Raw genomic sequence first — 72,089 nt, 5'->3', positions numbered from 1 at the left:
AGACATGATCGACACTGGCTTCTGGAAGTCCCACTCGGCATTCTATCAAACACTTCGGAAACTGCAGTCCATACGCAACTTCTACTGACATGAATTCGGTGACCAGGTCTTCCGACCTCGGTATAACAGGTTCTGAGGACAGAACCTACATTAGGAAGGGGGGAATGTTAATCCCATTCGGATTAACAACATGATCCTCAATTGAGGACATTAATAAGTGTCATGTAAAGACACTATAAAAGTTGTACATTATGAGATATTGTCCTAGTTAGTAAGTTTTGGGCGCCCAAGTGTGAATAAGGGCCAATTGTATATAAGGCATTTTCTCATAATGAAAAGGACACAATCTCCTTTGTGCTATTGAGAGCACTTCCCTTGTGCTTTGTGAGAGAGTGAGAAGTGAGATCATTCTAGCATTGTGCCTCTTTCATGCTTGTGTGTTTATCCTTGTATGAGAGAGTGTGATTGGTCTATGTGATGGTGTGAGCGACTCCATGGTGATAGAGTGGAGGTGGAGCTTGGAGTTTGGAGCTTAACAAAGCGAGCTTGGAGGGCCTCAAGGGACTCAAGATCGAAGCATTGGTAAGTACCCCACGAGGACAGTTGTGTTCTATTGCTTATCCATTAGATGAATGTGTAGAGTTCTCTCTTGGAGGTGAGGCAACCCATAACAAAGATACACCAAAAAGTATATTGAAAAGAAAATTCCCAAAGTAGGGTTGTTGCAAGATCAGGGTATCCAGTTTTGTCTAGTTTATGCAGAACTGGGACATAGCTTGGAGAGCAAATTTTGGGGGGCAAGGTACTTAAAATTAGATCAAGCAAATAATAAAAAATACACTTGCCCTTAAATTAACCTAATATAACTTAAATTAATATAAATTAGTCTAATTAATCAAAATTAATCAAAAATATGATGAAATAATAAACAAATAATCTTTCCATACTTAGAGTGATCCAATTTATTTTTCCATAGATGCACCATTACAAGTACACTAGTCCCTATAGGTTTTAGATGATTCACATCAAAAATGTAATTTTACTAATTAGATTATTAATATTTGCAGGCCTTCTGATAGTCTGGAAGAATTTTGAAAAAGAGATCATTAAAAATCCAACCATTGGATTTGCAATTTTTACTAACCACCACATTCGACTAATGTCTTAGTATCTACCCACTCTTTTGATCTACAAGATTGAGGATTTTAAGTGGTAGCTATTGTGGGTACAAAAACAGGCGTATATTATAACACTTTAGAGACCTTGAAATATTTAAAGAAAATAGACAAATATCTTAAAATTTTCTTGAAAAATCAAGTTAAGCTCCATATTATGTGAAGATCTAAGGTACAAAGTGGGAATCTCATATGAGTTTATGTGTAAAAGATATTAGCATTTTATGGAATCAGTTCAAATTTGGGACAGGGTGTATACATTGACCTTGTACCTAAGAAAATGAGGACTTTTGACCAGCTAATACTTAATCAAATTATGCAACTATATTTCCAACTTTGAATATGATGTTCCAACAAAAGAACTTGAAACGAAATTCCTTCATTTACTAGGAGAGATTAGCCACTAAAGGTAAACAAATGCTTGTTTTTTTACTGTTTTACAGGGTGCTTGAGTGGACAAAACTGGGCACCGTGATCTTGCAACCACCCAGTAATGGGATTTCCCCGAACTCCCTATTGTGGTCTTCAGTGTTTGGTCATCGCTACCATGGAAATGTAGTAGAGCCATGAGGCATTGTGGGATGTCCGAATATGCATTCACAGATTTTGGGTTGCTATCTACAATTAGAGGTTTCTTGTTGGCGATCGACCTTTTTTTTCCTATAAAAATTATGGTTGTGGTTAGACGATCTAACGATGATATATTCACGAAAAAAATACTAGAGGTGTCTTCATGTTCATTATAAACCGTTGCCCCTCTACTTGTAACGCCTTCTCGCTCGTTTCCTCTCACTCATGAAATGGCCATCCTCTAATTTGAGCTATTCGGTTAGATTGGTGAGTCAATTTATGCTGGCCCCAAGGAAGCCACATTTAGATGTAACTAGGAGGACCCAAGAAGATACACTTTATGCTCTTGGAATCCTACTTGGTTGTATATAAGTTTGGAACATGGACAAAATGGTCAACCAAATGCCTTGAAATATGCAACTAAGAGTTTCTTGCCTGAACAAGCTTCTTGAGGTGACCCAATGCAGTGGTTGGCATTTTACCATAGAGATCTTCATTTCAAACACATTTGACATCTTTGAAAATGCTAGTAGATGTGCTTCATTCCTCCCAGATCCTTGCATCTCTTTCAAGACTACAAAGCTCGCCATAGCTTTCTTGTTCCCACATCGACTCATACAAGTTGTTGTGTCGCATTCCTTTCCCAATGACATTACCACCACAGTGGTATCTATGATGATGGCACTAGCCTTATCGAAGAGAACCTTCAAGTCACAGTCAGCTATGGTCGAAATACTGACAACATATTCCTTGTGTGATGTCTAGAACATAAAGGACATTGAACAACTTCTTTTCTTAGTATCACCATTGCTAGAAACAAAAGAAATGATACCTAAACCCATGGCTAGGCATTCGACATTGTTCTCAAATGCTATCATGATAGACTTCCCCACATGCTTAAGGAAGATATACCAACCCTTTTGACTGGTCATATGTCGAGATGCTCCCATTGTTGATAATCCATGAACCATAGGATGCTAAGGAATGTTTTGATTTTACAAATATTTCTTCTATTGTCATAAATAACTCCAATTCCTTTTTAGCATTGTTCTCGGACTCCTTCCAAGGCTTCAAAGTGTCATTCTTTTGATCTTCTTCCTTCAATCTAAATGCTTTGACTACGTGACCAGGCTTGTTGTAGAATAAACACTTTGCCTTAGTTTTCTTCTTCTTTTCAGAAGCATTGGTGATACCAGAGCCCTTCCCCTTGCCTTTCTTTACATTTGCAGAGAATGCCACTTCGCTATCATCTCTGGCTTTGAAACGCATCTCCTCCTCCACCAGCATTGTACCGAATTCCTCAAAAGTAAGAGGCGGGTTGCACACGTATGTGTTCAGTGAGGTCACCAAAACTTAAGGGGGGGGGTAACACTCTAATGCATCTTCTTACCAATTCTTCATTGGTCTTGGTGATCCCACCGCCTCCATTTGATCTTACAGATTCTTTATCCAAGATATAAGCTCCTCTGCTGCTTCTCCAACAGAATGCCTTTCTGTTTCATGTTGATTCTCAAGGTTTTGAATCCTTATTGATTCCTCATCTCATAATGGTTCTTTAGAACTTATCATGTTTCAAAAGTTGTGGTAGTATGCTGAATCAGGGTTATCACCAAATCAATGATGTTTGTAACGATGGCACATAGTGCATCTGCTTTCCTTCGCCCCCATGCCAAAGTGAGAACATGATCTAGTGGTATGGTCTCTACAGTGGATCTGCTGGATCCAAAGTAGGACTTGGCTTTGTATCAACCCCTGTTGTTGCAGTTTCCCACAACTCATATAAATCAAGAATGGAGCTAATCTTGAACTTTCAAAGAGTGTTATTTGTCTAATCTAACTTCCCATCACCAAAAAAGGTGGAGGGCAAGCACAAGCGGTTGCATTATTTGCAGGTTGGGCCATCTCTCTAAATATGCCTTTAAAATAGCAAACTGCAAAAAACAAACTTTGTGTAGAGCCTATGCTCTAATACCATGTAAGAATACATAATAGCAAAAGATGGATTGACACAATACAAAGCCCTGAATTTACAAAAAGAAATGGAGAGTAAACAATATTACTTCTTGCATGGCATCCACCCACCCAGGTAAGGAGCTTGATAGAATCTAGATGGAGGATATTTTGGTTACAACAATGCTTGAGCACAATGATGAACTAACGCTACCAAACTATTCTATATATAGTGCCCATGGTTGATAGGGACGTAGGTTGGTCACGTCGGTAGCGGGGCCAACCCACGACTTGGTCCAAAATGACCAACCAACCAACCAACCAACCACATCATCCAATTGGGACCATATTAGACTACTACAATGGCCATGTGAGTCTATCTAGACTCTCAAAACGGGCCCTGCCAACCAGAGAATAATGTGTCCTCGGTTTGTTGTCTAGCACTCTTTAATGTGGTCACATAGCCTACACCATAAACATACATCCTACTTGGTAGAGTGCCAAGTCTACATAAGCCGTCTCCTTACCATCTAGCCACACTTGGCCACCATTCAATGTCTAAACTAGGAACTACCACTTGAGTGCTCACAACAACGACTACTCCTCATAAAGGAGGCCTTACAAAATAGAGCACATTTATCACCCACACAAAAACAACACAAGGGTGGAGCATTGAGAAAATGCTTTGCTAACACCTTCAAGACTCTGCAATCTCTCCTTGCACATTTCCTCCTAGTGTAATAGCTTCTATGTGACTCCAATAAATAGGGCTTAGCAACCTTGCATGCACTTACTTTTAGATAATTATGCATATCATCCAGCTCACAAGTATATGACCTATGTAGTCTATTAAGGTCAATCATGTTACAATGGTTAATGGTCTTTGCCTACATCATTAGTGACATGGGTATTCAAGCCTTCTTCTCTAGATGTTCTCATAAACAGTCTTGTGGTTGTTGTAGGACTTAGTGTGCATCATGTCCAATAGTTATAGGTCCTTCGTTTTTCCCACTTTGTGTGTCCATTTTGTATGTCTTGACAATGGTGGCTCTTGAGTTTGTTACAATAGATAGGAAAATCTAAAGAGAGTTAGAGCGCTGAATTGACATTTGAACCCTAGTTGAGAGAAGTGAAGTGCCACCGATAGTAAGACCAATACACAGACCAACCCGAGGTGTGGCCACACTACTAGACCGGACTTAGCTACCGCCGCCATAACTCTAGTTGATTAGTACATAGTTCAACCCCATACACGTGGTCACACTAGACTGGACGTAGTTGCTATTGTGACCTTAGTTGATTTATTGGGATGAATGAAGAAATAGTTAGAGAGGTTTCTAGGGACTTGGTTGTCATAACCTAGTTGGTTGATTTATTGAGGATAGCTAAACAAAAAAATAGGTGAGTTTCTAGGGAGTCATGGACAAAATCATAGGTGATGGAGATTCTATCCACCATTTAGATATTTTTGAGTGTCTATGAGACATGTGGGGCTATGAATGCCCGGACAAAAATACATTTCTTTTCCCTTATGTTAGACGAGAAAGCACAACAATGGTATGGAATAGTGGTCGAATGATAAAATCAATTTTACCAGTGTGTTTGTACCAAGTCTTATACAAAGTTATAACAAATAAAGTCTAGTAGCACAACTTCATAATATAAAGCAACATGAGAATGAGTCTATGAGAAATTATATATCTCTTAATTAAAACACATATGAACTCTTGGAGTAAACATCATGATAGGTTGATCAACAACAAACTATTATCGTGCTTTTGTAGGGGTAAGGGACTGCATAACATAAAAACTAGGCTTAAGTATGTGTTTGTACTTAGTTTTACACAAAGTTATGACAAATAAAGTCTGGTAGCACAACTTCATAATATCAAGCAACATGAGCATGAGTCTATGAGAGATTATCCATCTCTTAATTACAACACATATGAACTCTTGGTGTAGATATTAGGATAGGTTGAGCAACAACAAACTCTCTTAATTAAAAACATATGAACTCTTGGTGTAGACATTAGGGATAGGCTAACCAAAAACCAACTATTATCGTGCTTTCATAGGGGTAAGGGAATGTATCAAGATAGGTTGAACTCTTGGTGTAGACATTAGGATAGGTTGACCAAAAACAAACTATTATCGTGCTTTCGTAGGGGTAAGGGAATGTATCAAGATAGGTTGACCAACAACAAACTATTATTGTGCTTTTGTAGGGGTAAGGGAATGCATCAAGATAGGTTGACCCCAACAACAAACTATTATCGTGCTTTCATAGGAGTAAGGGAATGCATAACAATGATGACTATATGCTCCTATCCAAGCCTACTATGCTTGATGAATATTGTAAATTGGCCATAGACTTTAAAGATAGCATGTTGGAATTACCATAGCCTAATGATACCAAATCTCCATCTTTGGCTACACCATCTCAAGTTTTATGTCTTAAAATCTCATGATAAACAAGTAAATAACACGATTGCTAAAAGCATGGCCTCTTACTAGAAAAAAATCTAAAGGAGGATAGAGTTCACCAAGAAATCAATATCTTTATTGAGAAGAGATCTAATATGGTGTTTAATTTGTAGTCAAAACTACATGAGTATTTAATGCCCACACTTGCAATCCATATAATTGCTTTAATGTGCTCATTGCATGTGCTTGGGAAATCATGGCACCAACATGTGTTGATATCCCATGCTTAACCACTAGCCTAGTTGCATGCTCCAAGGCCAAACCTCTAGCTTTAACAATACCATATAGCCTTACAAATGTTGTTGTAACCAATGTACAACATAATGTGAAAAACCAACCCACGAGAATGTATAGGATACTCGGTGTTCCTATACTGCCATCAATATTACCACCTCAACTACCTCCACCTAAACTTATAAGAAGAATGTAGGGGAGAGGGTGAGCTTGAGCTCCTTGCAAGCAAACTTCTTCACACACACATAAGAAAAGATAAACATGAGACTATATACTATAAGGGAAAGTAATCTATTACTAAAACATACAAGGTCCATAGTGTGAACCTGACTATATGAGCTGGCGTTATAACTATGCCATAACTCTAGTAAACCACTAGTGGCATATTTACCATAATTTTACCACCCATGTCGTGGCATAAGTGCAAAGGTGTCATCTTGGCGTGTCATCCATATCCGCCCTAGTTGATCTCGATATCTCAACTCCATCCCTACACTCCAAGTAAGCTTTTAAACTTGTGAAGCTTCTCTGTACCTAATGTCATCATGAAGATGCCAGCACCTGATTTTCTGTTTGCGAACATAAACCTTCTTCTCCCTCACAAAATGATATTGCACCTCAATTGTCTTCTTCCTTGCATAATATACATGGTTACTAGCCCAACTATTTGCTACTCGTGTTGTCCTAATAAATGATAAATTTCCTATCCATAGGCTCACCCATATTTGAAAAAGTAGCTTTTGCAACCAAGATCCCTCACAACAATGCCCCTGTATACTCGACAAAGCAATAGTTGTCTATTTATTGCTACTCTCTAGCTAATATCAGCACTCCAACACTCCCAAAAGAGAGCATAAAGCTGCTAGTAGATATCTTATGTGAGACACTACTATCCCAATCTACATTTGTGTACCCACGTACTTGTATCTGTATCCTAGTCTCATAGAGAAGTCCATAATGTAATGTGGACTTATGTACCTAAGTATCCTCCTAGCCTCATAGAGAAGTCCATAATGTAATGTGGACTTATGTACCTAAGTTTCCTCCTAGCCTCATAGAGAGCCTCATAGAGAAGTCCATAATGCACACCCATGGAGGTTGAAGATACTTCTCAACCAGTGGATATGAAGGAGTACAAGAAGTTGGTGGAGTTTGATCTTCCTATGCAATGCACAACCTAACCTCAGCTTTGTAGTTGGTGTCCTTCATATCCACCGGTGGATATGAAGGAGCACATGAAGTTGGTGGGGGGTTTGATCTTCCTATGCAATGCACAACCTAACAATCAGCTTTGCAATTAGTGTCCTTAGCCGGTTCTCAAATCAATCCCGAGAGAACCACTGGACAGCAGGGATGCGGGTGTTGAAATACATCAAAGGTAGCATGGGTAGTTTAATCTTCCTATGCCATGCACAACCTAACATCAGCTTTGCAGTAAGTGTCCTTAGCAAGTTCTCAAATCAGCCCCGAGAGAACCACAGGAAGGCAGGGGTATAGTATCACTTTACAAATCGGACAATTCCTTGATTGGATTTTATGACTCGGATAGGAAAAGAGATTGTGATAGCAGGAAATCTATTTCTAGTTATTGCTTTCTTATTGTGCCTGGAATCACATCCTGGATCAGCAAGAAGCAACCTACAGTAGTACTTTCTTTTACAAAGACTAAGTACAAGAAGGAAGCATGCTTTGCTTCATGTGAAGCGGTCTAGCTGAGGAGGATCTTAAGAGACAGGTGTTGCTCAAAAGGAAGCAATAGTGTTGTTATGCGACAATCAGAGTTACATGGCTATCACTAAGAACCCAGTGTTTCATACTCGCACTAAGCACATTGAGATACAGTATCATTATGTGTGTGAGCTAATTATGGATGAAGAGGTGAAGCTTGTCTCTCTACTGTGCCCCGATAATAGAGAATTGTGCAAACATTTTCACAAAGGCTTTGGGGAGAGATTTACGAGAGCACCATCTTCATCGACTCAGAATTAGAATGAAGAGGTAGTTCACCTACACAATCTACCCTGGGTACTATATATAGACTAGTTTGACAACCTTAGTTCATCATTGAGTTCATTGTGTTCAAGCACTCTTGTAAGCAAGACATCCTTGTCCATAGTCTGTCCAGATTGCCATCAAAGCTCCTTACCCATAGCACACGAGTGGGCGGACGCCATCAATTTGTAATCAAGTTTTTGCAAGCAGTAATATTGTTTACTCTCCACTTCTATCCCCAATTCAGTGCTTTGTATTGTGTTGATCCAATTTTTGCTATTGTGTATTCTTACAAAAGACCCATCAATATGAAAAGATGCAAGGGAGGAGAGAGCTTGAGCTCTTGCAAGCAGTAATATTGTTTACTCTCCACTTCTTTTCACAATTCAGTGCTTTGTATTGTGTTGATTCAGTTTTTGCTATTGTGTATTCTTACAAAAGGCCATCAATATGAAAAGATGCAAGGGAGGAGAGAGCTTGAGCTCTTGCAAGCACACACACTCACACAAACCCTAAAAGAGAACACACAAGGTGAGAGGTTGAAAATTCTTCTTCTTCTTCATACAACAAGAGATATCTACAAAGAAGATAAAATGACTAACACACATAATAGAGTATATACAAGCGGTCATAATGTTAAAACGCTAAGTGGAGTGGGTAAGTGTGGACTAGTAGGTGTAGTCCAGCTGTAGAATCTCTGGCGAAGATATGTCGATGCCAGCTACTACTAAGCCCACCAGTGATGTAAATGTTAATCGGTCATGCAGGTACCTCGTGAGTGTCAGATCATGTTGAGCTTGACATCTCAACACGATATTCTTACATAAGGAAAGTACGCAAGCTACATGAGCAATAGAGGACTAGGCAACGCTTACAAATACAAAGGATAAGAAAGGACCAAAAAAGGGAAAGAGAAAGACAATGTAGTTGTGGCAATAAGATAAGGATGAAGATGAAGAAGGCCATGACAACATGCCACTCTTCCCTCCATTAGAGGTAAGGGTGACATGTTGATGTATCTATAGGATTAGAGATACTAAGGTACATTGAAGTGTCTCTGATAGCTTGTGTCTAACATTAGCGATGCATTGATCAATGTACCACCCATTCACCAAGATGTTGAATTGCTAAAAAGCACACAAGTAATGCTTGCAATGTCTATTGTTTGGCATATCCTTATGTCAATTTTTTCTATGACAATAGAGTTAGTGAGCATGCCTATGTCAATGCATGTGGTCACAAGTGTGGATGTCCATAAAGATGAGGAACATGCACATGCCAACAAAGCAACAGCAATAGAACTTTAGGTAAGCCAAGGCATGGAGCATGCACCAATGTGGCTACAACGCAAACAGAAGTGCCACCAACAATTCCTTAGCCTCAACAACAGTACAACTTTAGGTGAGCCAAGGCATGGAGCATGCACACAAGAGTGTGGCTGCAACATAGGCAGAAGTGCCACCAACAATGCCTTTGCCTCATCAAGAATTGCAATTACACAATATGTGACCACCTCACAAGACTTTCTAACCTCTATGGAAACACTTGCTAGTATGCCGATTCAAAGAATGCTTGGAATGTGGCTTTACATGCCACAAATCACAGTAAGGATGTCATAGATTACAACAATATTCGATGTAGCTACAACTACTTCACAAAGACATGATAGGCAAGCAAAGAATAGCTCAAAGGAAGAGCCCGTGCCAAAAAGATAAAAGTTCTTTGTGCAACATTACAAAGATGCATTAGTGCCAATCTACCCCTCGTGGACCAGATACCAAAGCTACCGAAGGAGCTCACATAACAAACCCTATCATGGATTATTGAAGGAGTTGAGCCTTGATTGACATCAAGGTATGAATCCCTTGATAAGTATGTGGCTGACATCAAGGTATGAATCCCTTGATACCTTGATTGACATCAAGGTATGAATCCCTTGATAAGTATGTGGCTAACCCCCATATGCATGACAAAATTCATGGAAGGCTAGCAAGGATACCTCACTAGGCAAATCATTGACCCTAATCAAAGATATCTATATGCTTAAAGATATCCACACTTGTGACAAAGTTCTACCATTGTACAAAAGCTTAAAGATATCCTCATAGTTAAGGCAAAGAAACTTGTAAATGTAGTTGCAAAAAGGGCAACAAGCACTGACTATAGAAAGAGAATTGCAAGAAGAGAATGCTTCTCTCTATGCTAAAGTTGCAACCAAGCAGAGGGAGTTGATGCCCAAAAGGAGACACTAGAATTGACATAAGAATTTCAAGACAATAAGGCTACAAGATGATGCTCAAGTCAACCATGAGATACAACAAGTGGACAAAACAGGTGCCATGCAAGCAAAACTCACGACGGCAAAAGACGTAACTACCATTAAGGAAAAACTTAAAAAGGAGGATAGAGTGGCTAGAGGCACACAATGACTCTCAACAATAAGGTTACCTACTTTGATAAGAACCATGCAAAAGCATTAAAGACTTTACATGCAAAAGTTCAAGAACCATAGGCTGAGACACAAGCCATGTAGAAGCATACACAATAGATACTATAAGAGCCAAGAGGTGCTATGCCATCTGAATGACCAACTATATGCCACAAAAGAGGACACCAAAAAGGTACAAACTGACCTCACAGAAGCAAAAACCGCGTTAGAACAAACAAAATAGCAAGAAGAACTCCACAATAAAAGCTCACAGCAATAAGGAGCATGAGGAGAGAACTTCCGAGCCCCTCCTCAAACCTTCTCTTTGTTCTTTTCTACACTAACCCTCTCCCTCATACAATTTTAACATCGTCATTGCAGAAGACTTAACTCTAGGCTGTGTAGCCCTTATTGGACAAAATGCAGAGAGCACAAAACTCCATAATTCTTTATGACAAGGAGAATATATTAGAGTTCCATATGCCAGATCCATAGCCCCCTACACTAGCCTCCCTTACGAAGTTGCAAGAGTTTTGGTTGGCTTAAAACCAAAAGGTGGCGAGAAGCTTGACACTCATAAGTACTTACTCCTACATAATGGCACACTGTATCACCCTATGGGAATTCTTGTCTTACACCATAAAATATACACTCTTCTACAAAAAGGTTTTATCCTCCTTGGTTTATGAATTTTTTATTGAGCATATCAAATATGCCACTATTACTTTTAAGTATGTTCTTTAAATCCACCACCTCCCCCTGACCATGAGGATGTGAATGAAAGGCATAAAGAGCAAGAGAACCTCCTAACTTATCCCTTTAACATCCATCTCATTTCAACTTTTCTACCATACACCCTCCTAAGCATCTAATGCTACTTGCAATGTCAATGTAGAAGGAAACATCACTAACTATTCTTTCTCTCTTCCTCATGAATAATTATTCACCCACATTAGCCCCCGAGGACTTCATGGGGCCACACAACCGAATACAAGACAAGCTATAGATTTTGAGATCCCAAGTTGACAACTGAGGATGTTAACAAATAGACAAAGGCAGAGGTAATGCTCATTGCACCGCTGGCTGAGTATGAAGGCATTATTGATAATCCCTTATTGAAGCCACAGTTGATGCTCAAACCTTTATTGAAAATCCTTCTCCTATAAAGATTTTGCAAGAAGATTACATTGCAGGTCAACAGACACCTTGAATGCGTCATCCAACTACAGCTCCAACGCCAAACATGGTCAAGCTAGCATCAATGAGCGACGAAGGTACCTTGTGGGAAACTGTGGGCAACCACTCAAAGCTCGCCAACCCTCAATCGGCAGATCTTTTGGAAATTAGGTCTACATCATTGAGTATAGCTACAGAAGGTGGAAGCAGAATCATCCAAGAAAGGACAGGTTTTTCCAAAAGCTTACACTACTGGTTCAAGGTTATATCATTATTAGTGTTTATGACATAGACATGAGCTACAATAGCTCGGGAGAAGGACCTTGCACTTCTTCATCCAAGACCAGCAGAGCAAACAATTACCTACCTAGATAACAAAGACCAACTTTGCCCCTCACTACGAGGACAACATAGATTTGGACTCCACTTGTCCTGCATTAATGTCTATCATCATGGCTAGTCAAGTGCTTGTGAACCAATGTACAACTACCACACCTAGCAAGACCCATAGTTTCCACTTAGAGACGATTGGCATCACAGCAGTGTGGCACATCTAGATACAATTGAGGGGCCTGTTGCTCCTCCCACAAAGTCAATATTTTGGTTGCTCAAATTGAAAACATGTCTCCAAGGAAGCCATTGTAGCTGTCACTTCATTAATCAAACACAACCAACAAAGCCTTCGGTCATGAAGTCCTCTGCTATTGATGTAGGAAAGCTTCCATCAAGACCTTGGCTTTTGGAATCCTAAGCTTAATGGGAGTGCATTTTCTAATTCTTAGAATTTTTAGCAAGCTTGAGGGAGATTCACCATGGTCATGGGCAATGATACTAATCTTATTCATTACAAAATTTACTTGATTTCTTAAAATAATGAAATTCAAGATTAATTTATGCTATCAAATGACTGACAAGTGCCTGATACTGGTAACCAAAAAGGGCAAGGGGCCTTCAATTTACAGCTTCAATAGAAACTTTTCTATCAATTGACACGGGCCCGTTCAAAGATTGTAACCTTCATGGCCAAGAAACTCTGTACCACGTTCTGTTTGCTACAGCATGTAGTGCAGCCATCTTGTCATGTATCCAAACATTCAGGCACATCAAGATCCCACAACATTACCCTATGCTCACACAAAAACAAACGAGCATGCAAGACATAAACATACTCCTTTGGATTAGAAGGGCTAAGAGTTGCCGAGGATCAATGAACATTTCACGAGGAGCCCATTCGAGTTTTTAACTATGGGGCTTTACACATGCATAATGCACGCACGATAAGAGGGATATCTCATCCGCTGGTGGGCGGAGCACGTTTGTCAAGTCCCTATGACCAAGAAGTAACTTACATTTAGGCAGTTAGCTTCAAGATTGATGATCAAGTGAAACTAGCGGAATTTAGAAATGAGCACATATTCCCCCTTGAAACACAGACTGGAGCAACATGGAAAAAGAAAAGGGGGGAGGGGCGTGGGGGGCTAGATGGTTGGGTGGGTAGACATCTTTTTTTTTAATTGAGTACATCAAATTAGCGTATGTGAATCCACAATAAGAACACCCAAGAGGGCAGCCACTTACCTGTCATCAAAGAGATGGCTTCCATCATATGTGCCCCAACAACGTGACTTTTTACATACCCAAACAATATCAAATTTAACTGCTAGTGGCAATACTAGATAGGGTAGGCATCAGGTTCATGTTCTTAGTACAAAAGGGGTCTACTACTAGTAGTAGGAGCCTCTGCCCAAATAACTACCCTTGAGTTGCGAAATAATGTGTACATAGGGAACAAGTTAGTGGTTAGCTTCACCAGATTTTTATACCCATATTCAGAGACACCAGTCCACTCTTGTTTCAACCATATCATACCACAGCCCAAATAAAAGCAAAGCTTGTCCTCGGATTTGTAACAGAAGATACCATAGTGAACATAGATAAATACAACAAAACTTGTTATGCAGACGAGCAACTTTCTTTCTCAAAAGAAGCACCCTCTTCCTCGATGACCTCTTCCAGACTCCTGCATGTTCACATGCCCATTAGACTAAAACCTGCCACTTTCAGAAGCTGCACACACATGCGCGTGAACACACAATGAAGACAGATTTATCAGCACATGCACACTGCACCTGTGTGCTTGCATGCGCACGCACACGCACGCACGCGCACACACACGCACGCACTCTCTCAACTCACGGTCACTCAAGTCTCAAACTGAAACATGCATGCACACGCACTCACACTACTCTCTCTCTCTCTCTCTCTCTCTCTCTCTTTTCGTAATGGTTGGTTGATTAGATTACGAAAATGTAATACAAAGCAAAGGTCGCATGACCAGCTATGCAAACATGTACATAGAGGCCGTCAAACCGCACACACTAAAAGGCCACATGAGGCATGCCCACTGTAAGAAGAGCATGTAACCAGGGGTCAGCTTGCACCCTGGTGATAACATGTGCATCGATCAAAGAAGAAACTTGCCAAAGCAATAGACCATGAACGAGTTGAACATGACCTTACACCCCTGACTGTGAATCAAAGATGAAAGCATTTCGCATGAGCCCACTACCTAGGTGACAAAGTGTGTCCAATCACCATTTGCCACACCGAAGAGATGAAATCCCATATCTGGCAAGCCTCCGGGCAAGAAATAAACCTGTGCCAACTAGATTCTGGACAAGTTTGGCAGAAGAACCATTTGCCATTCGATAGTCTCCGACGCCAAAGGGCAGTGGCCAAAGGCAGGTTCCCAACCATGACTCGCCAAATAAACACTACCCTGAAAAGGAAGCTTGGAATGCCAACCACACAATAGGATGCGCCTCCACCAAGAGGCCGTTTTCTTAACATTCTATAGTTTATTAACTTTTTCTGCAAGCCATCACCTCTCTTGGACAAAAAGATGATATACAACATTAGCGGAAGCCTTCAACATCCTGCTCTTGCAACCCAGCACCCAATCATCCCATGCATGACAAGAATCCATCCTAGGAAGGCGCCACAGAGACTGCACTTGTTGCTACAAAACTGCAACCAAATACACCTGTAACCTCAAGGCACACGAAATCTATGACGAGCACGGCGGAATGATAACACTAGCAGTCGCCTGGGAAACAAAGTATCAAACATCCTCACAACACTCCGTCTCACCATACAATTGAATTGCCGTCTACAATTATTCTTCTCTAGCCAAGTAATCACACGAGAGCTGGCCAACACCTCTACAAGCACAGAGTTCTCATCTCAACGAGAATCCGGAGGTCTCCAAGAAGTGAACCGTAACACCTCCTGCCATGATTTAACCAAATGATCCAGCAAAGGAGAAGCAGATACACACACAGATTGTGAAGCGTTTAGAACATGCCACCAAGTTGCAACAATCCGGGTCTTCCCATGCACAATACCCACATCCTCGAAAAATGCAACAGTCATGTCTATCCATGGCTGGGAATCAACACACACAGCCTACTATGCTTCCATGAAACCCAAGTCAACCGTGGATTATTGCCTTTCTTTTTCCACAACATGAATCGAAGCAACTGGGTGAGAGCTGTCAAAGCCTTTCGAGACCAAGGAAGTAAGGTCAAGAAATAAGAAAGCATAGCTAGCATAATGACTTGTGCCACTTTTTGCCAGGTGTGAAACGGCCATGCCTGAGACTTCCAGTACACAAACTTATCCCCAATACGGCTTGAGATCCATTCTAAAAGTTGTTTGTTGGTGACATCCACCCCAGTAGGTTAGCCTAAGTGACATACAATGATCTCGTGTGGCACAACATGACCCTGCCAACCAAGCTCCTGTAAATCTCTTTCTGCAACTAAGAAGGGTTGACTTATGGGTATTTATATACAACCCAAAAGCTTTCGCAAACAAAGACCAAGCTACCATTGCCCTCTCAACGTTGGCTTTGTTGGCTTTAAGAAACATAAATGAATCATCAGCCAGTGCTTGACCCACCAATTGTTGACCCGAAGACAAAGTTAGCCCAACCACCTCCCCCTCTTGAGCCAACTTAGTAAACGAAGTAAGCACGGGATGGGTAACCAAAGCAAATAGCAAAGGGCTCAACGGACATCCTTGCCACAGAGAGCGAGTAAGGGACACTTGGGGACGTAACTTCACCATTCATGATTTCATCATAATTCGAGACTGAGATCCATGGCTGAGAGTGTAGATCAAATGAGACATACGTGGCCCAAAACCCATAGAATGCATCAATTCAGCAAGGAAAGACCAATTGACATGATCAAAGGCTCTCTCCAAATCCAGCTGAACCATCACCATCTCCTGCTTTGTTTTCCTTGCATAATCAATGCCTATTTGAACATTAAGGATATTATGCAAGATATTGCGCCCCTTTATAAACCCATACTGAGCAGGGTGTATCAGGTTCGGCAAAAACTTGTGTAATCTGTTTGCCAAGACTTTAGAGAAAACCTTATACATACAACCCATCAAAGAGACTCAAGATTGCCAGATCTCCTGACAAATGGATGTCAATGGACCCTTCAACTGATCCGCATACTTGGAAAACAATTCATTAGTGATGCCATCCCAACCTCGGCTCTTGTCTTTGGGCAAATGAGCAAGCACAAAGCCAACCTCCTGCTCTCTAATATCAGCATCTAAAATATTGGCCAAGTCCAAAGATACTTGATGTTGCACCAATGCTAGAATACTAGTGCGTGCTTGATGAACATCATTAGATAACACCTCAAGAGTGCCCAAAAGCTCCTCGTAAACTGAACACACAAATCAATGAATTTTCAAGCCTCACAATATTCTCTCTAGCATAAGAGGGATGCAACTGAGCATAAAATTTATGTGTCTAACAATTGTTATCCTTAAGGGGCTCCAACCGGGCAGATAACTTAGCCCTCGTATAACTTGCCTCATGACATTCAGCAACTCTACGAGAGAGCCAAGTAACAACAGTATCCACTCTATCATTCCCCGGTGATATAGCCACCTAAGATTGCAAGGCCCCTAATAAAGATTGCAGCAGTGTCATCTCTTGCCTCCTTTTCGAGGCTTGATGTGACGAGCAAGGTATTGAACATTAGACAAAAAGCAATCCCAGGCTGACATTCCCTGCTGTATAAAACATAGCTGAAAATTATCAATCAATTGCAACATGTATCCATGAAAGACCTCATGATCAAGAAAGTTGTGATTGAAGCGCAAAGGCAGCCTCCCAAGCAAAGTTTTATAAACATCCGCAGGCTGATGCATTATGTCCAAGACCACTGGGAAATGATCCGAAAAAACATGCTGCCTCTCCACAACCTTCAATATCTCAGGCAAAAATAAATCATCGTGCATAGCGTACATTCTATCCAGCCTGCTACACACTCATTTGCACTCAACAATAACATGCACAATAACAATCACACTCACACTCACACTCAACACACACGCACACACATGCATGCAAACACAGGCTTTCAGGAGTTAAGCAAACGTGCGCACATACATACGCATGCACATGCGCGCACACATACGCACACACTCTTTTTCACAAGGAGTTAAAAGGACGGTTTAAAATTGAAATAATGCAATTGCAAAGAGGTACAGATAACTCACTCCAAAGAGACATCATCATACAGAGCTACTGATTTGTTATTCCTGCAGCGTAATCAAAACAAAAGAAAAGCAGACCAATATCAGTCAACAAGCATGAAAGCATCCTTCAATCGACGCTAATGCAGATGAGTACCTTATGCCAAGATGAGCTTAATTTAGTGATAAGATTGTTAAAGCTCATATATGTGAAGTTCCTTCTTAGCATTAAAACTAGTATTATCTTACGTGCTAGTGTTAGTAGAAAGCTTCTTAGTTTTAATTGGCTTAATTAAAGATCCCCTTAGTTATCTGTCTGTACCTCCAGAAACTGTTTAGATGTTGGCTTTTACTCTCAATTGGACTTCCCTCTGGCGTGTTCTCAGAGGGCAGCACACCCTCGATGGCAAAAGCATCTTCGGATCTTTTTGTAAGGAGGTCGCCATCCAATTGGGCATCAATCAAACTTACATTGTTTTTGTTTGGATCTCCATTGGTCTCAATTGGTGAATCCGTATTGGTGGTCTGGATTCTCTTTTCATTTGAGGCTGGTAAAGTGGGCAGAAATTAGTAGAAGACATCTTCTTGCCCAAGGCTCACAACAGCCCAGTGCACCATCTTAGCACACGGATCTCAATCTTGTAAGGATTCTTTATTGTTAATTTTGCATAGAGGTTAGTCCTTTTATTTTAAAGATGATATGGCTACAGATGCATATGCATGCACTTACGCACAGACACGGATACATAACATACGAAGCCACAATAGATCGTAAACATGACGATTTCTTTGCATCATCCTCACCATACATGAGGCATACTTGTAATAATGAAAGTTGCATGATGTAAAAGCCTACCCGACTCGTCTGATACACCATGATCACTTGCCTTTGAGGCCTGGTAATTCCTCGTAGGAGCCATCAAATTGCTTGTTTGGCCAATGGGCATAATCCTGCCATATAAAAACAGTGATATCTTAAGCAAAGCTGAAAAGGACAGATATAGGAGGGGTTTAGCATGGAAACAAGCTACAGATAAACTTGCCCTCCTTTGCGTCCCAGAGGGGGTAGACTTCCTGTCAAATAAGGTGATGAGGATCTTCTGGTGGAGTTAGCCTTGTCAAGGTCGGCCTGCGAGTCATCAGAGGCAGCAGGCAGAGATGCACTCTCGGGCGGTGTCCTTCGCACTGCCAATTTTGTGAAGCTCCCAGTCAGGCTTGATGATGCATTTTGCTGCTGTGAGCAGCAAACAAAGTGAAAATATGGGTCAAATTCAAATGGTGGTCTTAACACAGCTGCAAATTCAGATTTTTGCCTGCCTTTTAAAATAGTGAGGTCTTAGCGATTATTCTTCTTTGCTTAGGGATCACTTCAAAAATTAAGCTTTAAAACTCTATCACTATCTCTCTCTCTCAGGAAGGCCCCCTATTGCAAAGTTCTTCCCTTTTTATTTAACTACAATCCCCTTCAAAACAAGATTGAAAAGTCTGTTTATCATATTAACCACAGCATTCATGTGAAACCTGGAAAAACAATAACGTGAGGGGTTGGCCCTGTTTTCATTGAAACATTAACCTCTCAGTAGGCTTCCACCACACTTTGCCCTTTTGACTATCCAAGGGCTACTACGGACAATGGTCTGTCAACTTGATGCTGCACGTGGACTTGATCTTTGCGAGATGCGTACCTTGGGTTACATCTTCACATCAGTAGCACCGAATGAAACGGTGGCATGGCATGCTAATTAGATGAAAAGCTCTACCCAATGGAATTGAATAAATGACAAGAGTATGACTAGATTCAAAGTAATTGAGTAGTACCTTCAATACCCTCCCTTAATGGCTGACCACTCAAACACAATGTCATCACATATACATAGGCAAATGAAAACCTCTTTTGTAGCGTCAAACCGCCACAGAATATTTATTGTATGGCGCATTGCAAAACACATGGAATTTTTTACCGTTTTGTCTTAGTTGGAGAGTTTGCAATGTACACTTATGGTTGATCTTGGTCCCATTGATGGGATTTTATGTTTCCAGATTTTTTGTGGTACTTAGCCATGCAGGATATGCATCTTTGACAAGTAATACTATTATTTGAGTATTGGCCATCCTATAGTCGTGTAGGAGGTAGCTTTTTGGAAGTTGGCCGGCCATCATGTAAATAAAAAGGCCCTAGTAGGTGATATATATGGTTTTAACTTCTAGTGTGTGCTTTCGGACAAACATAGCCACCTTGAATGCTATATAAGCGAACAGTGCTTTTTGTAAATGCTCTTAGTTGACGGATTGCTCTCCTGAATGATTTACTCAGTTGATAAATGAATGGCTCGATAATGTCCTCTCTTAGCTGCTCGGGAGACTGAATCAATGACTTTCCAGTGCTGTGGTTTGGATTCTGCATATACAATTCATACATATATATTGTGATTTCGATTGATTTGCTCTTGGTCAGAGTCTGATTACACATTAGTCAATATATTGTGATTAAGATTGTGATTAAGTCTTTTCTTGGCTTATGTTGAGCACGAGAATCTTTCTTTGACTTGGTGATCAAGAAGAATAGGTTACGCAGAGGCACCGATGCAAGCAATGAACCAGCCATAGGAGAAGAAAGTGTCGTCATAGTCACCATCTACACATGGGGAAGCCCCACACTCGGCAGAACAAAGTTATTTAGCTTTTTGTTAAAATATAGATCACCAAGTGCTTGGTAGCGTAGAGGTTATTGGTTGTGTATTTGGAACATGAGGTCCGGGGTTCAATTCTCCATCGTTGCACTTGCGCCTCTTTTGGCTAGAGTGCCCCCATGTGCACACTACGGTGGTTGTGGCCTTGTGCTTGATTCCGGGCAACCATCCTCAAGCGGGTGCTTCCACGCCATTTTGTTACGGGTGTTCTAGGCCACATGTAGAGGTGGCCAGGCCACAAGAGGGAATCTGATGGCCATTTTGATATTTTAAAAGTAAGGAATACACTTTGTAAAGCATCGCTTTTTTTTTTGAAGTGGCATTGTACAAGGCTTTTGAGGATGCTTCAGCACACATCATCCTTGCTTATGGCACAATTCATCTTTGCACTAATCCCCTCACACCAAGAACTAGCAGATTCCATACCAAGGCATTGCAAGGATAACCACATTGAAATGCCAGAGTCCCAATCCAAAGCAACTCGGTACAAGTGTCCCATGTCATAATAAGTGGCATACCCCTTGGATACCTCTCTTCTCATAAATGACAAGGGTACACGGGGTTCAACATGCACATAATGTGCTCACAGGGTGCATCACAAAGCTAAATGGGAACACAAATAGCTGACAAAATACATGGGCTCATAATGCACATGATGTCTGACTTGGAACACGACAAGGATATGTTATTTCAAAATGCACATGATTGACTGCTGTCAAGTGCATGAGAGGTATTAATGCGGTTAGCTACACTAACAAGGATACAGTGTACTCGGCTTATATATGATTGATTTGACTGACTATATGTCAAGGATACATTGGCTGACCAGATACACACGGAAATGCTCAAGATTCATCCTGCACATGATCAGCTTATGGCTCAACACATAACAATTCATGGTTGTGATTCCATAATAAATGATTTGTCACATAATGCTAATTCACAGGAATGGATTGGGCAACAGCAAAAATTTATTATGATGTCTACAATATGTAACCTGTACAAGTCCTGAAAGTCCTCGTCAGGGTTAAGTACCCTACACACATACACACAGTGCATACATTCTTTCGCATATACCCACACATATAGGTGTGTACACACACACACACACACACACACACACACACACTCTATGTATCTATGTATGTATAGATACCTAGATGAATCGAGTAACATGCCCAAATTCACCTTATAAGAAAGTGCAATTTATAACCTCATGGTAGTCATCCACAAGACAATAAACCATCAAGTCCATCATGCATAGTAAGGACTAGATACTACGACATCCCCACTAACGTCATCAGTGCCCAATAGGGGGTGTAGAACTTGGTATCAATATATGCTCCCACACACACACATAAGAGCATACATTCATACAAAGGTCTGTGTACTGAGTTTCTGTCAGAGCTCCGGAGATGCAAGGCAGACTCAGCCATAATGAAGCCTAGCACTAAGGATCATAACAAATAGAAAGAATTATTACAACAAAAGAGTAGTTGATAGGGCATATGCACCACTAAAGATAGAAAGAATTAACACAATATCAATAGGCCACAACTTGGACGAAAACTTCACACTATGAAATTTGCGTATCCGCTAACACAACATGAAGATATACCTAGATGAATCCAGGAACATGCCCAAATTCACCTTATAAGAAAGTACAATTTATAACCTCATGGCAGTCATCCACAAGACAATAAACCATCAACTCCATCATGCATAGTATGGACTAGATACTACGACCTTCCTACCTTATGTATGTAATTTGCCCATAAGTTGGACTATAGAACCCCAAATACGTTGTGCAGTCCTGCATCCGCATAAAGCATGCATGTCACATCGGTATAGGCTTTACTCATATGGGTACAAGAAAGCCATGGACATGTATGCATATGAGGTGCATGCACACATAATTAATCATGGTAACTAAAAAGAATGCAAGCTTTCAGGCTCCCCACGTTGTATAGGACTTGAAATGACACCTCACACAGATTCAAATATTGCTTGAACCTTAAAAAATGTGGGCTTTGAAGTTCCTCATGGCTTGGAAGGATGCCTCACACAATTTCAACCAGTAGTTGAGTACTATAAAGGCTTTGAGCTTCTAGTACTACTAAGGGAATACTCGTGGTGAAATTGGTGTTCTTGGATACAATCAAGAAGACTCTCCCACCGTGTTTTCCATTGGTATTGTATGCTACAACCAAGGGAATGGGTCTTGGTGGGATTGGTGCTCTTAGCAGATACAGTCCATTAGCCTATGGCATGGGCTCTTAAAATTGAACCGCTTGCCTCTGTGGTCCCTAGAGAGGTGGTGTTAGTAGCTTCCTTTTGAGCTACATGATTTCCTACTCTATTGCAATTTTGACAAAAAATTGTTAAAAATAAGCAAATAATCATCCATCAACAAATACAATGTGCAAAAGATTAGGGTTTTGGAACATACTGAGGAATATTCTTGGGTGCTCACTTTTATGTACTTTTTGGTGCTTGTAAAAAGGCTCAGCCACTAATAGAGAAATCACTTGTGTGGTTATTGGCTCATTCCCACTTTTGCCATTCATGCATGTTCATCTCTTGTGCTACTCTCATTAGTGTTAATCATATTCAATATCATTAATCACTATTGTTAATCATCACTTCTTTCCACCCTAAGCTCTCCTAACCCTAAATCCAACATGGTATCAAAGCCTTGATTCATAATCATCATCATAAAGCTCTAATCTTCACCCCATTAGTAATAATCCTCTTCTCCCCTCTTTGAATAAAAAAAACACAACTTGCATAGTTCTGCTCATTACTCACTCTTCGGCCCATCTTCTTGCAAACCAAGCATCCTAATCATGAAGAAAAGGACTGCTTCATCAAAAAGAGATCATCATCAACAAACCTTGTATACAGTGAAGAAGAACCGGCCTTCAAAGAAAAGGCCAATCTTGCCCAAGATAAGGAATTGGCCTTCTAAAAGGCTTCCTTGAACCAAAGCCACTCACATTATATCCCTACTCTTTTGTAAAGCCTCACCTTGACTAAGTTGGTGAAACCTAAGCCAAAGATTGCTATATAAATCCAAACATGTCAAAGGCTAAGGTGGTGAAACTAAAGCCCAAGATTGCTATATAAATCCAAACATGTCAAAGGCTAAGGTGGTGAAACTAAAGCCCAAGATAGCTTTGTAAAACCACACGTGTCTAAAGTGATGGATAATCATTTGAGGGGGAGTGTTAGAAATAAGCAAATAATCATCCATCAACAAATAGAGTATGCAAAAGGTTCTAAGGTTCTATGGTTTTTAGACATCCTAAGCAATATCCTTGGGTGCTCACTTTAACGTATTGTTGCTGCCTATAAAAGGCTCAGCCACTAATAGAGAAATCACTTGTGTGGTTATTGGCTCATTCTCACTTTTGCCATTCATGTGTGTTCACCTCTTGTGCTACTCTCATTAGTGTTAATCATATTCAATAGCATTAATCACGATGCTTAATCATCGCTTCTTTCCACCCTAAGCTCTCCTAAGCCTAAATCCAACAAGTATCTCCTTGGGGACACTCATTGGCTATATAATTTCCATTGCAAATTGAGCACCACAGATCTACAGTCGAACTTTGAGACGGCCAATTCAGTGCATCCCATACCACACCAGACCCCAGGGAAGGGCTTTCCTCACATGGGCTTATTCTTGTAGACAGGTCCAAACTCGCACGGAGAAATTGAGAACTAGACACATATCAACATGCATCCACATAATAAATATTCTGCTATGACTACAATTTGGACCTAGAATGTGTTGCTTTTATACTTTTGCATCAAGTCATCTAAGAACTGCATACCTCGAGCTTCAAGTATGATTCCACAATGTCAACTAAAAGAGGAGAACGCTCCCCATCTTTGCCTGCTCCCATGTCTGCCTTTTGACCCAGTTTCTCTTTCAGCTCTGACTTCCAAAACCCTCTTGGCTGATAAACAGGTGTCACTATCGTGATTAGCCTCTAATGATAGATCCAAAAGCCTAAAAGGTCATTGAAAAGCTTGCATTTCCCTGTAAAGAAAAGCGATAATACCAGATTGCATTCAGGTAGATAAACTTTTAAGGTATGTTCCAACTGACACCATTCCAAGTACTCGCATATAAGGGCAGTCATAAGCTTACCTGCAAAGCTCAAAAGCCGTCAACACTGTCTGGGTAAGTGGGCAACTTGTGCATAATTGAAAAGCAAACACAACCATAAAAATGCAGCAAATTACACTTGCAAAAAGCTTGGACGGTTAGGGAATGTCCAGCCAGAGACCATTGAACCCCCATTGGGCACAAGCCATTTTCTAAAGGGAATGGCTCACCACCTATATTTATAGGAATGGCTCGCCATCCGGTCCCCCATTAGGCGCGAGCCATTTTCTGCAGGGGATGTCCCCAGCCAGAGACCACTGGACCCCCATTCGGCGCCAGCCATTTTCTTAGGGGAATCCCATAAATACACCACCCGTATTTATGGGATTCCCCTAAGGACGGGTAAATGATAGTGAGTCTAGAGAAGAACACTCTTTTCCCCACTCTTCTCCTTTACATATGTAAGCAGGGGAGATAGCTTCTGTATTGCCAGTCAGCCAGGCAAGGAGATCAGTGCTTGCTGATTGCCAACTTCTTTAGTTTGTGTTTGATGTGTCTAAGCTTGATTGTTGTCATGTGTAGCCTGTGTGCGTTCTAGCTACATAGAAGCTCTATATCGCTTCTGTATTGCCAGTCAGCCAGGCAAGGAGATCAGTGCTTGCTGATTGCCAACTTCTTTAGTTTGTGTTTGATGTGTCTAAGCTTGATTGTTGTCATGTGCAACCTGTGTGCGTTCTAGCTACATAGAAGCTCTATGTAGCTTCTGTATTGCCAGTCAGCCAGTCAGCCAGGCAAGGAGATCAGTGCTTGCTGATTGCCAACTTCTTTAGTTTGTGTTTGATGTGTCTAAGCTTGATTGTTGTCATGTGTAGCCTGTGTGCGTTCTAGTTACATAGAAGCTCTATGCTTCTTACATATTCAAATGAAAAACAGAGTCTAATCAAGTAATTGTATGCTGCCCAGTTGCTCACATTCCTACCAGGCATTTAAGATGAACATGCTTCTAGCCCACTCACTCCTTGCTGTTTCATGCTGTCTCTTTTGCATATCCCACAGTATGAATAGCTATGTGCCTGCTTCACAATCTGCTGCATTTTGGGGCAGCCTGCCTCTAGCGAAGGACTTCCGTCGCTGGTCATATTGGCTAGTATTTGGTGTAGTGTAGGGACATAAGTTAAGATGGCAGATATGTGCGGCTTAGGTCCGTGTTAGTATAGTGGTAGTGTTTTTTTTTTGGTCTGTTGAGTAGATCCCTCTATAGTAGCAACTTGAGTGCCCACCTGAAGGCACCTTGGTCTCCTGCCCCAATGCGGTACAATTATGGCCGCAATTGGCCCGGATGCCGCCGAGGACCATGTGAGGATTTGAACTCAGGACCTCCCCCTTCCTGGTCACAAACCCACACCGCTAGGCTACACACCCATTGGCAGTATAGTGGTAGTTGCTATGCTACATGGTGGATGTCTTGTCTAACCAAGGCTATATTGGGGTTTGTCTGGGGAAAACATGCTATTTTATCAACCATAGTAAAACAGATCATGTATTGTCATTGCCCTCAGTCCACCTGATGGAATTTCAATGTAATCGTAGGCCCCTAGTGAGCACAAATCTGGCCCAATATCAGTTGGCCACTTGTAGGATGCCCATGATCAGCTCCTCCCCCACAAGTGGCTCAACAGCTTCCCTGCAGGCTGCCCCAGGCTGTCACATGTGGAGGGGCAACTGTCACTGTCCTGCGAGGCTTTTAAGGGTGTAAACACATGCCTAGTCCACCCAATTTGCTGCTGCTTTGGCCGGCCATTGTTCCACACACATGCTCTGAAACATGGAAACATGCCTGTCCCTAGCAGAGGTGCAAGCCTGGTGATCATCCTGCCCACACACCTGAAATTCTCCTGATTTGAATGGTATGAACTCAGACCTTGTGCAAGGAGACTTGTGTACATGTTGCATACAGCAGCCTCTTTTTGCCTTTCCACAAAGAGTACCTTCTCTTACATGTCGTTGTGTTAAGTCTTTTCTTCTTGAATTTTTTAGTGATCTTCATCTTGCTGATATTGATGTGAAAATCCAGTAAAGCCCCAATTCCAGCCTGTCCACCCAGCCTGGTGCAATCCCACAGGCACCCGACCTAGTGAATACCCGCAACCACCCAGGTGTGGGCCCACACGCTGGCCACTTCCCTGCACCCACTACACCGTGCAGGATAGAGCAATCTACGTAATCTAAACGGTCATGATAAGAGTAAGATCTAGGTAGAACAAAAATCACACATCTTTCAAAGGTTTAAACACAAAGCAGCTTTATCAGGACACACAGCATGCCGCTCACCGACAGACATGTACTTGTCTTCGACTGTGAGATGCAACTGCACTTTCAGGAGAGCTTTATTAAATACATGCCTGTGGGGGAGGCATGGAGTTTTTTTGCTCGTTCATTGCAGCTTCCCAACAAAGCAAATGTAGGATTATCATCATTTTCCAGTGCTCTATCCTCCTCCTCTATTGCAGCAAAGACATTTGCTCTTAATTCTGCCTGTATACAAAACACCACCATATAAAGAAAATCATTAATAAAATAACTATTGCCAAAGTTTATATAAATAATCTCAATTAGAATACGGGTCGGATATGTATGGAGGAATAAAGGACTCAAATTTTCAGCTTCATTAGGGTGGTACTATAAATTGAATGGTTTAATGCATTTAAAAGCAGGAAATATTCTTGGAGTAGCTATGGTAAAGGCTTTTGAAAAACACTTGTAGGGTTAGAAATAGCAAATATTTCCAAAGAAGCATCGACAAATATAAGGAAATTTTTATATGAATCTCTCTCTCTCTCTCTCTCACACACACACACACACATGCACCTAATGCTAACCACATGTTAGAGGTTAGAGAGCCTAACATTGGGTTAGAAGACCCTAAGGATTAGTGCAGCACGCTAGAACAACATGGGCTAAGGATTTAATAGAGGATCCCATAAGTTATAAGCTATTATTAAGTTGACAACTATTTATAGGTTGCCTTATGGATATATGACCGGGGTGAGCCTATTGAGATTGTGTTGTACTCTTGAGCTCTATTCAAAGTGCTCTGGAAGGCTAGCAAGCCTGGGACTTGGCTTGGGACTTAGTCCACGATGAAACCTTAGCCTATGGGCTCTAGTGTGGTTTGCGGACATGGGCCTGCGGTTGGGAGGTGAGCTAGCCTACACCCCTTCTATTTGGTACTAAGCTTGTGTTTAGGGATATCTTGGGGGATCTTACAGATGGTATCTCACGCATGGTTGCAAGTATGTCAAGAATCCCAGGTATTTTCCTTGTGGTATTTGCTAGGGTTATGATCTTGGCCGAAAAAGCATGGTTCTTTTTCAGTTTTCTGTCAAGCATGCTTGAAACGTGTGGTTCTGGAGGGCAGGAGAGAGAGAGAGAGAGAGAGAGAGAGAGAGAGAGAGAGAGAGAGAGAGAGAGAGAGAGAGAGAGAGAGAGAGAGGTGACAAAGCGTGTATGCAGAGAGATGTGTTGTGCATGGTTTGTTTGCATGTAGAGATCCTATGTGCAGAATCCCTAAGAGCCAGCCTTGTGTTGGTGTGCATAGCCGTCACGGGGCGGGATTGGTAAGCATCGAGCATGGACTGCATGCTGCAGAAAGTGCATGGAAATGAGGCTGTTGGCTGCAGTTGTGTTAGGTGAGCATAAAACAGCTCAAACACCCTAATGATAGGCGATTTGCACAAGCACAAGGGGCTGGTTCAGGTCAGCCAGTGACAGACAGCAAAATGCAGCACGCAACTTGGCAAGCAAGGAGCAATAGGCTCTCAAGTGAGCCCAGAGCTGCATACTCTCACATCAATCTGGTTTCGGCTGCCTTCCGCATAGAGAACTGAGGCCCAGCAAAAGTGATCCCAAGATATACATAGAAGGCCACATACTCCACGGGCTGCCCACTATATGTAAACTGAGGTGCGGATCTCATAGTCACAAGGGACGACGGACCCTTGGGACAGGGGAACGCCGTTCCATAACAGACTGGAACGGAATGGGGACGGATGGGGGACATGCGAGTCCGAGGTGTAACAGCAGGACGGCGTTTTGGGGACGCCGGGACAGCTCAAGCTGTGGGAAGGGACGGACTGGGACGGTCAACTGACCGTTGGGCAGTTGTAGCCGTTGCGCATTGTAGCCATTGGGCCAGCGCATTGTAGCCGTTGGGCGGCGCACTGTAGCAGCCCCTCCCCACTTGGCCCATGGCTATAAGAAGAGCACAAGAAGACACACCTCCTTGCTCTTAGCTCTTGCCTTTCGTCGCTCAAGCCTCCTTCAAAAGCTTCAACCTTGGCATTTGCTCAAGGCTCAAGCTCTCAAGTTTCAAGACTCCTCAAGCAAGGCTCAAGGCTCCTCAACTTTCAAGGCTTGAGGCTCCTCAACTTTCAAGGCTCCTCAAGCAAGGCTCAAGGCTCCTCAACTTTCAAGGCTCAAGTGGGAAGCTCATTGGCTCAACACTCCTCAAGGCTCTCAAGTGGGCATTGGGCAAGGCTCAAGCTCTCCTCAAGTGGCATCGTGTCATTTTGCGTGGCACATTGCTTAAATAATCTCTTGAAGGATATTGGGGACTTGCCATGGATCCGGCCTATCACCCATGTGGGCAGCCAAATAGTGACATTTGTCACAAACCATCAGTTCCTACGCCATGAATTCTCCAAAAAATCCAGCTGTCAGCTCCTCAAATACTCAGATACGAGGTTTGCCTATAACTTCTTGAAGCTCCACCGATTGAAAGAGTGTAGTGGTGCATTGAGTTAGTTGTTCATTAGTGACAAGTTCACTTCTTCACCATTGCCTTCCACTGAGACAGGAGCTCTATGCAAGGAAAAAGCAAAGAGCCTTGATTTTTGGGAAAAAGTGAAGCGCATTGATGCTATGGTTCAACCTATTGTCCACTTGATGAGGCTTGTGGATGGTATTTATGAAGCCATGCATCGGCAAGGTATATGAGGCTATGGACAGCATGATAGAGAAGCTGAGGGATTTGGAGCAGATGAGGACAGGTATGAGGAGATCCGTGCCCTATGTGTGCGTAGGTGGAACTCCTACTCCTCTCCTTTGCATGCAACAGCCTATGTGGTGGACCCTGAGTTTCAGGGTAAAGGGCAAGAAAGTGATGCAGAGGTGAGCCAGCTATGGAGACTTGTCTTGACTCGACTTGTGCCTGACCCAAATGTTAGGCGGAAGATCCGTGACATATTGCCAAAACATGAATATATGCAATGGTGAACTTGGATCTCAACTCAAATCATGGCTTCAAACTTGGGGCTGCTTTGTGGTGGAAAGATTTTGGTTCGGATGGACCTGAGCTTCAGCATCTAGCCATCGGCATTCTCAGCCAAGCAGTGAGTTCCTCTTGCCTAGAGCAACTTTGGAGCTCATACAGTCACATTGCATCAAAGAAGAGGAACCGTCTTGGGGTGGAATGGCCAAATGATCTAGTTTGTGAGTGCAAACTTGCGAATGCTTTGCAAGAGTGCAACTGCTAAGGCTAATGCATTGGGAGATGTCTCAGGATGATGAGGAGTTGGAGGAGTAAGTGGAGGACATCTCCATGGAGCTTGCAAGGCCCAGGCATTGCAAGGACCCATGATCGTGAGGCCAGCATTTCACATGCCCCTTGAGGCTTTTTGACATTTGTACTACTCTAGTGATAGTCTCTTTTTTGTATGCCACTTACATGGTTAGGGCCTAGGCCTTTGCCCTTGTCTTTAGCTTTCGCCTTTGGCACCTGGGTGCCTGATCTCCTTTTTTGAAACACCCATTCTTTTGCTAGTATGACTTAATATTGATGCTTTGGAAGTGTAAAGTGACTTTGTTTTAGTATTGTTAAGTTTCTTGAATGAGTGCTTACTTAAAATTGCATATTTTGTATGCCGTCCCCCGTTCCCCGTCCCAGTTCCCAGGAATCCCTATCCCCTTCCCCGTTACGTTCCCCGTCCCATGTTACTATGGAAAATCTGCCTGACAGATGATGACGTGGCACTGCACTTGATGGAGGCGCTCTGAAATCAGCGGGCAACGATGAAAACTCCATGATTTGGTTCATAGATGATGATGAAGAAGATGATCTCCATGCTTCAACGAAGATGGCAACGCGATGAAGAGATTCTTCTTCAACTTGATGCTCAAAAGAGAGGCTCATGCTTCTTTTATACTTGGGGAAGCCTTGCTTTTTGCCAAAAAGTGATGCCTTTGATTTGCTTTTGCCTTTTACTTTGCTTTTGGTCTTTTTAATAGTAAAATATTACTCAACTTTAGTCAAAAGTTCTTGTTTTGCTTTTCTAGCTTCAAGGCCTTGGTGCTGCTTTTTGAAAAAGCATCTTTTAGCTTTTTGGTCCGACTCAATCTCCTCTTTCCAATGGTGCCCTTGGCTCGTTGTTTGACTTTTTGCTTTTTCCTACTTTTTGACCAAGAATGGTGCTTTTTCGTAATCAAACCTTATGGACCCTGTCCCCATGTCTTCTTCCACCTATCTGGTGTCCGAGCATGGGTTTCATCATGAAGAATGCAGCTAGGAGGGCCAAATAGTTACACTTAATCAGGCGTAGGGTTGTGGTTAAGCAATAAAGCTTATACGCATGCAACAATAAGTATAATTTTGTATTCTTGGATTCATCAATTTGAAGCTTACTTCGTTGTGGATAGAAAGTCAGATGTTGATAAGGTAGTGTTAGCCAATTGCTACATTGAGGGTGATGCCATTTCTTAGAGGACTCATTGGGCCTATACCGATTCCCATTTCGGAGTTGCCAACTATGTATGGGACCAATTCGTCACCGACCTCAAGAAGTGGTTTTTACCTCCTCATTCTCTGAGTGGCTTGAGGACAAATTCAAGGGATTGCATCAGAACTCACAAGTTCTCCAGTTTTCCAACAGTCATTCACCTGGCTTTACACTGGTGCAAATCTGACGAGAACAAGAGAGGACAATTCCATTATGGTTTAGAGACAGATCCAACGGGATGTGCATATGTTTGAACCACAATGGGCACTCGCACTTGCACAAAGTGCTAAAATGAAGTACAATGGTGGAAAGCCCAAGACTTCCTAGGCTCCTAGCTCATCTATGGTGCGGGAGCTCTGCAAGAGAACACGCACAGACACCATAGTTGCATGAACGGGAAATGGCAACGGCAACGACTGGTCTCTAGAAAACGGCGACAGCTCAAAACTAGGAAACGGAAACGGCTACGAAACGGTGGATGTATGCTACATAACGTAAAAATAATGAGAAAATTAATAACCAAGGAAAAGTTTGAGTACACTATCATAATTTGAAATAAATAGTGAGCAAAATTTGTAGAAAATCACTAAGCAAGCACTAGATCAGACAAATCAATGGGTGATTTTTTTATTGGAGATTAGGAAACGGAGAAACGAAAACGGAAACGATGTTCTTGCGTTTCCGGGCTAGGAAACGACCGTTTCCTGTTACACACACACACATAGTCAAGCTCTAAGAGAAAAACATGAGAGAGAGAGAGAGTTGTGCTCTTATAATACTTTGTACTTATAGTACAAAGTACTATAATTACTCTAAGGCTCAAGGCCCAACACACAAGGGTGTGTTTCCACGAGGAAAAAACCTCTATCCAACCTAAGTAAAAAAAGCCCGTGGGTAGAGGTGTTCACACTAGGACATCCTGGAGGCCAAATGGTTAACAAACCCCCTCCCTTGAAGTGAATGGTGCGAACGTGTATAGGGTGTGGCAGACTACCCTAGTAGAGGTAATAAGTTTAAAGGTTTGTGAAAAGCTTCAAACTTCTCTCTCGAAAGAGACCTGGTAAACCCATCTACCACATTGGCCTATGTAGGCACGTAAGTCAAGGCTACCTCTCCTTCATGGAGTCTCTTCCTGACATAATGATAATGTACGTCAATGTGCTTTGTCTGCGCATGAAAAACCGGATTCTGCGCCACTGCCAATGCACTCTAGCTGTCAGTGAAAATGGTGGTAGAAGACGGCTCTCTAATAGCAAGATTTGCCAATAGACGACGGAGCCATACACACTCCACAGTAGCTGTGAATGCTGCCTTGTACTCAACCTCACAACTAGAAGTGGCTACTGTCAGCTGCTTCTTGCTAAGCCATGAACTACATGAACTTCCAAGAAGGAAACAGTTACCACTGGTTGACACCCTAGAGTCATAACATCTTACCCAATCACTATCAATGTAGGCGGTCAAGTGTAAAGAAGACACATTGCCATAAAACAATGCAAAGTCAAAATTACATTTTAACTTTGGACTGCTGCGAGTTCGTTGAAGCTTTCGCCGCCCCCCTGCTCGAGCTGCCTTCGCCGTTCCCCGCCTGCTCGCACCCCCCCTTCCCGTCCTCGTGACTTCGCCTCTCCCCGCCTGCTCCCGCCCCCCCCCCCCTCCGTGCCCTTGTGCTTCTCGCGCCCATCGCCCCCTGCCCTCCCTTTCACGCCCATCGCCCCCTGCCCACCTGCCCCCGTCTCCTTCGCGCCCCCCGCTCCCCCCCTTCCTCCGCGTCCCGCCCCCCTGCCTGCCCCCGCCCTCCCCCCCCCCTTTTCGCACTCTCCCCGCCCCCACCTTTCGCTCCCCGCTGCCCCCCCCTTTTTTTATCCGCCTCTGCCTTCCGCCCCTCCCCCTCTATTTTTTTTTTTTCGGCCCCCTCTATCTTCCGCCCCGCTCTGCTTTTTCGTGCAGCTTGGTTCTTGCAGGACCCTCTGTTTTCTCGCTTCGCCCTCGACTCAGCTTCAGACTCTGCTGGAGGTTCCTCCCGCCCCACCTCATAGGGACTCTTCCGCAGCCCCCTCGCCCGCCCCTAAGGATACCCCCATCAGGCTTTCTCTTTCGCCAGGAAGCGAGCCTCGCCGCCGCAGAGGTGGAACGCTTCCAGGCACATTCCACCATCTACCGTATAGTTGGCACTCGCCCCAGCAGAGGGGAGATCCGGGATCTTCTCCAGGCCCGCATTCTTGCAGATGTGGGCAAGATCCTGGACGTTTAGTTACTCGGCCGCGAACACTACCAGATTGAGTTCGAGACAGCCCAGGGCGTGGCCCATGTCCTAGCCATGAGTCCCCTTGACATCAGGGGCGCTCGGGCCTTCTTCAGACCTTGGCAGCATGATTTCGACCCAGCAGCGACCGAGCAAGGAGAGCGCCTATTCCATGTCACAGTTTGATTTCCTGGACTTCGCCGCGAGTACCTTCTGCTCCTTTCTAGGATAGGATCATTGGTGGGCTCAGTGCTTGAAACTGGCCCCACAACAGCTTCAATGGTGGCTAGAGCAGCTGGCCTGCTGCCTTCGGTCAGAGTTTTGGTTCCTGACATCTCCTCCCTTTCGAAGGTCATTCAGTTACCTAGGATAGGGGGGGGGGGATGGATCGATCAGAGAGTGGAGTTTTCGGGGCTCCCGAACCAGTGTTTTATATGCAGGCAGGTCGGCCACCTGGCCAAGGCCTGCCCTCACAGGAGACCCCGACCTTCAAAGCAGCAGAGCAGACCCCCGATGGCCCGCCCACAGATGCGGCTCGGCAAGCAGCCTCCGGGACACCTACTCAGCCCACAAAGACCTCGGATTGGCAGCCTGGACAGGGGCACCGTAGAGGGAGACAGCCACAGCAGCATGCCCAGACACCGACGCAGCAGCAGTCACAGCCTCAGCATCACTGGGTTCCAGTGAGGAACAGCTTTGCTCCCCTCCAAGAGGAGACCCCAACGCAGACTGAGGATCAAGAGATGCCAGCACCTCCCCCTTCGCCCTTACCCCCCCTCCCCCGTCCCCCCCTCCCGCCTCACTTCCACCTTCGCCTCCTCTCGTTCCCGCTCCCGCTTTTTCAACGGCTCCTTCCCCACCCCCTTCTCCACCCCTCCTCCCCCTCCGCTCGCCTCAACTCCCCAGGAGGCACTGGTAGTACCCTGGTGCTCACCTGCTGTCCGGTGGGCACTGAGCACCGACCTTGCTCGAGCACCGCAGAGGAGGCCTACCATGCCGATTCGTGCTTCACGGATATCCTCTATCCGCAGTCGGCTGAGTAGTCTCGACACTAGACAGCGCTCGGAGGCTTTCGACTACTCCTTCACACCCCTTTTTGGAGCGGAGGGCCCCCATGAGCCAACACCCATCAGAGTTCATGTGGTGATACCTCCGGCCCGAGGGGAGGAGGCACTTGATTCAGCGGTGGCCTTCTCCTTCCCTCTCTGCGGCACTAGCGACCGAGAGTGGACTCTGGATCTCGCTCTTAGTATTTTGAAGACTCAGGCAGTTGAGTTTTCTCACCATGTGAGCGATTTGGAGATGACAGACGTGATAGGCCGACTCTGGGAGTTGGCACACTTCTTTGATACCGGGAGTGCGGATGCCTCCGGGAATCGACATTTGGTGGTTCGCATAGTAGCAGACCTAGCACGAGACCCTGGCTATGTATGCATACATGAGGTTTCTCTCTCCGAGCGGGAGGCAGTCGCTATGGGACACAGCCACTGGCGCCTGGTCCGAGACTCTTACAGCACACCAGGTGGGCAGATTCGTAGCCGCTCGGATGGGGATTACTCTCCATCCAAGCAGCTTACGAAGGCCCGCCGTATGGCTGAGACAGCCTCCACCTCAGTAGGTCATCCATGAGGATCATCTCATGGAATGTACAGGGCCTTGGCGGCGCACACTATGTACGTTATCGTGGTTGCTTGAGGCAGGAGCTTCAGAGATGTCTGGTTGGGGGCAATATTGATATTCTGATGATGCAGGAGCACCATTTGAGTGAAAGCAGGATTCGGAGATATGGTTCGGTGATGCCTGGTAGATGGGACACATTTTGGTCTGCAGGTTTTAGCCCCTTGGGTGGGCAGGGAGGAGTATGTATGGTCATTGCGGATGTATGGCAGTAGGCCATTGTGGATCGCGGGGTCATTGTGCCTGGTAGAGCACAGTATGTTATTCTGAGGATGCACGATGAGCACTTTGGTGTGCTCAATGTCTATGCGCCCAACCATGCTAGTGCCAGAGCAGAGTTCTGGACCCTTGTTACAGATGCATTGCCTGAGGCCGCACATTGGTGTGTCAGGGGAGACTTCAACATGCTTGAGGACCCGGCCGATAGGGTGGGAGGCAGTCATGTTACAGTGCACGGCACGGAGCTTGTAGCTTGGGAGCGATTTTGTATGACACTGCGGATCACTGATGCATGGCAGCATGAGGCTTTCTCCCGTTCTCAGGACAGTCTTAGTTTTTCTCGGTCGGATCGCCCGGCGGCACGGAGGGACTAATCTATCACGGATTGATCGCTTCTATGTGGGCGACAGGTTCGGGGAGCGTAGTGGCTCCGTTGGCATTCTCGCTGGCACCTCTTTTTCAGACCATGCGCCAGTTATTTTGACACTTGAGGAGAGGACACGGGAGACCAGCTTGCAGTTGAGGATCCTAGAGAGGATACTTACAAATCCCAGTCTTTCTAAGGACATTGAGAGGATATGGCATGATAGCCAGAGCTCTGACTTGGATGCAGCAGGCCAGTGTGCCCAGGGACTCATCGAGCTCAGCTCTTTTTTGCACGCTGCAGCCTTGACGCGGCTGGGAGAGACACGAGAGCGGGAGCGTCGCTTGAGACGTAGCCTTGCTTCGCTCCAGCGTCTTCAGGAGCAACTGCCTACATGTGAGTGGGTGGCGTCCCAACTGAGCCAGGCACGCTAGGAGGTTAGAGAGGCAGTGGAGCAGAGACACGAGTTCTACTATCATCACCAGGCCTCTCAGTGGACGCAGCTTGGTGATAGAGTGACTGGGGAGTTTTTTGAGATCACCGGACCCCGCCATGCTCGAGCAGGAGTACGCCAGCTCAGGAGGCAGGATGGATCGCTAGCCACCACTGAGCCCGGGGAGATTAGAGCTATTGCCACTGAGTTCTATAGAGACTGCTTTCAGCGGAGCCAGCCACGGAGGCACGTGATGCTTGCAGACAGACTGTGTGGACCCATGTGCAGAGGAGGGTCACAGATCGTATGCGCACAGTTTTGGGTGAGCCCCTTTCAGAGGATGAGCTTGTTGAGGCCTTGAGGGTCCTTGCTTGTTGAGGCCTTGAGGGTCCTTCCGCGTCATAGTTGCCCTAGGGAGGACTGATTGACACCTGCCTTTTTTATGCGCTATTGGGACCTTTTGGGGCCAAGCCTCCGCAGGGGCTTTCAATATATTTTGGACACTAGGGTGATGCCACAGAGTTTTTCAGAGGGCTTGATCTTTCTTATCCCCAAGGGGGAAGGAGTGTCAGATGATATTCGGCATTGGAGGCCTATTACGATCCTCAATACTGTCTACAAGGTCCTAGCAAAGGCCTTGAGTTTGAGGATCCAGCCCTTCCTTGGGGAGTTGATTCATGCTACCCAGACACGATTCGTTAAGGAGCGCAGTATCCTTGACAACATTTTCACATTCTGGGAGGCGACGGCCCGAGCTAGATTTCTCGGTGAGGACTTGGTCGTGATGCTTCTCGATTTTGAGAAGGCATACGATAGAGTCGATTGGGGTTTCCTAGAGGGCACTATGCTTCGCCTGGGTTTTGAGCCAGACTGGATTCGAGGAGTGGCGGCTCTATATTCCACAGCTCGTAGCCAGGTGTTGATGGCAGGAGGACGGGGGCCGAGTTTTGAGTTGACCAGATCAGTCCGTCAGGGATGCCCTCTCACCCCGTTCCTTTTTCTTTTCTTTGCAGAGGCTATGGGCATGTATCTGACAGCAGAGGAGGTTGGTTTGAGAGGACTCCAGCTTCCAGTCCGGGGTGAGGACCTGCTCAATTCTGAGTTTGCTGATGACACGGGATTGTTTCTGCATGGCCAAGAGGCCAATCTACAGAGGGCAGAGTAGTCGCTACAGGTTTTTGGTGTGGCTTCGGGAGCATTGATCAATTGGCGCAAGACAGTGGCTTTTTGGATCAGTAGCGCTCCCGCTCCGATATGGAGCCCAGACCCGGGTTTTAGATGGATTCCTCCTGGCACAACAGTGCGTTATCTGGGATGCCAGATTGGACTTGATTTGTCACCTGAGCAGCAGATCGCCCCGCTTCTTCTGAGCATTCGAAAGAAGCTTTTATATTGGAGTACAGCTCGGCTATCCTTGGCTGGGAGGGTGGTGGTGACAAATCAGGTGCTCTTAGCGACTATGTGGTACATCACGTCTTGCTGGATCTTCTCGAGCTCTTGCATCAGCCAAGTACAGAGGCTGATCAGGAACTTTCTTTGGTCTGGGCGGGATGGTCAACCGGCCCGGGCTAAGGTTGCTTGGGCAGTTATTACTCTTCCGCTAGCCCAGGGGGGCTTGGGCATTATAGATCCAACTGATCAGAGTAGAGCCTTGTTGAGGAAGCTTATTGTTCGGGGGCTCCTTCCAGGCACTGAGCCTTGGATGGAGCTTCTTCTTCAGTGGCTGCAGGCTAGAGCTCCCCCACCCCAGCAGGGGGCACTTGGGCACCAGAGATACGGTGGATCTTCATAGAGATGAGGAGGACAGGCCTCAATAGAGATGAGGAGGACAGGCCTCAGTAGAGGATGGGAGGACAGATTTGCCTTGAGCATCCTGCGAGCTTGGGAGCTGCTGAGACCGGGGCTTTCTCAGAGACCTCCCACTTGTGATGAGGAGCGGGCCAGACAGCCGCTCATCTGGAGCCTCGCGGTACGCACAGAGCAGGGTCATATGCTGGGTTCTCGGCCTCGTCTAGCCTGGGGACCATTGGCGGCAGGCCCAGCACGCAGTTTTGGAGATTGGCAGGCCCTTTGCAGTCTCCCGGAGGAGATCCAGGCAGAGAGGTTGGTGATTATGAGGGATGACATTCAAGAGGCACTCACTGAGGAGTGGTTCACGCCTTTCGAGCCAGCAGCCCCACGGTGGATGGGAGCCTTTACACAGTTGGAGATCCTGATTGCTGTCAGAGCTTGCACTGAGAATGGTAGATGCCTCTACTATGAGGTACAGGATGAGGGCAAACTTCAGAGAGTGGAGGCGGAGTCGCCTTTGGTTGCAAAGTGCATCTTTCAGAGGATACGGGTAGTGGCCGCCGCTTCTCGGAAGTGGCATATTGATCCAGACCCTGCAAATGTGGACTCTGATTGGCGCATATGGGCATATGCTGCGCGCCCCTTGGCCCGGCTCCAGTGGGCGGCTCCAGTGGAACCCTGGCGAGTACGAGTGGCATGATCCTTATGCGCCCCCCGAGGAGGCCACAAAGATCACCTTTTTCCAGTACACTGTTCGGTTGGGGAGGCATATTTTGACTGCGAGGAGGATGGTCTCTCCAGCTGCATCGGAGCATTGGCGGCTACTACAGGGACTCTCACAAGAGTTCCTGGAGGATTTTTGAACCAGGACCAGGCTCTGGGCTAGCCGACAGGCACGCAGGATCTCGACTTTCCAGTGGCTGATTGCCCACAGGGGCTCTGCAGTTGGCACCTGGCTTGTCTACAGTGGCCTTCCGCCGGCCTGCGTCCGATGCGGCCACCCATTGGAGACAGAGACATTGCCTATGGGACTGTCCACAGGCGCAACAGATTTGGCTAAGGATGCTGCGCATTTTGGCCCCCCTCTCTCCAGAGGGCATGTATACGTAGGGAGCCACTGCTTGGTCGACTTCGTCAGGGCCTGCTCTGGGATACGAGACGGAGCAGGACAGCCAGGCCATCAGATTCATTAGGGGCCAGCCTCGCCTTGTTCCTTCACCGGATTTCTCGTCTGCCGGCTGGACACAAGAGAGGGATTTACGATGGGAGCTCCTCAGCAGCCTCACCATATGGTTCACCTGGAGAGCCCGTTGTTTCAGGGCCTTTGAGGGGAGACTGGAGCCACCAGCAGAGACTGTTCAGGCTATCTGGCAGGAGTTGATTCACACCCTACGAGGGCAGTATGACCGCATCCGGGGCAACTCGGATCGAGCGATCTTGCGGCGCCAAGCCTTCCACACCACTTGGCGCAACAGCCCTTTCTATACTCTACATGCGGGTACCCCCCGCTGGCACTACAGGCCACCTGTTTGGATTTTCCCCCCTCCTATTGTATGATATAGGCTCTCAGTTATTTGTACTTTTATTTGTATTTTTTGCACCTAGGGAGAGTCTCCCTAGCTGCCTTGATTGGATCTCTGCTCTGCCTTCTTATGAGCAAGAGAGGGTTTTGTAGCCCAGTGGGCGTTTTTTTTATAACTAATGAAAGGATCTTTTCTCGGAAAAAAAAAACAATGCAAAGTCTTGAGTACCTTTGAGGTAAGGAAAGACACTTCACTGCTTGCATTGCCTAGGGCTAGGGCAATGCATAAATCTGCTCAACTATGACACTGCATACTGAATATCAAGATGGGTAGTGCATAGGTAAATAAGTCATCCCTGTTTGTCATGTCCGCCCGGCCACTCCCGGCTAATTCAGGTGTGAACCTAGCTTACTCACAGGCATTTTTTCCCTGTGGCTGGACACAAGTTTTTTCCCCGTGTGAACACACTTTTGTGTGTTGGGCACTTAGCCCTAGGCTTTTAGTACTTTCATTATAGCATTATCAAGTATGTTTCCAGTAGCACGCTCTCCCTCACGTTTTTTGTTCGAGTTGTGGGTGTGTGCAGGCTCGTTTTCTGTTCAAGCTGGCTGTGTGTGTGTGTGTGTGTGTGTGTGTGTGTGTGTGTGTGTGTGGGTGTGTGTGGGCTAGCTGCCCTCCTACCCAACATTGGTATCAAAGCATGTTGCTCATTGCCTGGGGTTTCCTTGCATCAGCCTATCACATGCAAGTGCACACAACTTCTTGTGTTCATCAACGCCGTCAAGAAGAACCTGCTGACGACCTACACCTCTTGTCCTTCACGGCTGCCATTTCAGAGCCAACGTCGCCATTCACTATTGCCCGTCGTTGATGTGCGCTACTGCTGCCCTGCTGCTATTGTGTGCCAACTGAAGCTGCCTTGCTGCTGCTGTGTGCCGACCGAAGCTGCCCGACCTGTTGAAGCTACCGCGTTCTCCTCGAAAACTGTGCCGACTGCAACCAGTATTTTACTGTTATTTTTGCAATTTTTTCAAAAATTCAAAAATTGCTAAAAATTAGCGAATTGGCTGCATTAATTTGGGCCCTTTCAGCATTGAGCCTGAAATTGCAACATTGGCACACATTGGCATTGATTTTATCAGATTTGGTGCATTAATGCACTAGAAATTTGGAGATTTTGCAAAAATTGACATTATTTGCAAGTCTATTATAGACATTCGCACGTATTTTGGTGATACAGAACATTCACTTGGCATTGGTGGGGCATTTCCCCCAATTTTTTGGTGTTATAGCATCGGTACACATGATAAAGACACATTTGGGGCATTTACCCCAATTTTCAGGTGTCTCAACATTGGGTTGCTTTGAAGGTTTTTGCACTCCCGTTGATGTGGTTTATGCCTATGTATTGAGCAAACACAGTGGTACACTTGCAGTTCACACCTTGATTCAATTACACTACCTGTTTGTACGCATTTGTGACAACAATGTCTGGGAATACTGGTGATTTGTTTGGCATGTTGTCCGTTGAGGATAAGTTGGACGGCACCGACTATCCTATGTGGGCATATATGATGAAACATGTACTAGTAGCAAAGAATTTGTGGGTCTATGTATCAGGGGCTGATGTCAAGCCTATTGCTCCTGCACGAGCAGCAAATGCTTCAGGCACTATTGATGCAGGGGACGATGTATCTTCAGGTGGTGCTACATCTTCTGCACCTTTGCCACCTACTCTAGAACAGCTAAGATGGGATGCCAAGGATGCTCACGCCCATGCGTTGATTTCTCTCTCGTGCTGCAGGCACATCATTCCGCACATTCATTCTTGCACTACCGCCAAGGATGCTTGGGATACCTTGGCGGAGTTATATTCAAGTCGCAATGAGGCTCATGTAGCTTACCTTCGGGGCAAACTTGAGACTGCCCGCATGCTTGAAGGTGACTCTATCGATTAGTACCTTACACATGTTAGAGACCTTCGAGAGCAGCTCATCGACATTGATGAGGTCTTGACAAATGGCTATCTTGTTCAGGCAGTCTTGCGTAATTTTCCCGACTCTTATCAAACATTTGGGACTACATTGCGGTTGTTGAGTGGTAATGCGCCTAATGCGGTCACTTTTGACAACCTTGTGACTCTCTTGCTCAATGAAAAGCAATCTCGTTCCAACAGGAATAACATGATGTCTACTGAGTCTGCTCCCTCTCATGGGAATCGATCTGGGTCTAAACATAGCCCATTGGATCCTCCCAAGACAAAGGACAAGCCTGAAAACAAAAAGCGCTATAATTATTGCAGGAAAACAGGGCACACCATAGAGAAATGCAAGAAGCGTATTGAGAGTGAGAAAAAGAAGAAGCTGGTATATTCTTCAACAGGTGCACATGAGGCCAGTTTGGCTACAAATATAAAAACCTTGGCCATTTTATCTTCTTCACCTACAGAGATGTCTTCTAATGCGTTGCTTTTGATGACTATGCTCTATAGTCAGTACTTCTTGGTATGCTTTGTCTCGCAGATGCATTTCAGGGGGAGATTTTACTTGCCAACATACAGTTGGTGATGCCTCATGGTCACTTATGCTCGTTCACCCTTATGCTCGTCTATGCTCGACACTTTCTCATATGTGATGTCTACTAGAGATGCCTTTTATGCTGCTTTCTCTTGTAGCGGGATTGTTTCTACAATATTGACATTGTCACTTTCTCACATGTGATGTTTACTGGGAGTGCCTTCTACACACTTGGCCAATGTTGGCTTGCCCTCATGGTTTTGACATGTTACATGTATATTATTTACTGTGGGATTATGCATCTTTACGCTTGCCATACATGCCACTGATCATGGCATCGCTGAGAGTTTACCCATCCTCTCATAGCATTGGCTGATGCCCGCCCTGAGCCCCCACTTTTTCTCCCGATTTTCAGCTTTCCCCCATTGCTGAATTTTTATTTATATCAGCTCTAACATTGCTGATTTTTCCTCATCGGACCCTCCATTGATGAGTTTATCTCTTGCAACTTACATTGCATGTCTCACAGGCATGACTTATGGATCCTATTGCCTTTACACATGCGTATATCTGCTACATCTTCTTATGCTTATCACTGGTGCCGTTACAGAGCTATGCTTTGCTCTCTTCTTGTCATTGATGTGGATTACATGCAGTTCAGTTTGGCATTTGGATGCTTACCTTGAGGGGGATATTATTTTTACTTTCCTTACTAGAGGATTTTACAACACACCTTCTCCTATTGCAGCTTATGCAATGTTTCTTCATTTGATGCAGTTGATGTCCACATGATCTTTGACATGCATTTCAAGTGATGTGTTTATGTACTACTACGCTCTAGCTTTAGCACTATGACATTGGGGTTTCTCATCTTCCCCGTCATATAGTGCTTACTTTTCCACCGTGATCACTCTTGATCATTCTTGCTGTGGAGCATTGTGCAGGACAACATTTACAGCTTTATCACCCTACTACCCGTTCACACCGTTCACTTGAGGGGGGTTTGTTGGTCATGTCCACCCAACCACTCCCGGCTAGTTCAAGTGTGAACCCAGCTTACTCACGGGCATTTTTTCCATGTGGCTGGACACAGGTTTTTTCCCGTGTGAACACACTCTTGTGTGTTGGGCACTTAGCCCTAGGCTTTTAGTACTTTCATTTTTGTACTTTCATTACAACATTATCAAGTACGTTTCCAGTAGCACACTCTCCCTCACATTTTCTGTTCGAGCTTTCTGTGCAGGCTAGCTGCCCTCCTACCCATTGACCCAACAATCCCACAGCCTACTAATAAGTGGCAACATCAAATGGCTCGGCAGAGTCCTCAAGGGATAGTCGTAAGCCTGGTTCCATAGGACTAAAAACAAGTTTGCAATCTATCATTTGGAACCTTTCTAAGAGTTGCTCAATGTATCTTCTCTGAGATAGCATGATGCCCCCCTAAACTAGTATAAACTGAATACCCAAATAGTAATATGCAAAAGCCCCATGTCCGTAACATCAAATCCATGTTGTAATTCAGCTATGAAAGCTGAAATTTGCTCCTCATGAAGGCCAATCACTAGTAAATCATCTACATAAAGGTTCAAGATTATGAAATCATCCCCTTGTCTGCGAACATAGAGCGTACTCTTATTAGTAGGACTTCCAAAAAATATGAGAGATCAAGTACACATGAATCTTTTGATACCAAGCAAGAGACACCTGTTAAGGCCATAAAGTGTTTTACGCAATCTGCATACCTTATGCTCTGCACCTTTCTGAACAAAGCCAGGAGGCTATGATACATAAACCTCATCCTGCAAATCACCTTTCAAGAAAGCAGTTTTGACGCACATTCCAACCTTTATGAGCAGCCAATGCAACAATAGTGCGTATGGTAGTCATACGTGAAGTAGGTGCAAAAGTCTCCTCATAGTCAATGCCCTCTCGCTGGGCACACCCTTTGGTGACTAACTGAGCCTTATAGCGATCAATCAAGCCATCAGACTTGCATTTCAATTTATACACCCACTTTGTGCTTTTACGACACGCTTGCCTTCAAGCAAGTCACATAATTCCCATGTAGCATTCTTTTCAATGGAGACCAACTCTAAACGCATGGCTATAACCCAATTATCATTCTCCAATGCATCAAAATGAGAAAGTGGCTCCTCATTACATGCGGTAGCAACAAGAGCTATGCCAACAAAATGAGATGCATGTCGAAAGGCAGCGCGTACTGGCCTAAGTGTATGCAACTTGCTATCACACAAGGTATCAATGAGCCAACGGGGAACTCTCTGTGAGTCACGATGAAACCGGTCCCGTCAAGTGGGAATAGACTCAGTTGAACACCCACACGCGTAATAGCACAACTTAAATTTCACAATATAAATGGACAACTCAATAACAACTGAAAACTGAAATGAAATGAAATGTTGATCAATGGACACCAGCACTGAGGCCGGAACGGGCCGACCCCCCCCCTCATTTACCCACTTTGCATCAATGGGCAAATAGTTCTTGAACTTCACAAGGTATCGCCGGGAAAGCTTTCCTGCAAGTAGCTTTCTGTCCTTGTGAAAGACAATCCCATAGGTAAGACACAGATCCAGACACGAGCCTCCCTATGGAGTGACAATCCCATAGGCAAGACACGGCACAAATACAGACTCTACCATGGCGTGATAATCCCATGGATAGAACACAGTCCAGGTCATACACATGTGGCACCAGTCTGGCTCCCGTCCATGTTATGCAAAAATACTCGGCCCTTCACATGAGACACCGGCCTGGCCTCAAGTGAACGAGACACAAATCTAGAGATGGACCAAATGATCGGCCAATTGGTGACATCCCCCCGGGCTTCTAAAGAGTTGTCCTCAACTGAAAAGTCTCAAGATATGCCTGCCAACAGCTGTGGGTAGTCAACAAAATAATCCTCATTTACCCACTTTGCATCAATGGACAAATAGTTCTTGAACTTCACAAGGTATCGCCGGGAAAGCTTTCTTGCAGGTAACTTTCTGTCCTTGTGAAAGACAATCTGTTCTGGCTGGAGGATCTCCTCAAGCTCATCAATCTCTGGCGGATCTTCTGTGTGACAGGCTCGTCAGGATCTGGCCCGATATATTTTCGGAAAAGACTCACATGAAATGCATTGCGAATCTTCCAATGACCATGTAAAGCAAGCCTGTATGACACTTCATTGATCTTTTGAATCACCTTGAAGGGTCCATAATAGCGAGAAGAAAGCTTAGGATATGATCCTTCTCGTCCTGGCCTCTTCCGAAGCCTAGCTTTCTCAAATTTCAGCAAAACCCAATCACCTTCTTTGACTTGCATGTCCCTTCTATGCTTGTCAGCAGCCATTTTACGCTTATCTTGTGACCTTGCAATGGTTGTCCGTACCTGAGCAAAGGCTACATCCAAGTCACGAACATACTCATCAGCTGCAAAAATCTCATCTTTTGTACGAAGGATGGGTGGCAATACCTCTCTGCCATAAATAATCTCAAACGGGGCTTTTCCCGTGGAGGCATGGATCGTATTGCTGTAGGCAAATTCAACAAGTGGAAGATACTTCTCCCATGCAGTCTTTTGATCTGCCACATAACACTTCAACAAATCGAACACGGCTGATTTTGCAGCTTCACTTTGGCCATCCATTTGGGGATGATAAGCTGATGAAAACTCAAGTTTAGTGCCCATGTTATCAAATAAAGCCCTCCACAAGAGGCTCGTAGTCCTAGGATCTCTATCCCCAACAATGGATTTAGGCATACCATGATGCTTGAAAATATTTGTGACATGTGAGGGCTTATGACCGTAGTAATCACAACCTTAGTCTGACTAAACTGCACTTAATGATGTTTAAGAGATAGACAAATAGGTGTCAATGCAATGCAGCTATATTATATGAATGAATGCGGTTACAATGAGATCCAAATGGATCTGTACTGCTGAATATGCTGCCTATATGCTGAATATGCGGGATGAACTGCTGTCCACTCTTTCCCTTGTCTCCTGGGAAGGAAACGCTGAAGGGAGGCTTTGGAACAGATGCTGAATGCTGACCTGATGATGAAACGCTGATGCGTTTGCAGATCTAAGGGCTGATGATGATGCATTAGCTGATGATGAAGCTGAGGATGATGCGTTTGCTGATTATGATGCTGAAGATGATGCGTTTGCTGATTCTGCTGCTCCCAATGCTTCCTGGAGGAGATGCGTTGGAGAACACACTGCTGAATGCTTGAATGATGAGCTTGCCTGACTGAATGGAGAGGCGCCTGAATATATATGGGTGAATGCTGCTGGTCGGCCAGCATAAGGGCTGTCGGCCAGATGCCATGTCCATAAATGCTATCGGCTGCCCCATAAATGCCTGTAAAAATGCCTATAAATGCCAATAAAATATCTGACGGCTCCTGATGATGCTGTAGAATGATGCCATGTCACTGTACACCTGACTGGTGTGCACGTGACATTCCCCGCTGCTAAACTGTTGCTGGGTGATAAACCTGGCAACCTTCGACTCCTCTGCGATCCTTCTCCTCCGAACCACTGCCCCCTTCTGTCTTCTGCTGGGACTGAGGCCGTCTGCAGGAGTGAAATCCTTTGAGCCAAGACTCCATGTACTACGGGAACTGAATGGCAAATACCTGAGTCACCCCTGTCCTGCCTCTGGAAACCTTTCACCTACCATCTCCGTCGTACCTAAAGCTCTGAACCTTCTAAGGCGATGTTGGAGCAAACTTCCATCTTCTGTGGAAGAGAAACCCCCTGCTGCTGCCAGTTGAAGCCCAAAACTTATGTCCTCCTTTGATGATGGATGTCATTCTTCCCTGAGAGTTCATGGGCAACATGTATGCAAGACTGACTGCTAAGATGACTGCTATGCAAGCCATGTGCAACCCTATATGCTGTGCAAGAATGCAGATGGATGGGTTACTGATGCAGACCTAAGGGAAAATCCCTAAGGGTGGCTTGCAAAATTTTGAGAACTGGGTTTAACTGTGTGGAAGCGATAAAAATGATGACTGACTGAATGACTGATGAACTGAACATGCTCTAAGGCTGGTTACATTGTAACGCTCTGATACCAATGTGACATGTGAGGGCTTATGTGTTGTAAAAATGGGGGAGAGACAAAGATAAACTGAAACTGAAATGAGAGCAAGACTAGAGGAAAACACAAAGCATAGACATACCTTGAGATGAGTGTAGACAAGACACAAGATTGATTTATTCATTGATGTGACACCTACAATTTATAGGTGAGAAGTACAAGATTGAGTAGACTCACTTATGGGATAAATGTAGAGGTGCCACATGGCACTAGATTCAAGACATAAAGACTGAAACTAGACTAGAGAAATAGTACACCTAGTGTGCACTTATTTCCAACACCCTCCTTAAGTGGACACTAGGAGGAAGACAAAAGACAAGACTATAACATGACAAAAGATAAGACCAAGACAGAGAGACTAGACAAGGATTGAGAGACAAGCTAGAAGACAAGATGGACAAGACTAGAAGACAGACATAAAGACTGATAGACTGAGAGACAAGACATGAGAGACAAAAGATCCTGAGACACCCCTCCTCAAGTGATATCCTCATATGGGTCCACAAGGGTAGGGACAAGAGTGGATCATAGACAGACAAAGAGAGAGACAATCAGCCAGTAGAGTGGTCCCACACAGAGAGAGACTTTCAGATAGACATGAGAGAGACTGACAAATAGAAGATAAATGGGGACATAGACAAAAAAATGCCAAGAGAATGTGGGTAGCTAATCCACAAAAGAGAGGCATATAGACTGACTGATAGAGTGTCAAAGACATGTGGCAGGATAGACATGTGACAGGATAGACACATAGACAGAGAGACTGATTGATTGTAGATAGATAGAGAGATGGACCTAGATAGATAATCCCTCCTCAAGGGCAATCCTCCTGCTAGAGTGGGTAATGCAGGGGTGCCTCTTGGATAGGGACAAAGATAAGTCCATGTAGACAAATAGACACGACATTACCCCATGATCTACATCATTGGTGATCAATGGTGGTAGATAGCATGAAAGCATAGACAAATATGAGAGAGATGGGAAGGTCTTACCATATTTGGCAGTGTCTAATCCCGTACATGAGAGACAGATAGATGAAGGGAAGGTCTTACCACTTGCTGAAATGCAAGGGCAGTGTCTAATCCCATGAAAACTGAAAATTAAATTTTTTATATTTTGAGTATTTTTCGAAAGTAGAAGACTGAAAATTACATCTAGATATCTTGATTTGATTACTCCAGCTTGAGCAGGTCTTCCCTCTTTCAAAACCATATCTTTGACAGTCTATCCAGAGGGATAAACCATGAATGCTGAAAGTAATCATGAAGCATGAAGAACTTGCTAGAGTCGTGAAAGTGAGTGGGCATTAGGGCCAGGCTGAGGATTGTTAAACGAAGAGCATCCATACCTCGAAATTTGCAGAGCCAGGAGCAGCCTTTATGCTTGGAACAGATCAGCAGGAGAACAAGAGTAGAACAAGACTTTGACGATGTAGCTTAAGGTACAGCTCAAAAGTGAATGCTGAGTGATAGTGATCTTCAGTTGATGCACCGGACCAGTCTACACGAGTGGCAAGGAACAAGAGCCACAAACTGGTAGAGGCTAGTGGTTGCAACCATAAACAAGGACTGAAGCATCAAGACAGGACCGGATTCTTCCAGCAAATGATCAAGGCTGTAACTGAACTGGATAGCTGAAACAAGACTGCTGAATATTTTCAACTGCAGGGCGGGGAAGATATTTGAACATGATGATGCCTTCGATGAAGGTCACCCAGAGTGATGTGCCCCAAACCGTAGAAAAGCTGAGGAGGTAGGTCAGGCGGAGAGGCACCATAGTGCTGCTGTTGGTAGAGGTGCTGCCCACATCCTCGAATCCAGAGGTGAGGGGATCCAGGGAGGAAACCACCACAACAAAGTGTGAGATCCGCTCCGGCCAAGCCAAAAGCCAAGCCAAGCGGATGCACGCTGAAGCTGGGCCAGAAGTTATTGACAAGAAAGAGGGCCGAAATATTGGACTCCCCAGGTAAGAGCTTGTAGGGCGGATCTCAGCCAAAACTGCCACAGTGCCCAAGGAGTGCTGCGCAGATAGAACAAGAGCTCATAGGCAGGTTTTGAGCGCACACAAAGCTGAGTCGACTGCACTAGGCCAGCACAGGAGAGTGGCAACGGTGGTGAGGTCGAGACTCGATATGCAGCATGAACAGGCTGGAGTCATGGACGTCACAGCAGAGGAAGGCTCTGATACCATGTTGTAAAAATGGGGGAGAGAGAAAGATAAACTGAAACTGAAATGAGAGCAAGACTAGAGGAAAACACAAAGCATAGACATACCTTGAGATGAGTGTAGACAAGACACAAGATTGATTTATTCATTGCTGTGACACCTACAATTTATAGGTGAGAAGTACAAGATTGAGTAGACTCACTTATGGGATAAATGTAGAGGTGCCACATGGCACTAGATTCAAGACACAAAGACTGAAACTAGACTAGAGAAATAGTACACCTAGTGTGCACTTATTTCCAACATTATGACCGTAGTAATCACAACCTTAGTCTGACTAAACTGCACTTAATGATGTTTAAGAGATAGACAAATAGGTGTCAATGCAATGCAGCTATATTATATGAATGAATGCGGTTACAATGAGATCCAAATGGATCTGTACTGCTGAATATGCTGCCTATATGCTGAATATGCGGGATGAACTACTGTCTACTCTTTCCCTTGTCTCCTGGGAAGGAAACGCTGAAGGGAGGCTTTGGAACAGATGCTGAATGCTGACCTGATGATGAAACGCTGATGCGTTTGCAGATCTGAGGGCTGATGATGATGCGTTAGCTGATGATGAAGCTGAGGATGATGCGTTTGCTGATTATGATGCTGAAGATGATGCGTTTGCTGATTCTGCTGCTCCCAATGCTTCCTGGAGGAGATGCGCTGGAGAACACACTGCTGAATGCTTGAATGATGAGCTTGCCTGACTGAATGGAGAGGCGCCTGAATATATATGGGTGAATGCTGCTGGTCGGCCAGCATAAGGGCTGTCGGCCAGATGCCATGTCCATAAATGCTGTCGGCTGCCCCATAAATGCCTGTAAAAATGCCTATAAATGCCAATAAAATATCTGATGGCTCCTGATGATGTCTATGATGCTATAGAATGATGCCATGTCATTGTACACCTGACTGGTGTGCACGTGACAATATTAGCAAGAAAAAGCTTCACCATATGATCAACTTTAATGGTTTTCTTGACGGGCAAGAAATGAGCTTGCTTGCTAAACCTGTCCACAATGGTCCAAATAGCATCATTCCCATGCTAGGATCTAGGCAAGTCCATAATAAAATCCATAGTAATACTTTCCCATGGCTGCGAGGGAATAGGTAATGGCTGAAGCAAACATGGAGGTTTATGCCTGTCAAATTTCACTTTTTGGCAAGTAATACATGCACATACATATGCCTCAATGTCTTTACGCATGCTTGGCCAAAAGAAATATCTCTCAATCATGCGTGTAGTAGGCATGATACCTCTATGACCAGCATAAGGTGGAGCGTGACATTCGTCCCCATAACCTTTGGACGCATATCCTTCAGGCTTCACCACACATAAGCAGTTATCCTTCATAAGATAACCCTCTTTGATCACATAAGAGGCATGTGAGTGACCAGCCATCAAATCAATCCATATATGGCAAAAATCAGCATCCAAATGATACAAATCTCGCATAGCAGATAAGTCTCCATGAGAGGCCACTGAAACTGCAGCCACATAAGGCCTCCTGATAATGCATCTGCCACCACATTTTTCTTTCCCGGAGTATGGACAATCTAAAAATGAAACATGGAAAGAAAGTTTGCCATTCTCATCTGCTTCTCCGAAAGCTTTGTTTGAGATAGAAAATATCTCAAGCTTTGATGATCTGTCTTGACTACAAATTCAGCCCCCAGAAGATAATGTTTCCATATCTTTAAGGCATGAATTACAGCCAAGAGCTCTTTCTCATAGATATCCATATGAAGCTCAACATCATGCAAACGACGGCACTCATATGCAACTGCATGTCCTTCTTGATTTAGGACACCTCCTATACAGTCGCCACAAGCATCACATTCCACTATGAATGACCTTTGTAAGTCGGGAACAATCAATACGGGTCCACATATGATAGCATGCTTGAGTTGCAAGAAGGCATCCTGTTCTTTTGGAGTCCATTTGAAAGTGGTTTTCTTCTTTGTGAGATCATGTAGAGGGGTGGCTATCATAGCAAAATGCCTTATGAAACACCTATAATAAGAACATAATCCCAGAAAACTACATACTTGATGTACATTTTGCAACTCTGGCCAATTCCAAATGGTTTCTATCTTTGCAGGATCCATTGTTACTCCATCCTTGGATACAATGTGACCCAAATAATGTATCTCTGAAAGAAAGAAAGAACTCACTTTTCTTGGCATTAATGAAAAGTTTATGCTTCCGCAACTCTTCGAGCACTGTGACCAAATGAGTTCTATGTTCCTGCTCATTCTTGGAGAAAACCAAGATGTCATCAAAGAATACACCTGTGAATTTGCGATGGGGTTGGAATATTCTATCCATCATACGATTAAATGTGGCGGAAGCATTGGTGAGACCAAAAGGCATCACCAAAAATTCATATAATCAAAAAACTGTCCTGAATGCAGTTTTGTGGACATCTTGTGGCACCACTTGTATTTGGTGATAACCACTCTTCAAATCAAGACGGCTGAAACAAGACGAGCCATCAAGCTTATCCAAAATGTCATCAATACGCGGGATTGGGAATCTATTCTTGATGGTGAGCTTATTTAAAGCTCTATAATCCACACACATGCGGAATGGCCCGTCTTTCTTTTGAACAAGAAGCACGGGAGAGCAATAAGTTGAGGAACTCGGCTGAACCAAACCTTTCTCTGAAAGCTCATTTACCTACTTCATGATCTCTTCTTGTTGTGCAGCACTCACACGGTATGCGGGTTTGTTAGGTGGAGAACTGCCTGGCACAAGATCTATGCGATGATCCTCGAGCCTTTAGAGAGGTAATTCACCTGGCAATGCATTTGTAAAACAATCGTTGAATGCATGAAGAAAATTCAGCCTATCGTGAGTCAAAGCATCCACATTTTGATGACTTGATACAATGCTATCACGAACAAAAACCAAGTACGCAGAAAGACTCTTTTTGATTGCTTTATTAATATGGATGTGAGATACAAGTGGGATGGAATCCCCTTCCTTGCCAGCATCAATGATATGCATGCGGCCTCTATGCATAAAAGAAATCATGTTTGTCTTGTACTCTTTGCAGGGCTCAAGCCTATGATGCCATGGCTTGCCAAGCAATACATCACATCCATTAAGTGGTGCAACTAAGAAATGCTCATGATCAAGGTAACCCTGGATATGTATGCGCAACTTCCCTATTAGTGGGGTAACCTGTACCTCTTTTCCAACAAAGGCAGCTTCTGCTTCAATTTGAGGTCCCATGTTCTCAACCTCAATACCCAAGGCAGCTGCCATCTGAATAGAGATGAAGTTATCGGTTGCACAATCATCAAACATAAATAAGGCGGGCTGATCCTTGATTTGACTCCATGCTTTGCATACCATCCGTTCTTTTGCATCATGTTTTGTGTTTCCCTGCACATCGGGAACTGCATGCACATTAGCCCTGGTTTGCTTCCTCAAGCCAAAATTTAGATGGCAAATCCTTGCTTTTAAGCATACATCTGGCCATTTCCATAAGTGTACGATTACCGCGCTCAGCCACACCATCTGTTGTGGTGTATAAGGAGTAGTACATTGATGAGAAATACCACGTGACTACATAAAAGCTCTAAACCCATGTGACAAATATTCCCCCCCTCGATATGTACACAATGTCATGAGCTTATAGCTACAAGCATTTTCAGCCATATGGTGAAACTGTTGGAAAGATGAAAATCCATCTGATTTAGCATTCAAACCATACACCCAACAAAAAAGAGTGTAATCATCAATGAAGGTGATAAAGTACAAATGTCCTGCAAAAGATGGTGCCCTCATAGGACCACATAGATCACTATGTACAAGCTGCAATGACCAAGTAGCTCGCACAATGCCATCCTTTGGAAAGGATGGACGATGCATCTTTCCTAATATACATCCCTCGCATACACACTTGTGTGGAAGCTGCATAGGTGGCAACTCATGAACCATAGACTAACGTTGTAAATGGATAAGAGAAGGGAAATTAAGGTGACCAAACCGAGCATGCGATAGCTCAGTGTCACGCATAACCTGAGATGTGGAAGCAACCATAGCATCATCATGAGAATCACTACTCATGTCATACATGTCAAGCTTGTAAAGGCCATTGCTCAATGTATCAGAGAGCATAAGCGGATCAGAATCTATTATGTCATAAGTGTAGCAAGGTCTTGATTTTGAGGCCAACTTTTGGAAGTGCTAAGACAAAAATAAGATTCTTGCGAATTCCAGGTACATACAAAGTATCTGCAACAGTAAATGTGTCCCCACTACATGACGTCAACTCCACATTACCAATGCCTTTGATGACATATGATACATTATTAGCACACAGAACTGTACCACCTGATGGTGCATCTCTCAAGGTAGCAAACAACTTCTTACAAGAGGTAACGTGTTTTGTTGCACCACTATCAAAATACCAATAAGCTTCAGATAAAGACAAGCATGAAGCAGGCATAGAAATAGCACAGCATGTGACTGTCAGTGCATAGCTATCATGTGCGAAGTTTTGACTCTTCATTAGCGTCACCTGTAGTTGCAGCAAGACCTTGCTGCTTCTCAATCTCTTTACGCTTCCTGCATTCCTCAATTACAAGACTAGGTTTTCAAAACCAACCCCAGATTTTCCTTTGCCATAATAGGAGGCAACAGAAGCCTGATCTGCAGCAATCATGCTATTCCGGTTACAATGGAAGTGCACTGGTGGCAACGGGCGAAGCGGCAGCTTAGCCGGCGGAAGTGGCGCTGCTATGGCGGCACTGGCAAAAATTCCCGAATCAAAAAATTGACTTGGGAATTTGCTAATTCCATGTTGGGCGAAGGCTCTAGATAAGGCGGTGGTGCAGCCAGCGGTAGCGTTTTTCATGGGGACCACAGGCAACTAAATGGCACGCAAGCAGGCGAGTGGGCGGCTGCTGCAAATGTGAATGGCGACCAACAGGCAAGTGGAAAGCTCTGAATGGCGGGTAGCTAGCGACCACATCTGAAAGACGGCTAGCTCTCATGCAACAGGCAGCAGTAATCGAGCTCTGATACCAATCTTGGCTATGGTGGGGAGGAGCTCTGTAAGAGAACACACACAAACGCACACACACAGTCGAGCTCTAAGAGAAAAACACAATGGCTAAAAGTACAAAGTACTCTAAGGCTCAAGGCCCAACACACAAGGGTGTGTTCCCACGGGGAAAAAACCTATGTCTAGCCAAAGTAAAAAGTGCCCGTTGGATAGAGGTGTTCACACCAAGACTTTCCTGGGGACCAAATGGCTAACACCTTTGGCTTCAAGAACTCGACCAACGCACTCTAGACCACAAAGCTCAAGCAAGCAAGACCTGTGGGTAAGCTCAACTAATGATGTGACGCTTGCTTGATTCATTCCATGAAAGTACATGTACCTTTATAGGTTACAAAGGTTCTTCTGTGACATCATTGCTTATATCGGACACACGTATTCTTTAATACCCCTTTTAAGAGGTGGTTCACACACATACTTCCTTACCCATAGGAGTGGGTTCACACACACAGGAAAGACCTTGATTCACAACAATCCTGTCATGTGCCGCCCATGCCATGGCTAATCCTCTACACGAGCAGTCTTAATCCCTGGTTAAGTATCAGTTAGGAAAGCACTAGCATCAGTAGCATAAGTATCATTAGCATTATCATCTACAGCATCATTCTCATCATCAGCAACCCCATCATCATCAGAATCACCATCATCGGCATCAGGTTAACCAACTCCAGCACAAGCATCAACATGAAGGGCTTGGAACCCTGTTGGTAGCCAGCAAGGGTTCCAACAATAGGCCGCCAGGCAATAGCTGGCATAGCAACAGGTTTGGGCAATATCAAATTTTAAGCGCATCAGTCAAGGCATTTAATTCCTAATTCAAGTCCAAGCAGCAAGCCGATAGCACCTTTTGCTAACCGACTGTTGCAACCTTCACACATATATATATATATATATAAAAAGGGGCATAATTCAATCATTCATCAAGTTCATTCATTCGGTCATAAGTCTAGTCATCAGTAGAAGATATGTAGAAGGGGCCAAGGGTCACCCCTATGGAGCTGACCAAGGCCTAAGCATGTACAAGCATTTAAGCCACCTTTTTGTAGAATATAAAATACAACAAAAACCCTGACGCCAATCTCTCTTCTTCTCTCTCCTCTGCCTTCATCATGTTTAATCAACATCGTGTTCTTAATCAAGCTTAGGACTGTGGATCAGTACAAGGAGGCTTCTACGCATGCAACATTGGTATCAGAGCATTCACGCTCAGCCCACTAAGCATAGTTCCAAGGAAGGTGTTCAGTTCTAGCAGAAGAATGTTGCAAGGTAGCAAATGGAGTGGTATGCAAACAAGCGAAGCTAGAGGAAGCATTCCCTAAGGGTTTGTATGCAGAACCAGTACATCGTTAAGCTCTTAGATCAGTTCCAAAGGCCTAGCAACAGGCATGATCAATTCCGACAGGTGACCCACCGTTGTGTTAAGGGTAAGGGATAGCAAGCATGGGGACAACAGAGGAACAAATTGTCAATTCTTCAGCAAGACTTGGAAGTGGAGATCAAGAGTGAGGATGTTCAAACAAAAATATCAGACAAAGTCAAAGTCAATTAAAGTAGTAGGTGTAAGTCAAAGCTAGTAGTCAATGGAGGAAGGATGACAAAGTGTCCACCCCATCACCAAGTTTAGCTGAAGGGAATGTCACGTGCAAGCCCGTGCCATGGCTAAACGTCTACATGAACAGTCTTTTTTTTCGGAAAAAAGATCCTTCTATTAGTTAATAAAAAACAGCCATGAAGGGCTAGATACAACCATGAAGGGCTAGATACAAACTTACCTCCATGTATGGGGCAAGGAACAAATAATCAAGACATGGAGAAAGATGCACTTCTCCTCCGACTGGCCGCTCTATGAGGAGAAGGCTATCTCATACAGCGAGAGGAGGAGGGGGGGGGAGAGGGGGAGAGGGGGGGAGGATAACCACACCGGTGATCTGTAATGCCAAGTGGAATCACCACCTCTATCGGTGAGAAAAGGGCCAAGCCACCATAGACTCAAGAAAGCTTCCCGTCGCTTCCACATGCAATCAGAACCACCCTGCAACTTCCCCAACTGACCGCCACCGCAGAGGGTATGGATGATGTCGAGCCAAATGCTCCTGATAGACTCTGCAAGTGGAGTGTGGGTACCCTCGATGGCTTCGCTGCATCTAGCTCTCCATATTGCTAGAATTTATGCATCTCAATGTATTTGGGTTGTACCATTTATTGGACATTTATTGTATTTTCTCCTCTATTTATGGGTCGTGAGCTGGTCGGCCTGTCCTAGAGCAATCGGCCAAGTGCACATACTCACTATATAAGGAGGCCTCCCATTTTCACTCTCTCATCCAATCCCTTGCACAAGTTCAACATTCTCTTGCTGGCGCCATTGAAAAGCTTCAAGCTAATATATGTCATGTGCAAGATTTGCTATGGACATTCTTGGAGGCTAGTCCTGAAGGGCTACAGATAAAGGACTTAAGAATCAGTTAGAACCAGATTTTAAAGCAAAGGAGTGCAAGACATGGATAGTGTTGGACTAGGAGAGGACAAGATGACCTGTCGGCTGCATGGTGTGCTGTTGGCTGCAAGAAAAGGCAGGTCGTGAACAGTTTTGGCAATATGTGTCTAGTCGGCTGGCCGACCAGGAGTCGGCCAGCTCTCTAGTTTGTCCAAAGGCCTATATAAGGCACTCATGACTCATTGTGTTTTTCATTCACTCCCCCTTTGGGTGTGGGTCTAGACTAGGACTAGAATAGGTGTTCTACCTTTTCATGGAAGGCAGCCCATGGCTGCAAGATTTAGATGTACCTTTTTGTACCATATGAATATACTGAATTTCCAACTCTCTCTCTCTCTCTCTACTCTCCCTTCTACCATATGAATATACTGAATTTCCAGCTCTCACTCTCTCTCTACTCTCCTTTCTAGCTCTCTCTCTCTCTCTCTCTACTCTCCCTTCTGTCTCCGTTTTTGCATCAGCATGTTCTAAGTGGTGTTTAGGGCTGAAAGAAGACTCTTAGAGCTTCCGCTCTCTCTACTCTCTCTCGTCTTGTTTATGCTTCCGCCTGTGCATTCTCCAACATGGTATCATTCGCTTAGGTTCATGCTGCTCCATCTACTGCAAATCTGCCCGCCATCTCTTATGTGCCTTGCGTTTTCTGCCCTAGCTCCTCCTGGCTGCAGATCAGTCCCAAACAGTGGCTGCGTTTTCCTAATCTGCTCTGTTTTCCGGTCTAATCAGCCCTCTTCTTGCTGCTGGCCAGTTTCTTGGCTGCGTTTTCTCCTACAAAGGTAAGCCAGCCAGGTTCTTGGCTGCATTTTCTTCTACAAAGACAAGCGTTGGAGTTTTGACTGTGTTTTCTACTCCGGCATATCAGTTGTTGGTGAGTTTCTTGCATGTGGTGTTGCTAGACAAGTGGTTGTACATCTCCTTCTTCCTCCACGAATCTCTACCCTTCCGGTAGGAGGTTCCTGGTGGTTTCTTGGACTGTTTTACTGCTGTCCAACCTCTGTCTCTCTTCGGTTTAAGAGGGGGCTGATTGGTTCTAGAGCCTCACTTCGTTGGAAAGCACTTGAGAGAAGTCTTTGAGAGCTGAGACAAGTTGAAAGGACCCAACTATGCCCATTGAAAGCTTCAAATGCGGATCTGGTTTATCCACAGGGGTTTGTGGGATATTGTTCAAGGCACTGAGAGGAAGCCCAAGCGTCCTCAAATGTCTAGGAGGTGGACTTGAGATCAGGAGGATGAATTTGTTGCGGAATTACAAGACTAGGAGAATCGGGACTCGAAGGCGCATTCTGTGCTTGTGCGGACCATCACGGAGGAAGTCTCACTGGACGTGCAAACTCTCATCAGTGCTCATCAGGTATGGTCTAAATTGGACGATCTCTTTGCTCAAGATTCGTTGATGAGGGCAGTTACCTTGCAAGGCCAGCTCCACAGTTTGTTATTCAATGAAGGCAGTTCCATGCAGTCGTTTCTCATGAAGACCAAGGTTATCCATGACCAGTTACCTTGCAAGGCCAGCTCCACAGTTTGTTATTCCTTGAAGGCAGTTCCATGCAGTCGTTTCTCATGAAGACCAAGGTTATCCATGACCAGTTACTGGCTATGGGTGCTGCTTTGTCCTCTGCTCAGCTGGCTGCACTTATCCTCACCAAGCTTCCCCCGAACTATGATGTGATTTCTCGATCTTTGCAGTGCTAGGTCACATCCACTCACTTGGATTTCGATGATCTTAGCTCCCTACTTTTGGAGAAAGAGTCCGTTCTCGTTTCACAGGGTAAGTTGAAGGTGTCACTCAACAGTTCTAACAATGCACTTTCCTCCATTCAGAAGAAAGGTCAGAGTCGTTGCTTCTCTTGCGGAAAAAGAGAACATCTGTGCAAGGATTGTTTGTCCAAGAAGAAAGATAAGACCAAGGGCAAGGCTTCATCTCAGAGAAAGGACAAAGACACGACACGTGACAGTGATACAAATTCTAGTACCACTTCTAGGGCTCCCAAGGCGCTTCCAGCTCAGGAGGACCCAGATGGTGTACTTCTCTAGTACACATGCAGTTCCCCCCCATATGCTTCCAACCAGTATTTGGGTTGTACCATTTATTGGACATTTATTGTATTTTCTCCTCTATTTATGGGTCGTGAGCTGGTCAGCCTGTCCTAGAGTAGTCGACCAAGTGCACATACTCACTATATAAGGAGGCCTCCCATTTTCACTATATAAGGAGGCCTCCCATTTTCACTATCTCATCCAATCCCTTGCACAAGTTCAACATTCTCTTGCTAGCCAATTGCCATTGTAAAGCTTCAAGCTAATATAAAAGGTGATCTTGTCCAGAAGCTCTCTCTACTCTCTCTCGTCTTGTTTATGTTTCCGCCTGTGCATTCTCCAACACATATGTGCCAAGCTACAATGCTACTGCAAATCTTCCATCTCTGACATAAGCCCGGTCTTCAGTGGTTAGTAGATGCGGAGGTGAGGACCTAAAGGGCTAGCCCCCCACCATCCTCCTCATAAGCCCTAACATCCTCAGCCTCTATGGCCCAAGCGACAGTGCCCCATGTAATGATACGGGTCAAGGTCCTGTCCATCGTGAAGATGCGGAGAATCTGCCGCCGCCAAACCTGCTGAGCCTTCGGGCAATCCCAAAGACAGTGTCGCTGAGACTCCTAAGGGGCAGTGCATGGTACTACCGATATGCGGAGGTGAGAGACCTAAAGGGCTAGCCCCCCACCATCCTTCTCATAAGCCCTAACAACCTCAGCCTCTCTAGCCCAAGCGACAATGCCCCATGTAATGATACGGCTCGAGGTCCTGTCCATCGTGAAGATGCGGAGAATCCGCTACCAAATCTGCGGAGCCTTCGGGCAATCCCAAAGACAGTGTCGCTGAGACTCCTAAGGGTGGTAGTCTCACATTCGCTACGGGGCGCACATGGTGTTGGTTCAAATGCTGCCAAACTTGCAAGCTAGTATCACATTCACTACGGGGCACACATGGTGTTGGTTGTCTATCTGCGAGGTGGTCTTGACATCTATAGAACTCCCGCTATGGTGGTGCATGCATATCTCTCTCCCAAGATCCGGGTGGTTCAAAGTAGCAAGCCTACAATCGCAAAGTAAGTCCACCTACTACTTTCCTTCTGGTCTAAGTGTATATGTTCTAGATGCAGGATGACCGTGGGACGACATTGCAAGGATATTACGCTTTGCACATACAGGAGTGACGCAGTAGCTTCTCCAAACCTTGCAGACCTGTGTCTGAAAGGCTCAAAGAGTTCCACGTTAGCTGTGCAGGCAAGCAAACATACACACACACATGCATGGGCGCACACAAAGTTTATCTGAATGTTGAAGAATGAGAATTAAGGCCAAAGATATGCACGCGCACACACACACACACACACATCCGGATGTTGAAGAATGAGAATTAAGGCCAAAGAAATGCGGGTTTGCAGGTGTAGCCGAGAAGCAGCTTCTCTGAAGCTTACAGACCAGGGCTCAAAAGGTTCCAGGTTGCACACGCACACGCCGGTACAGACACATTAAATCAAAATGGACAGTGGGGCCAAAGGAATGAACGCCAACAGGCAAAGATGCACCTCAAATAGCCGCGAGGCAGCTTATGTAAACCTAGAGGACCTGCGTCCAACGGGCCCAAAAGGGTCAAGGTGTATTGAATGCATTCTGGAGCTCTCAAAAAATATCTAAAACTTCCAGCGAGGTAGTGCAGGCTGAGGGATCTGTGGGCCAATCACATTCTCTGCTAAGATTCTCAACACTACACATGGGCTGGAGACAAATCAAAGGCATTAGAAAGGAATGCAGATCCAACGGGGCTTTGAACTCGTTGGTTTTCGGACAAATTTATTTAAAAGAAATTCGAAAATTCGTATATTATACGTACACGGATTCTGGCAAGGACACCCCTTTTCTCGAGGGTGCGGGTGACCAGCGTCTTTAGGTCCATCATCTCCCGCGCATACTCATCCATGGCTATGGCTCCTGCGTGCGTGGTTGGTAACGCAGAAACAGCTTCACTCAGCCTTCTCTTCTGTTATAGAAGAGAGGATTGCAACCTTTATTTCCCCCTTTATTAGTTCGTTATTAGTCGAATTTTGAAATATGCTACGGTCTACCTTCTTTAATTACCTTAGGTTGTGCTGCACCCTAGAAATTCGACGAGCCTGTTTAAGTATTTACACAAAGTAACTAATTAATAATAGAAAACGTTTGGGTGCCTTATTTAGTGATTTTACACATTTCTCTTTTTTTTTTGGAGAGAACTTGAATTGAACACACACAACAAACCCACACCCTACAACCAGGTGCCTCACGGTTTTGTCCGAGGAGATTCGATCCCACTACCTCAAGGAGGCACTCAAACACATCCACCATCTGGACTACCGGTTTTTATTTTACACATTTCTCAGTGAGCTGCCACCTCAAGCCCATCCTCCCTTTGCTTAGATATGGGAAAGTTGGAGAAACAATCTCCCAAAGGTTGCGCAACTGAAGCTATGATTGAGGCATGTATTCAATTGGAAGACTAGATTTCGTGGGGGAAGTCCTCTTTTGGGTTGGAAGATGATAGGTGGAGTTTAATATGTAATTTACATAACATGGAGATGTAGAGTTTGAGGACCGTCTTGGAGCTGGGACTGGATGTAAAGTTGTAAAGCTGTTTTTGAAATTATATATATATTATTGTTCCCAAAAAAAAAAGAGATGGGAAAGTTGGGCGGTAACAAATTGGGTAGGCACTTTTCAACCAAATGTTTATTGGCCTACCACATAAAGGCCTTAGTGTTCACTTAAGGTTTTTGTCTAGGGAAGTTTTCAAGGCACAACAAGTGGCTAGGGAAGTTTTCGGCACAATAAGTAGAAAAATTTATTGTTATCCTATTCTATCTCTCTAGGCTAGACCGCCTCTCTCTCTCTCTCTCTCTCTCTCTCTCTCTCTCTCTCGCCTTTGTGAACATCCATAGGATGTACTCCTTGTTTCAAGATTTGGCAGGGGAGTTGTGTAAAGAATATTTAAATTGGAGAGTCACATAAGCAATTATGGCTTTTTTAAGCCAATCACATTAAGCCAATCACATTAAAACAATCACATTAAGCCAATCACATTAAACCAATCACATTAAAGCAATCCCAAAGATTGGACATGACCAATGTGTAGCCACATGTTATAGTGGTTAGCACTTTTATAGTCACCTTACATTTAAAAAAAGTATCATCATGCCCACAAACTAGGCAGGCTCTACTATGTGTGAAGGCCCTTAAAGCACCATCCCACACCCCAATTAATTGGGGGCAAAAATCTCTCAAAAAACTTGTCCAAGACAAAATCTAACTATGCCAAAAACAATCCAACTTATGTGCACTTCACAAACTTGCCCAAAAACTTCATGTTGATAGAAGAAAGATCACATGAGAATGAAGCTAAGAAATAAGCATTTATTATATTTTTAAGTGGATTGGGATGTGATAAGATGTTGTTACTTACATGCCCTCTTTAGGTATTGTTAAAGTGATGAAGCATCGAAAGCTACAACATTTCTCTAAGCTTCTAACCGAATGTCCTCTGTCAATTCATAGCAATGAAGAAGACGAAAAATGTGCAACGTCCCCTTGAGCAATCACAGATAGCCAACTAGAACGAGGCAAATTTTCAACTTCTTGCCACTCTTAAAAAATTCCCATATCCAACCTCCCCGAGTACGAGCATTTTTTGCTTCTTTGCTTCCTATGAGGTGGGCTCGTTCTTAATTGCATCTTCTTTCGACATACCATTTTATGTCATGTGAGTTCCACAAGCTCCTAGCTAACCCAACCTAATGCAATTTTTGTACTACATTTGAGCTTAGTGGTCTACCATTATGTGCATCCTACTTTGACGACTCGCATATTTTCTCTTTCATAAAATTTAAGATTAAAACTATGAAAATGGCTGCTTTGAGCACAATGATTATTTCACCAAAATAGAAGAAGTGAATTTTTTTTGACAAATGCAAATAGCCTTCACTAAGTGGAAATCAAAGCTCTACATTAGAGCTAGTTCTTGCTGTGCATACTTTCAATTTGACGATTTGATTCTCTCTCTCTCTCTCTCTCTCTCTCTCTCTCTCTCTCTCTCTCTCTCTCTCTCTCTCTCTCTCTCTCTCTCTCTCTCTCTCTCTCTCTCTCTCTCCATGAGATGTACCACCACATCCTAGTGGCTCTTGAACATTTGCTTTTTCTTATCTTGAGCTTGTGCGAGCTTATCTTGTTGTGTCCTAATGGCTTAAGCACTTATTTAATATTTCTCTCTACTTTTTTTGCTTAGTTTCCTATAAGGTGAGGCTTGCAACTTGTGTTTATAATTTTGAAAGTCTATTTTCATAAACCTCTACTTTATCTTCGATGTCGGTTAGCTTTGCCAACATCGTGTCAAGTCTGCCATGTTCAATCTTGAGGTCTTTTTGGTACTACACTTGGGTTGCTGTGAGTTTTCTTTTTTTGCTTTGCAGTTGCCCTTGCATTTCTCGAATATGTGCCCTTTGAGGATTAGTGCCATGTGTGGTATGAGATGTGCATATAGTGGTGGTTTGGCTACAAGATGGTATTGAGATGAATGCCTCATGTGTGGTATGAGATGTGCATATAGTGGTGGTTTTGAGATGAATGCCTCATACTATAGTGTCATGCTATATGTGTTATGTTGTGGTATGGATGTGCATATAGTGGTGGTTTTGAGATGAATGCCTCATACTATAGTGTCATGCTATAGTGTTATGTTGTGGTGTTACAGCTATCCACCAACTCGTCCAATATCAAGGGTGTTTTGAAAGCCAATTTCCTTGTTATGTTTATATGTTTGTTTTTAGTGCTCTGGATAGAGAATGGTTATGTTATGGCTCACCCTAACGCCCTTTAGAAGAGATTACCAGGTAAACCACAACTATCGTGTGAAGATCTTTCCAATGGTCGAGCTTGTAACCCTTGAGGTCTCCAAGCTCTACAACTCCTTGAGAAGCAACTCAATGCAGCACTCAGAGGCCAAGGATAAATAAAAGTACTCCACAACACCGTCCACAAAAGCCTATGCGAGTTCTTTAAAGAACTCCACCAAGTCAACAAGTGTGGGTACCAATAAAATTACTACAAGCACAAGGACACTACCAAAGTAATACCAAAGCTTGGATTCCAAAGCGTATCAAAAAGTCCCCTATGCATGTTTAAAGAAACAAACATCAGCACCAAAGGCATTAGCCACCAATTTATAATGTTCATCTCAAAGATGGGTGCATGTTCTTCCACAACAAGGATACTATGATGGTAGCCAAAACCAAACAAAGTGAAGACAGCCTCGTTATTATCAACTTTAACCCCAACAGCTTCAACAAGAATGGAGGCCCAAGCAACACCAAGTAAGTCACTCAACCATTCTCGTGCATTCAGCACCTACATAAGAGCTTGTATGTTCAAGCAACCCCAATGGTAAGCAACCAGCAGTCTTACCTACCGCCTTCTCAACAACATTTAACATTTGAGCCAAAAATTCAAGAATCAATTCCCATGTCTGCAACAACGGAGACTTATGAGTGCATCAAAGACAAACTCACAATACTCTTTTCACCCCTCTGGATGTGAAGCGCAAGTGCAAAAGCTACGTGGCAGACATAAGAACTTATTGTCTCAAAAAGGAGAGTAGCCACAAGAACCTATTGCTCGCAAGGTGGTAGTAATTTAAAAAACACACAAACACAAGGGAGTCACACATATGGCCTACCTAGAAGTGGCAGAATATCACAAGCAACTCCCAAGGATCTTCAATAGCCATTATATTTTGTTAAGCTTATAGCTTACTATTCTTTTGGCTATGTTAATGTAGCAACTACTCCATGAGTACATATCCATACTCATACGCTGGAGGACATTTGTACCAAAGCCTCACCATCGATAACTTCCAGGTACATCTCTTCATGGGGGGGCCATGGTGGGCTAAAGCATGGCCAATGGAGAGGCTTTGACTATCGAGGCACCCAAATTTGATTGGCACCTTCATAGTAGCCTTGAGAAACAAGTAGCTGCTTCTCCACCCACATGTTGATACCATTAAGTACCTTGATTTTTGTTGTCTTGGTGGATTTTTCTTTTTGGTTATAGTGGAATGTTGTGAGCCCTCCTTCAAATTAGTTGGCACTGAGGTTGTAGGTTTGAGACTCATGGGTATTTTTGACGATGATGAGGCTAGAGTCTCATGTGGAGTGGTTGTCGCGATGATGAGGCTTTCGAGCATGCGGTTGTCTTCTTTGGTGAGATTTGTCGATGAAGAGGCATACGCTCCGGGGATTTTCCTTTGAGTTCCTTGTTAGAGATAGATGGTTGCGCATGGGGAACTTCTTCAGGAATAGCTGCTGATTGCGAGGTTTTGGCATCGAACTTCATTGGTGAGGATGGGGTTGAAGGAATAGATGCTTTATTGGAGTCAGTTTTGTTGACACAAATGGGGAGTCATTGTGTAGAGGGGCTTTCGTGTGGAAGAGGCTTGTAACTTTTTGCATTTAGCATCATAGAAATCCATTAGGGTTGGATCCTCTTCCTTATAGTATGGTATTGTCAACTTTGTACTGTTGACCATCATGATGACCCTATCTCACTGGCAAAGCACAGTGGTGCTTGGGTAGCAATAGTCCATTTACGCCCCAAGATCAAATTTGCTTCCAACACATACTTAACCACAAAAAACTTGCAAGTAAGGGGGTTAGTTTCAATATACATTTTATGTTCAAAGTACCCCAAACATGGCATATTCAAGTCTTGTGTAAAGGAAATTTTTTTAAGATGAGCCGTGAGTGTTGGTTGACCTAACAAATCCCATAGCTCGAGGATCGTGAGATTGTGTTCTCGTGTGTTGGATAAAGCTATGCTTAAGCTGTGGTGATTTTATTGGAAAGTTCTAATCCAACCAAAATCCCAAGAATCTTTTCAGTAAGATATGTATGTTGGAAGTTCCATCTCCTCCAAGGTCTCTTCCTCTTGTAATAGCAATTGTACAATGCCTACAAGAGTGTTCAAGGTGACTATTTGCATGGATTCAGTAATTGAATACAACGAGTCACGTATCCAAGTTCCACCAAGGACGACATCATACTTAAGGGGATCTATGGTAGCATGGAATCTAAATTCCACATCTCCACCGATTGTTTGAGTAGCATAGCTAAAGTAACCGAGAACTTCAATGTTTTGTCCATTAGCTCCTCTTGCAAGACCATTGTCTCTAGGGATGAGTTTAGGTTGTCCAGCACATTCAAGGATACCATGGAAAATTGCCCGTTTTGTACACTTAAGATGTTTAGAGTTGTAATCTGTGAGACAGGTTACAGTGAAGCAACTCGCCTTGGGCAATCTTGGAACATGTGATCGATGCCACAACTTTCACACAGGGGTTGTAAGATGTCAGTGATTGTGGGCATGGAAATATTCCAAACTGTGCAATTAGCCATCTTTTGTACGGTCCACGACAATAGAAACACTGAAGTGTTTGATTAACTGCTTCCTAGAGCAATTTCTACCCTTTGGACTATTTCTTTTTGGTGCACGCGAGATGGAGGTTTTGAGTTATTTGTAGATGAATTGGGACACTAGGTAGTATCATGACTAAAGGTTTTACAATATATGTAGTACAGAAAAGTAGGTGCCTTGTATGCACAATGGGGATTAGGATGGTCTTAGTAGTGATTGCACTAAACACAAGGCATTTTGCTCCTCACTTGTAGAGGTATTAAGGATTTTTAGTTTTAAAGGATTTCATCCTCTCTTAGAGATGTCGATTGAAAGCTTTTAAGAAAGGCTGAATAGAATTCAAGGAATGACAATTCTGAGATTGATCGTTCTTTAGCCATTGCTCCACTTGGTTTAGATGAGGAACATCTCGTATCGTGATCATATTCCATCGTGTTGTCATCGAACCGTATTGCTTCTTTACAACATTGATCGAATGATTCCGAGTTGGATACAATGATCAAGTTGTGTAAGCTGTTATTCTTTAAGCCCATCATGAAACATCTCTTCAATTGAGAATCGTTTAATTTCTCCTATAACTCACATCGTGAGTCCAAGAGATTTATCCGAAGGATAAAGTCTCTAATGGTTTTGTTTGGTTTACGCTCAATTGAATATAGTTCGCTTGCTGCACTCCACCGATCGCCTTATCTTGAAAAGCCATGGATAAAGTCTGTTTTCAAGGTTCTGAAGTTAGTCTTGATTTTTGTTTGTGAAGGTTGTATTTTGGGCAAAATGCAGCGTTCTGCATTTTCAAAGGATGGTTCTGTGCGGGCCACTCGCAATTTGTAACTTGTACATAATGATGTATGTGGGCCTATGTAAAATCCGTACTTCGTGACTTTCATTGATGATTAGTCAAGGCATGCATGGGTATATCCACTGAAGGCAAAGTCCAAAGTGTTTTTGTGCTTCAAACAGTTTTTGCTTATGGTTGAAAATGTATCCAATTGTACTGTGGGCACCCTCCGTTCTGATCGAGGGGGGGAGTACATGTCTAAAGAGTTTGATGCATTTCTGGCTAGTCGTGGGATAAAACACCAATGTATAATGCCATATACCCCTCAGCAAAATGGTGTTGCTGAGAGGAAAAACAGGTCACTTATGGAGATGGCACGATGTATGGTCAAGAGCCAAGCTTTGCCACATGCGTTTTGGCTTGAGGCTGTCATGTGTACTGCATATGTACTCAACAGGTGTCCCACTAAGGCCTTGTAGTCTATTACTCCATACGAAGCTTGGCATGACAGGAAGCCTTCTATTGGTCACTTTGCGTGTCTTTGGTTGCTTGGCCTATGCTTTAGTGCTTGTGTAACAACGTAGAAAATTGGATGATAAGGCTGTCAAATGCATTTTTGTTGGTTACAGTGCTGAGAGCAAGGGTTACAGATTGTATCATCCGCAATCAAAGCGTATCTTGATTAGTCGAGATGTTGTTTTTGTGGAAGATGCTGTGCAACCTTTGTTATCATGTACCAAAGAGACAGGTGTGAGCTCACGGGATATATTTGATACGTTGTTGCCTCTATTTACAGGTGGGAATTCAAATGTAAGTCCTAATGAGGCAAATGTTCAGCCTATGCAGATTTCAAACGACATCATAGATCAGCCTATTTCTGATGCAGATTTACAAGATGTACTTTATGAGGATAGGGCTGAAAATGAGCAGGCTAGAGGTATGTCTAAATGGCTGGTGCAAACCTTGCGTGATAGTAAAATTGATGCACCTATGTCTAGTCGTACTCGTTCAGGTTTTCAGCATGCCTCTTATGCATCAGATTGTTATGCTTTGGCTATGTCTAGTATGTGTGAAGAGGAAGAACCTCTTTCATTTGATGAGGCACAAAAATCAAAAAATTGGTTGGCTGTAATGCAAAGTGAATATGATGCTATAATGAAGAATGGTACATGGTCTTTGTGTGATTTGCCTATTGGTAAAAAGGCCATTGGATGTAAGTGGGTTTTTAAGTTGAAACGAAAGCCAGATGGCAGTGTTGATCACTATAAGGCTAGACTTGTTGCAAAGGGTTATGCTCAAGAAAAGGGCATTGATTTAGATAAGACCTTTTGCTCCCACTTGTCGTATGACTACCATTCGTAGCATTTGTGCATTGGCAGCTCATAATGGTTGGAATGTACATCAGTTGGACATAAAGACTGCGTTCTTGAATGGCCTCGTGGTTTTGTTCAAAGAGGGCAGGAAAACAAAGTGTGCAGGTTGAAAAAGGCTTTGTATGGTTTAAAGCAAGCTCCAAGAGCTTGGTATGAAAAGATACATGCATATTTGACTGCACATGGTTTTCAGAATAGTCCAACAGAAAGCACTTTGTATGTTAAACGTGTGGATGATGAACATCTAATCATTGCTCTCGATATCGATGACATGCTGCTCACAGGACCAAATGAGAGTCATATTGCTGATTTTAAGGCTGATTTGAATGCCTCTTTTGAGATGTCAGATTTGGGGCATTTGCATCATTATTTGGGGATACAATTTAAGCAGTGTGATGGAGGTATTGCTTTGTGTCAGACAAAGTATATTGAGACATTGTTGCGGAGATTTGGCCTTGAAGACTGCAAGTCTATTGCTACTCCAATGGAGACAGGTTTGAAGTTGAGTCTTTATGATGCTGGAGATAACTTTGATGTCACACTCTATCAGATAGCTATTGGTTGCCTCATTTATGTATGCATTACGAGGCCGGACATTCAGTTTGTAGTCTCACAGGTGAGCAGGTTTATGCATAGCCCAGGGTCTCAGCATTGGAAGGCAGTTAAACGCATCTTTCGCTACTTGAGTGGCACCATACATCTTGGGTTGTTTTATCCCAAGGGGGGATCGTTGCCGCCAGATTTACATGCTTTTTCGGACTCAGATTGGGCTGGTTGCTATGACACAAGAGTGTCCACACGTGGTTTTTGTTTCATGCTCGGTAGCTCATGCATATCTTGGTTGAGCAAGAAGCAACCTACTGTGGCCACTTCTAGTTGTGAAGCTGAGTACAGGGCAGCTTTCATAGCTACGATTGAGTGTGTGTGGCTCAGACGGCTTATGGTGGTTGACTTGGGTGTTGGACAGGAGTCTGCCACCTCTATCTACACTATTAGTCAGTGCGCATTGGCAATTGTGAGAAACCCAGTTTTTCATGCTTGCACAAAGCACATTTAGGTGCATTATCACTATGACAGGGAGAGACTCTCAGCAGGAGAGATCAACTTGGCCTATGTGCCAACATAGGACAACCTCGTCGATCTTTTTACAAAGGCGCTTCCTCGTGAGAAGTTCGAAGCTTTCCGTAAAGCTTTGGGCTTGCTCCCCTTTGTGGACTGATCTACTTCGGGCATGGCACTTCCCTATACATGAGTGCCAGCTCTCGTTCACACCATCACTCCCCGGGGGGATTTGTTGCCATATATATAGACAGTGATGTGTGTGAACACACTTAGGACCGTCGGGGCACTTTTTCCCTCTTTAGGAGGTTTTTTTCCCCGGCTTGTATATACGCCCATCATTCTAGGGCTAACTTATCTTTTGTACATTGACACAATCTAATACTGTGTGTTGTGTGCATTCTTGCTTCTTCTTTTCCAAGCTTTGTGTGCTTTCCTGCAACCCTAATTCCAACAGTTCACGCCGTGAACCGCTTAGGACGTGAACTAGTTTCTGTTTTTTGTTTTTTTTTTTGCACGGGGACTGTTTCACAACGTGAAACACTTAAGGGTTCACACCGTGAACTGCTTAGGACGTGAACTAGTTTTCGATTTTATTTTTATTTTTTTGGGTACGGACCCCTAGGGTGTGAACCTTTAAGGTGTGAGAGTGTAGAAATGGTTCACGCGTGAACCATCTTTTTTCAAAAAAATTTTGGGAGTCTAGTGGGAAATTCAAATTTCCTTGTTTGGGGGGAGTATTTTTTGAAATTTAAAATGGGGAGATATGGACATTTTCCCAAAAAGGTAAGTGGGAATAAAAAAAGTCAACCTTTTCATGACACCTTCGACCTTTCATAATAAATGATCCCCAAAATGGACAATTTGACAACTCATGGGCATCTACTCATTGAATGCTCATTAGCCCTAATGAGTTATGTAAAAAAGTGATTAAGAATTAATCAAGGATTAATTATTTCACTAATCTTTTTTTCTTTCTTTTTTAAGACTAATCAAGGGCTCTAATTAACCCCTAATCACTAATTAATTCACACAATTGAGCATATCATTGGATAGAGCAAGGAATTTCTAAGCTATGTGCATCAATAAATGTGTAAATTAATATATAATTATAGATTAATTAGACTCTTAATTTTGATCTCTTCTTCTAAGGCAAAATTAAGCAAAAGAAAGCCATATTTATCTAATTGATGAAGAAATTGATGTAATTAGGTATTTTGATGTATCTAGATGCTCTCAAAACAATCAAAAACACTGATTTCGACTACTTACATGATCAATTTGGACCCCAATTAACTAAGAGAAATTAGTTGAATTCAAGGATTTTTAATGATTTTATGAAATTTTTTTGAAGGATTAAGTTACTCATAATGCTTGCTAATACTCCAATGCAAACAATTTCATTAAAAAACACACAAATTAATGATTAAGTTACTCCTAATGCTTGCTAATACTCTAATGCAAACAATTTCAACAAAAAACACACAAATTAAGCTAAAATTAATGATTTTAGTTCTATGTTTAACACTAAAGAGAGCTAACATTCACTAAAATTTGCATTCTATTGCATTATTTGATGCGATGGATGCAAATTAAGCCTAATAAACTTTATGTGCAAGCCCTAAGAACATTAAAAACTACATTAACAAATAATAAAAACAACAAATAAAGCAAAAAAACATTCTTACAAAACAAAAAAGAGAGCTATTTTACACCAAAGCACACACAAATCTCCACCAAATCCACATCTTGTTCATGGGAAACTATTAATCAAGACAATGGGGAATGTGTAGATTAGAGAAAAATGATGGAAAAAGCCAAAGGATGACTCCTGGTAGCGGTGCCAAAAATGTTATGGCTCACCCCCCTAACCCCCCTTGAAAGACGTCCAACAAGAGATTACCTAGTGAACCGCAACTGTTGTGAGAATCTTTCCAATGGCTGAGCTCGTAACCCTTAAGGTCTCCAAGCTCTACAACTCCTTGAGAAGCAATTCCACCGCACCTCCGCATTGTCACACCGCTACGTTGCACTACAGGTACTCATCTCTCCTCTCACCTCACTTCACTCACACACACTCACTAGCATGCATTAGGGAGAGAGATTAGCAAGAGCAAGACTCAATTGTACAATGGGAGAGTCTGTTGTATTATGAGAGAAATTCCCTTATATACATGGCCATAAGTGTTCACACTCACTTAAACTGTGGCTAGCCGGGCACTTTAGGCTCATAAGAGACCTAATGCTATTACAATGACTACTCTCATAATATATCCATGAAGTACATTGCTTGGAACTTCATCCTAACTTATTATCATACACTCTTGAAGTGGGAATTGCCTTAAGTATTCCATCGGACCATTACGGGCGCCCGTCCAAGTTGTTGCTTTGGACACCATTGCTTCATATCTTGAATGTATGACCTTTTGGTGTATCTACCTTGACTCCTTGATGTAAGATAATGGCGGTAGCTCTTGTTAACCCCAGGAATAGGTTAACAGGTTGTAGGATTACATCACAAGGATGTATAAGTTGGTATTAAAGCCTAATTCGCATCAAAAGCA

At 43.9% G+C, this 72,089-nt stretch overlaps 1 protein-coding gene across 2 annotated transcripts; it reads right to left on the bottom strand.

The window, feature by feature from the left end:
* Positions 1-13,588: 13,588 nt before the first annotated feature.
* Positions 13,589-60,906, bottom strand: LOC147634922 (protein TONNEAU 1a-like). Of its 2 annotated transcripts, none has more exons than XM_086804186.1 (9): positions 60,713-60,906; positions 26,778-26,910; positions 24,329-24,417; positions 24,098-24,223; positions 18,615-18,802; positions 18,428-18,522; positions 17,894-18,119; positions 17,596-17,637; positions 13,589-14,029 (listed from the first exon to the last, which is right to left on the bottom strand). In XM_086804186.1, exons 1-9 carry the CDS (start codon positions 60,797-60,799, stop codon positions 13,963-13,965), a joined length of 1,053 nt encoding a protein of 350 aa, XP_086660312.1. In that variant the 5' UTR covers positions 60,800-60,906; the 3' UTR covers positions 13,589-13,962. The 2 variants fall into 2 exon arrangements, with proteins under 2 accessions (XP_086660312.1, XP_086660311.1); XM_086804185.1 differs by having other exon boundaries at positions 18,615-18,805; positions 60,713-60,905.
* Between the last annotated feature and the right edge of the window lie 11,183 nt (positions 60,907-72,089).

Source organism: Cibotium barometz, chromosome 10, assembly GCF_041138505.1.
Source record: "Cibotium barometz isolate CiBa-2024 chromosome 10, ASM4113850v1, whole genome shotgun sequence".
In the NCBI taxonomy this organism is placed as follows: Eukaryota; Viridiplantae; Streptophyta; class Polypodiopsida; order Cyatheales; family Cibotiaceae; genus Cibotium; species Cibotium barometz.
Note: the sequence above shows the minus strand (reverse complement) of the source record. Positions and strands in the feature narration are given on the sequence as shown.

Coding starts and splice junctions, on each gene's coding strand:
- LOC147634922 (XM_086804185.1), bottom strand. CDS start 60,799: ATGGATGAGTATGCGCGGGAGATGATGGACCTAAAGACGCTGGTCACC. Junction 18,806..24,097: donor AATCATACTTGAAGCTCGAG/GTATGCAGTTCT, acceptor TGCTGCTCACAG/CAGCAAAATGCATCATCAAG. Junction 17,638..17,893: donor CATCTAAACAGTTTCTGGAG/GTACAGACAGAT, acceptor ATTACGCTGCAG/GAATAACAAATCAGTAGCTC.